Genomic DNA, 61,836 nt, shown 5'->3' on the forward strand with positions numbered 1-61,836 from the left:
TACTTGATTTTCTGTTTGTAACTGTACCTGATTGTTCTTTGGATTAGGGGATCTATTTTGTTGGCAACACGGCAAAAACTGTACTTTACTGTTGAAGACGCTGCTGCCCTATGCATGGCCTCTCGCTCAGAGGAGTTTAGCGACTTTGATTCTGAGTATGTGGCCCCTGAATCAGAAAGTGGCTCTTCTACTGATGAGTCACCGGGTAGTAGTAGCATGATTACTGCCCTTGAGGAGCCCATGGAGTTGGAGCAGGATGTAGAAGAAGAGGTTGAGGATCAGGAAGAGGGTGATAGGGGGGCTGATGCTGCAACTGGAGGAGAATCTACGTGGGGGCTTTCTGACTGAGACCATCCTACAGGATATGGTCCAGTACACAAATATGTATGCCAAGCAATATCTTGCCCAAAATCCCCTTCCTAGATATGCTCGAGCTCAGGTGTGGCATCTCACTGATATTGCTGAAATGAAGAGGTTTGTGGGACTCACTCTAACTATGGGTCTCATAAAAGCAAATTACCTGGAATCCTACTGGGATACCACGACTGTGCCATCCATTCCAATCTTTTCTGGTATCAGCTACTGCTCCGGTTTATGCATTTCAATGACAATGCTCGGGTTGTACCCCCTAATGATCCTTTCCGTGACAGGCTGCATAAATTAAGACCCCTAATAGACAGCCTGTCTGAGTGCTTCGCAGAAGTGTACACCTCCTCCCAAAACATTGGGAGGAGGTGTACTCGTATTGACGAGTCCCTTCTCCTCTTCAAAGGGCACCTACACTTCCGTCAGTACATCCCAAGCAAGTGTGCCTGCTATGGGATCAAAATTTATAAACTTTTTGAAAGCAGCTCGGGGTACACCAACCACTTCTTGATTTACGAAGGAAAGGACTCACAATTATACCCCCCTGGTTGTCCCTTTGACCTGATTGTCAGTGGCAAAATTGTGTGGGAGCTCATCACTCCACTTCTGGGCCAAGGTTACCACTTATGCCTGGATAACTTTTACACCAGCATCCTCTTATTCAAAACCCTACATTGTTTAGACACCCCCAGGCTGTGGCACCATAAATCATAAGCGAAAAGGATTGCCCAGGGACCTCCTCGACAAAAAACGGAACTGTGGAGAAATGTATTCCCTAAGAATCGATGAGCTCCTTGCCATCAAATTTTTTGATAGAAAAAATGTTTTTATGCTGACGACAATCCACGACACGTCAGTAATTGCAGAATAGAGAACTGGTAGGCCCCCAAAATCTTTTCATTATTATGATGCCACCCAAAAAACAAAGGCTTGGTAAAGGAAAGTTGCCATATACCTTATTCAAATAGCACTTCGAAATTCCTATGTTGTCTATAAGGCAGCAGTATCAGGCTCCAAATTGTCATATTATAAATACCAGTTGCAGATAATCCTTGCCCTGTTTTTTGGTGGTGTAGAGGAGGCAGTGCCTGAGATGCCTGCCAGTGACAATGTAGCCCGATTGGTGGGGAAGCATTTTATAGACACGCTTCCACCAACTCCTGGAAAACCAAAAGCCCAACAAGCCTGCAAGGTGTGCCACAAAAGGGGTATCAGACAAGATACACGGTACTATTGCCCAAAGTGGCTTAGCAACCCCGGGTTATGTATCAAACCATGTTTTGAAATATACCACACTCTGAAAATGTGGTAGATTGTTGTGTACTGATTGACTTTGAAGAGATGAAACAGAAGATGCTCCACTAAACAGATGATGATAAGTAGAATATTCAATAACTATTCAGTAGTTACTTGTCTTTTTTTTGGAGAGAAATCTAGTTTTGAGTGTTTTTTTATCTTCAATTTATGCCAAACTGTAGCATTTTACAAAGAACTGTGTCCACAGTTCTGCAAGAAGGAAAGCAAGGAATATAAAGTTTATGGGGGTATTTCACAGGTAAGGGGAGGAGTTCAGACTCAAAAACTGCAAGGTGGCCACTTAGAGCACAGCCTCAAATTTAGCTGTTGCCCCTGTTTTAGGGAGTTTAGTGGCTGTGTCTTTAGCTGCACCCATACATGTAGGGTATTGTTTTGTTCGGGAGAAGTTGCACATTGATACTTAGCAGGGTTTTTTTCAGTTTTCATGGCAATTTTGTGGAGAGATCTAACTTTTAAACTTTTTTTCCCTTTATTTCAGGCCAAACCACAAACTTCTACGGAGAACTGCGCACGCAGATCTGCATGTAGGAAAGGAAGGATGACGCCTCTGAATATCTGCAGGTGTGAACTTTCAAGGAATATATGTTTTGTGGGGGGTATTTAATAGGTAAGGGGGTGTTTAGACAGAAGAACTGCAAGGTGTGCGCCTAGAGTGCAGCCCCAAACTTTCCAGTAGAGATGGCGCGAACTGTTCGCCGGCGAACTTGTTCGCGCGAACATCGGGTGTTCGCGCTCGCCGGAAGTTCGCGAACGTCGCGCGACGTTCGCCATTTTGGGTTCGCCATTGTTGGCGCTTTTTTTTGCCCTCTCACCCCAGACCAGCAGGTACATGGCAGCCAATCAGGAAGCTCTCCCCTGGACCACTCCCCTTCCCTATAAAAACCGAAGCCCTGCAGCGTTTTTTCACTCTGCCTGTGTGTGCTGAAGAGATAGTGTAGGGAGAGAGCTGCTGCCTGTTAGTGATTTCAGGGACAGTTGAAAGTTTGCTGGCTAGTAATCGTTTTGATACTGCTCTGTTATTGGAGGGACAGAAGTCTGCAGGGGTTTGAGGGACATTTAAGCTTAGGTAGCTTTGCTGGCTAGTAATCTACCTTCTACTGCAGTGCTCTGTATGTAGCTGCAGTGGGCAGCTGTCCTGCTTCTGATCTCATCTGCTGACTGCTGCAATAACAGTAGTCCTTGTAAGGACTGCTTTTATTTATTTTTTTGTTGTTTTACTACTACTACTACTACTACTATAAGAGCCCAGTGCTATTAGTCTAGCAGTGTTGGGGAGTGGGACTGGTGTGCTAATCTGCTGCTCCTAGTAGTTCAGCAGCACCAACTTTAATTTTTTTTTTTAATATTCATTTTTTTTTTATTTTACTTTTTTTATTTTACTACCGCTGTAGTAGTGTATAAGTTGACCTTTTAGGCATTATTTGCCCTGTAGGCATTTTTTGCCCAGTGTGTTATTCAACCAACTGCCATCTAGCTGTGTGACCTTGTTCACATTCTGTCTAAATATCCATAATATTACCGTCTCCAGAAAAAACACCGGAGTGACTTTTTTCAAGCAGCCATAATATATTTTACGTAATCCGTATCCATCGCTGTAGTAGTGTATAAGTTGACCTTTTAGGCATTATTTGCCCTGTAGGCATTTTTTGCCCAGTTTTTTTGGCCGCAGCCACTGAAGCACAGAGGCCAGAAAAAATATGCCATATAAATGCTGAAAATAGTCATTTTTTGCCATACGTTGACTCAACGTATATGGCAAAAAATTACTATTTTCAGCATTTATATGGCATATTTTTTCTGGCAACTGTGCTTCAGTGGCTGCGACCAAAAAAACTGGGCAAACAATGCCTACAAGGTCAACGTATGGCAAAAAATGACTATTTTCAGCATTTATATGGCATATTTTTTCTGGCAACTGTGCTTCAGTGGCTGCAACCAAAAAAACTGGGCAAACAATGTCTACAAGGTCAACGTATGGCGAAAAATTACTATTATCAGCATTTATATGGCATATTTTTTCTGGCAACTGTGCTTCAGTGGCTGCGTCCAAAAAAACTGGGCAAACAATGCCTACAAGGTCAACGTATGGCAGTTGTTTAAAGAGAACAGTAGATTACTAGCCAGCAAAGCTACCTAAGCTAAAATGTCCCTCAAATCCCTGCAGACTTCTGTCCCTCCAATACAGAGCAGTATCAAGCAGATTACTAGCCAGCAAACTTACTATCATCTGTCCCTGAAATCACTAACAGCTCTCCCCCTACACTATCTCTTCCAAGCACACACAGGCAGATTTTTCAGATACATTTTTGCCCTTGATCCCCCTCTGGCATGCCACTGTCCAGGTCGTTGCACCCTTTAAACAACTTTAAAATCATTTTTCTGGCCAGAAATGTCTTTTTTAGATGTTAAAGTTCGCCTTCCCATTGAAGTCTATGGGGTTCGCGAACCGTTCGCGAACCGCTCGCATTTTTGCGCAAGTTCGCGAATATGTTCGCGAACTTTTTTTCCGACGTTCGCTACATCCCTACTTTCCAGCTGTATTGGGGTGTTTGGAAGCCTCGTATAGGTGCACCCATACATGTAGGGTATCATTTTGTTCAGGAGAAGTTGCAGATTGATACTAAGCAAGGTTTTTTTAGTCGTCATGGCAATTTTTGGAAGAAATCGAACTTTGGAACTTTTATATTTCTTTATTTCAGTCAAACCGCAAACTTCTATGGAGAATTGCTCCCACAAATCTGCATGTAGCAAAGCAAGGATGGTGCCTCTGAATAGCTGCAGGTGTGCACTTTCAAGGAATATATAGTTTGTGGGGGGTATTTCACAGGTAAGGGAGTGTTTAGAATAAGCAGTAGTGATGGGCGAATTTATTCCCCAGGCGCGAATTTGCGGCGAATTTGCGCGATTCGCTGCCAGCGAATAAATTCGCGAAGCGCCCGCGAAAATTCACCCGAAAAAAATTCGGCGAATTCGCCCATCACTAAAAAGCAGTATATGTGGATCTGGTGGATATATATTTATATACTAGAATATAACCTCAGGGGTTGAGGTTTATATAACAGTTTATTGTTTAGACTACATAGAACTACTAAGCATTCATAAATCAGTTCTCCTCCAACTCCCACAATACCTTGCCAGGTCCGGACTAGGAATCAAAATAGGCCCTGGAATTTCAGTACAAGTTCACTCAGGCCGAATAAATAGTGAATTTAAGTGGTATCTTAAGCTAATAGCAGTTGTGACTGCTTCTTGGCAATAAATGTAGGCTGAGAAACACCCTTACAGTAGCCCCTCTGGCATTCACCAGTATGTACAGGCCAGTCCCAGCCTGCATTCATGTTCTGTGATTAAAAGACCTGAAAAAAGTAGTTTCCACCCACACCCCTAGTTTCCACCCAGAGTGCTACCTCAAATGACCAGGGCTCATAAATCTACCAGCCTCATCTATACCATCCTACTGAGATCTCTAGATACCCACCTGACCAAACTGACCTGAAGACATCCCTGCAGTAAATGAGGAGGCCTGGAAAGGGACACTGGAATATGTCCCCCAACTCACCATTTCAAATAGAGATAAGTGGATTTACATAAAATTTCTCCACAGAGTATACTTAACTCCTGCCCCCACACACTTGCCAAAATATACCCAGGCACACCAGACACCTGCTATCAATGTGGGGTTCAGGTTGGAACCTTATATCATGTTTTCTGGGAATTTACACATATTAAAGGAGAACTCAACCCCCCATTAAGAAAAGCCCCTTCCTACTAAGTTAAATAGTATTCCCTCCATGTCCCCCCCCCCCCGCATACTTCAATAGCCCTAAAAATGTCCCTGAATTATTTCTCACCTATCAGTGCAGAGTAAGCGCAGAGAAGCTTGTTGGTGCCATCTTCTGGAACGCCAGTCTTCATCTGTAATAGAGTGCCGTACAGTCGCATGCCCAGTTTGAACAGTCTTCTGGTTTGTACCAACTGCAAATGCACCAAAAGTGCCGGAAATTGCTGAAGAAGACATGAAGAAATCCGAGGAGGACCCAAAAAAATCTGAAGATCCGGAAGATGGCGCCCACAAGCTCCAATGTGCTTACTCTGCACCGATATACATATTAGATTTGCCCTACACTCAAGTGTGCCTACTGGGCCATACTACTTATCCTTAAGTCATATCAAGGTTGTTTTACCTATAAATCTTATACTATGCAAAAATAATCATCCTATTAACTTGGAACATCATTAGGCCACCAACACTAGAAAAAAAAACATTAATGAGATCCTCCCAATGCAAAAGAAGTTTTTGAAGCTATTTGGGTCCAGCGGCTAGCTCTGCCTAAGACTGAGCTTTTATAATAGGGCAGAAGGCATACGGATTGACCCTTGTCCCAGTAATAGTTTGAAATACAAGCAATTAAATAAGGAACTGTATGCTGGAAAGTAACTTCAACCAATTTTGTCTATTATTTCAGTGGACATCCCCTTTCAGGGACAGTGGAAAGTTTTGGTTTCTTAAAAATATATGGAAATTGAATTTCTAAGGAACAGGCAACTCAGCAGAAGTTTAACATGCAGATGCTGTGCTATTAACAGTGACATATATGAAAGATATGCTGACTAGTGACAAGCGGGTCTACAAAAACCATAACCATTCCCCAAGCCACCTGCTCCCAACCCAACTTGGTAACGTCTTTGGAAGTGGCAGGACAGAAAGGAGTATATAAATACTTTCAAAAGTGATTTTAATGCAGAAAAAAAATGCAGTGTGTAAGGACTGAACAGCGCTCCAGGGAGCAATCTGTCCACATGCGATGACACGCTTGTGACGTGTTGGATGTACAGAAAATAAAGGAAGTGAATGAGAAATCGCTGGTAAAAACTACATGTATCTGACTGTCGGTTGAAAATGCTGCATGCTGCGTCTTCATCCGACTGTTGGATACATGTAGTTTTTACCTGCAATTTCTCATTCACTTCCTTTATCTTCTGGACATCCGACACGTCGCATGGGTGTCATCGCATGGCGACGGATCGCTCCTTGGCACGCCGTGGAGTTCAGCCCTAAGAGCCCTAAACTAGAATGATTTTAATTGAGGGCAGGTGAACTAGATATGCACATGTGTGTCTTTTTGAGAGTTGCACCTCCAGCAAGACTCCTAACTGTTTTGTATGTTTTTTTAAGTTTAGCAGGTGTGTAGTGCCATCTAGTGACCCGTTTTACATTTCTGTGACTCTGGAGGATTTGTGTATGGAGGAGAATATTCTATCCCACTGTTGCTCAGAGATTTCAATATTCTTTTTCCTATTCTTTGCAGAAGAATTGCTTTGTTGTTTCTATATTTTGTAATAACATTTTGTATCTTTGGTAATAATGTTGGATTGTTTATTAATAGGCTTTCCAATATAATAGTTTGAATTTAAGGGTGCAACTGATGATATTTCCATGTATCTCTGGGGATGTTGGCGCCACCTTTTTTCCTGTGTCATCAGGAGAGAAAACAATCAGCATTAAATGGTGGTGCTGTTTGGGACTCTGTCTTCTTGCAATGCCAGGGACTACTTTGACTCCCAGTCAGGGCTGTATTTTGGCCTGGTGCCACTCCAGATACCTTTGGCTCACGTGCATTACAAATAAAATGTAATGCGCATGCACATTAGTGACATCATGTACATAAGCATTACATCACTTCTGTTAGATCGATGTCTGCAAGGTACCCACTACGCTCATCTGGAGGTGGTGGGGGAGCAGATTTTTTTTTTGCAGAAAACTGTGTTTACCATAGAGGCACTCAAGGGCCGCTAGGCCCGGATTTGTGGAAAGGCCACCAAGGCCGGGCCTAGGGTGGCAGGATTTTAGGGGGCGGCATGCTGCCCAACCACACCCGCATTGGTTCAAAAACACTGGAGATGTGCAGGAGATACAATTGTTTTTTAAAGTTCCTGTGCGCCAATCCCCATTGCTCTGGTCCTGATGATGAAAATTTGCATGAATAGGGGAGGGGACGGGGGCGACAAACAGCAGTGGGCCTAGGAGCGCCTGCTGTGTAAATCTGGCTCTGAGGCCCGCCCCCCTAAAGCTGCGCCCGAGGCACAAGGCCCTCCAGTGCTTATATGGTAAATATACCCCTGCTCCCAGTCCAGTGTTCAGGCCAGATTTGCAGCAAGGCTGCAAAGGCCTGGACGGCATGAATTAAGGGGTGGCATACAAAACTATGTTCCCATGAAAGATTGAACTTCATCCGCACTGGGGTCAGCTCAAATGGAGAAACCTTTTTTCTGCGTTAAAGCTTTGCTGCTACATAAATTGCAATTGGCCCAGACAGCTTTCAATTCACTTAAAGTGCTGCAGGTTCAGTGTCCAGACCATAAAATAGTAAGGGTTATTAATCCAGTGCTTGGAAATCAAAATGCAGGGCACCATATAGTCATTTAATGGCCATCTGGGGTGGGTGATTGTTTATGGATTTACCTCCACAACTGTGTCACCTGCATGTAGCTTTCTCGCTCTCTACTTGACACTACCTGCTCATTGTTACTCAAAGTCCTCCTTTTTCCTCTGCTCCTCCATTGTACCCAGTAGCCTCCTCATTGGTTACTGGCAGTAACATGGTGGTGGAGGATTTTGGAAGGCAAAATAGTTTGGGGAAAGCAGGGCTCTACTCACATACAGCTGCTGCATTGTAAAAAGAAAGCTGGGGGAAGGCAACAAAGTCCATAGATGCACAAGCATCACCTAGTTAAGGATATATGTGTAAATCACAACTTCTAAATACAGGTATGGAATCAGTTATCCAAAAAGCTCCAAATTACACAATGGCCTTCTCCCATAGACTTCTTTTTATCCTTGATAAAAGTCCTAATGTGGACCGAAACGTTGACACAAGTGGTATGTGAAATAAAGCACCTCTCCTATAGACTCCATTTGATCCAAATTAGCGATCCTCTTCCAGCTTTTTAAAGTTCGGCTTTTCACTCGAATGCGCGGGAAGCCCCGTGGTGCTCGCTGGTATAACACAGGGCCGGTGCAGTTTTCTGCTGATAGGAGCACCAGCCCGGGGTTTCAGGTAAGTAAATACATTCACTTGGGGTGCCTAACATTTGGCATCCCCAAGTGGTAAACAACTTTCCTTCTCCTTTAAGGGAAGCAAAACCAGACTATTGGGTTTATTGCACTGGTAAGGTCCCATCTAAATATGCTGAACAGTTTTAATCTCCAGAGCTCAAATGGGACATTAATGAATTTAGAGGATCCAAAGAAGGGCAACTAAGCTGGTAAAATGTATGGAAAATCTTGGCTATGAAGAAAAACTGGCCAAGTTGGGGTTGTTCATGGTGGAGGGGGGAATAGGATAGAGATGTAGAAATATCTAAGGGGATCATAAATTAATCTCTAATGATTTATTTACCAGTAGGTCTTTCTAGCTGACACAAGGTCACCCATTCTGATTCTAAGAAAGGAGCCTTAATATTCAGAAGGGGTTTTTTTTTTTACAGTGAGAGCTGTGAAATTCTCTCCCTGAACCAATTGTACTGGCCGATACATTAGATAACTTTAAGAAGGGGTTGGATGGCATTTTAGCAAGGGAGGGAATACAGGGTTATGGGAGATAGCTCATAGTACAAGTTTATTACAGGGACTAGTCAGTCATTTTTGGAGTCAGGAAGGATTTTTTCGACCCTGAGGCAAATTGGGGAGGCTTCTGATTGGGTTTTTTTTTGCCTTCCTCTGGATCAACTGGTAGTTAGGCAGGTTAAAATAAAGTTAAAAGGTTGTACTTGGACGGTTTTTTTCCAACCTAATTTACTAGGTAATGTTTACACCTTTCTAGTAGTCTTAAAGTATTATGATCCAAATTAGAAAAAGCAAATATCCAGAAAACCCCAGGGCTGTGTTTTTATACGAGAAGATAACCACTAAACTCCATTACCAAAGCACCATTCCACTATGGAATCTTGTATAATACTGGGACTTTTCCCAACAGGTAATTAATCTTACAAAGCCAGGCAGGATTTAAGAACACAGGGTTTGTCAACTGAGCCAAATCAAATCCTAATTGGGGGGTTAGAAAGGAGGGAAAAATGTAACAGTTTCAATCATGAGATCTAAAGTAAAATTATACCCCCAAAATGAATACTTAAGCAACAGATAGTTTATCATATGAAGTGGCATATTAAAGAATCTTACCAAACTGTTCTATATATTTAAGTAAATTTTGCTCTTTTACATCTCTTGCCTTGAGCCACCATTTCATGACGGTCTGTGTGCTGCCTCAGAGATCACCTGACCAGAAATACAGGAAGAAGTGTGGAAGCAAAACACAACTGTGTTAATTGGCTCATGTGACCTAACATGTATGGTTTGTTTGCATAGTGAATCGTATGATCCCAGGGGGCGGCCCTTATTTTTTTAAAATGGCAATTTTCTATTTATGATTACCCAATGGCACATATTAGAAAAGTTTATTATGAAAATGGTTTATTTACATGAATCAGGGTTTTACACACGAGTTGTTTTATGCACTCTCTTTAGAGACCGATGTTGTTTGGGGGTATAGTTTTCCTTTAAGGTTTTGGATTCCATGCATTCCTAGTAGTGACGCGTCGGTTAGAATTAACCTCAACCTGCGAAATGTTGCCATTGTGGGATCTATGCTGACTTCCAAAAGATTTTTCTTTCGTTACATGTAACGGACAATGGTGTTATTTCAAACTATTTTTTCATAATGCCCAAACCTTTACCATAAACTGCTATAGTAAACAGTTTAACAAGCAAATACATCTCTGAAATTTTTGGACCACTAATTCTCTCTAAGGGCACAGCAGTAACAGTGCCGTGTCCAATCAGCCTAGAGCATAGACAGTGTGAAGTGCAGCTTTCTAGATTAGTTGCCATAATTAACGGGGTGCTATAAAAAAAAAAGGGTGCATTCATATACCCTTTTATCAGGTTGATACAGCGCCAGTCTAATCTTATTAGAGATGGTTAGAAATGGTTACCTATATGCCACTTATTTACTGCCGATTTTTCGAGCAGGATCCTGGACAGACCAAACCTTTGGTATTTCTAAGAGGTCACCTCCTACAGCTTAAATTTGTATTTAAAAATCAAAAGGTTTGTTGTTGGTGGGGTTAGATTAACCCCTTAACAGAGTCTGCACCTACATCAAAATGGTGTTTATTTAAAAACTGCTTCATTTACAATATAAAACAAACAAGAACCAGAACAGTCAAAGTGAGTCAACAGAAAGGTCAGGAGTTGGAACACAAATGTATTGAGTTTATGGCCGAGCGGGTCGCATGCCAGGTGGGGGAGGTCCTGTAAAGAAGAGACATTTCAATAAGTAATCAATGATATATAAATTGCCAGAATATAAACATGCAAGTTGTGGTTAATGAACATTTAAAAAAAAAATATATTATATAATTTTGCAGTAGGGTCATGTATCTGATGTTTAACCAAAGGATATCGTTAAATGATCAAATCTTAAGTCAGTCGGGTATATAGATTTGACAGGAGCTATTGAAAGTCAGAAGCAGAATAGCTGGCATTTATAATTACTCTGGGTTGTATTGAAGTGCTTGGCTGCAGTTTAAGGCTTTGTAAATGTAGTTTTAATCTACAGCCTCTACAGAATGTAGTTTTAATCTACAGCCTCAAGTCAAGAGCAGTTTCAGACAAATCGATTTTCAGCCCTCCCCAAGATGTATATGCCATCTTATTTTGGCATACAGTGTGCACCATGTTAGATGACAATGTAGTTAGTGGTATTTCTCCCCCACTATATTTCTATAACATACCAGGTGGAGGTGGTCTCATGCCTGGAGGTGGCATTCCCATAGGTCCTCCTCTGCCTGGAGGCATTCCCATTGGTGGACCCATTGGCGGCCTCATGCCAGGGGGTGGCCCCATCATGCCTGCAAAACAAGGGATACAAAACACTGAGTAATCTGCAGGAAAGACCGATAATGTGATTAAACACATGTTGATCTCAGTGTAATCCTGCTTAACATGAGCTCATCAGCATTATCAGCTATGTTGATTATCATCACAGATCACAAAAGGAAAACATCTACATTATCTGGAATTTCATACCTGGAGGGGGTGCTCCTCTGCCCATTGGTGGAAGTAGTCCTCCACGACCTGCTGCATACTGTGTTGGGGCTCCAGCAATGCTAGCTGTGGCAGCTGCTACCACATTACCACGACCCTGAGGCGTCATAACCTGAAGAATACAGAAATTAAAAATGACACGTTTGTTCTGGTTGTTTGAGCATTTAAAGATGAATCAGTGGGAAGCTACCCCTACAAGAAACACTAATGTTTACCTGCTGTGATGGTCCTCCCACACCACGTACTGGTCCTGCCAGTCCAGCAGGAGCCTGAGGCATAGGTGCTCCAGCAGGTACACCTCTGCCAGCTGCCCTGCCTACTCCAGGTCCTCCAGCAGCTCCTGCCAATGGAACCCTGGCAATGCCAGTCTAAAAGATAAAGAATTAAGAGTCAGAACAGACTGGGATAGAACAGTGTTTTAACAGATTCTCCCCCTCCCAAAACAAACTATCATGCTAGGTATAGATACAAATTAGATTGGTTAAAAAAAAAAACAAAAAAAAAAAAAAAACACCTCTAGTCTATTGTCTCCCCATAATTTTACTATGAACAACATTTCCCCCACACAGTGTTCAGGACATATTGGCATCACTTTAGGGAGGTAATCTAATTGCTCTAAAGCTATTCTCTCCCATTCTTCTGGGAAATGTTGGAAACACACAAGTGTGTCAAAATATGGAAGAGAAAACTTGGCCATAACCAGTTTTCCCTGCAGATGGCTTGTTGTTGTCGTCAGGTTTTTCCCCAACCTTAAGCTGCCCTCCCTCAGCATCAGACTTCCGGGTTCCTTTTATAGACCTGTGCCAATCCTCCCATGACGTCACAAATGGTGCGGGGCAAGCAGCTATAAAGCCAGCTTTTGAAGATGGCAAACGGGGAGAGCAGGAGAAGAGCTCAACCCGCGAAGAAGAGTGCACAGTCACCCCAAATCTTCCCAACCTGTGGGTATCGGGCCGGCCCACATTTCGCTAGCCCAATGTACTGTACTCACATCTTTGGGAGGTGGGCCTTCAACAGTCATGGACACCAAGTTCTCCCCTCGAAGCAACACTAGACCAAGTACCCTCTTTTCTTCACGTTCTGGCTGTTTGGAGTTCTTTGGCCTAGGGTGAAAAAAATAAAAAAAATACAAATTACAGTTAATCACAGGGTACAATTGGGAACACCTAAAAAGACAAACCACAAAAATGTGGCATCCCCCATATCCCTGCCGTGCTTTGAGCCTTACTTAATCTTTCTAAATTCATCACAGTCACATAAGATGAGATTCATGTGTTTGTCAAATGCCTTGAATGTTCCAATAAAGATCCTTCCATCTTGAAGGGTACAGCGCATTCTGAAGTCAATGTGCTGCAGCATCTTGCTGCTTTTTCCCACCGTCTGAAAAACAAGAACATGCCAAGTATGTCATTTAAGTGCCACTAGTCTCCCTCTATAAGACACAAGTACAACTGGAAAAAATCCAAAAGAAACAATAAGTTCTTCATGACTGTGGAATAAGCTAGTGGGGTGTCTGTAGAATAGGAGGCTCAACCCTGTTAAAACCCATGGATAAACACTAGCACAGGGCTGCTGTTTTCTGTGCAACTTTGCAAACAGACCATCACCAAGTACCCCACAGCTACTCATTCCTCCTTCTTAAAGTGCATCTCTGAAGCAAAGTGCTGCACATAGACTTCTTGGTAATGGAGGGCTGTCCTGTAGTATTAAGGAAGGCACATTCTGGGGGTGCTCCAACATCAGACTTAAGGGCTGCTGGAAGGGTGCTAATCAAATGACTATTACAGTTCTATTTAACTATGTATTTATCCTTTAAAGGGAACCCGACAAATAATTCCAAACCCTATTTTATCACGTTAGTTGAGCAGAATAAACTTTAAATATGCTACAGAAATATATGGTGTCCCCTTGCAACACACCTTAAAAACCAACACCTTATTGAGGCCAGGACCCCCTTTGCAAATTATGCAGCAAAACCATTACACTTATTACCCAGAATGCTATGGGAGCCAGGATGCGAAGTCCCAAGTACAGACACTTTGAAATGGAGCATCTTGCTCATAGGACTTTGAAAGGTATATTTATTAGACAGGGGTTGTGCAAAGATGTTGGACACCACATTTTGCTTCTAATCTCTTTCTCCAGAGGCTGGCAATCCTTTACCAAAAATGCATTGGTCCAGTTCCCAAGCACCTCTGCTCCAGGGTTGCCAGGTTGGCGGCTTTCCAGCTAAATTGGGCTTCTAATTTAAACCCCAGGTGGGTTTTGAATGTATAAACTAGCCAAGGTACAGATTTGGGCTACTTTTTGGGCCTTTGGCTGGTCTGTTCTTTGGAAACCAGCCAAAGATTTTCTTGTCCTAATGTGCCAAGCCTGCGTCTCAATGCATGTTGGGTAATGTTTAATGTAAGTCTGCAATACCCAGCATGCAATGGGACTGACTAGCTACCAGATTTTGGGCTCTGTACCCCAGTCTCCCGTCACTCTTAAGTATGGATGCACCGAATCCAGGATTCGGTTTGGGATCCGGCCAAATCCTTCTGTCCGACTGAACAGAATCTGAATCCTAATTTGCATATACAAATTAGGGATGGGAGGGACATGGTTACAGTCACAAAACAAGTAAAAAAATTTTCTCTTCCCACCCCCAATTTGCATATGAAAGTTAGGACTTGGTATTCGGCCGAATCCAAAATGTCTATAGATTGACCTGTTTTACCTATATTTATTGAAATTGTATATGTATTTGGGACCAGTATACCTCCTGACCCCGCTCTGTAGTTATGCCCCTGGTGACAGGTGAATCTGTTCCATTTTGCTTCATGGAAATTTTTTTTTTTTTAAAAAATGGCTATTTTAACATTCATTTCCCCCCCCACACACACTTTTTACAAATTGTGCTATTTTTGGGCTACTTTTGAAGTGCCTTTTGGCTAGTTTTGGGCTGGTTTTGTAGTGGACTTGGCTGGTTTTGAAAATCAGACCTGCTGTGCCCTGGGCGAGTGGTATACAAACAAATACAATTTCTGCAGGGTACTGAGAGGAGTATAGCTCTGAGAAATAAACTACCCCAGACTGCTGCAGTTTTTGCAAGAGGAGGAATAAACAACTACAATGATGGGGGAAGGGAAAGGTGGCAAACTTCTTAACACCCCTGGGGCCTCTTACCTTTCCTTATGCTTAAAAGCTACCGAAATATATTCTTTTAAATGCTTTTAAATGTAAACAACATTCAGATTAATTACAGGAGCCTATAGGAAGGGGCATTCTCGTGTTTTTGAGCTTCCTGGAAGAGGTTTACAAATAGAACTACTATATATATATATATATATATATATATATATATATATATATATATATATATATATATAATATATATATATATATATATATATATATATATATCTCGTGTTTTTGAGCTTCCTTGAAGAGGTTTACAAATAGAAATACTATATATATATATATATATATATATATATATATATATATATATATATATATATATATATATATATATATATATATATATATATATATATATACATACAGAGAAATGAATGGAGGCAGGCTAACACAATGCAATGGACCCTACGTTTATATAAGTGAATTATAACCCTAATAAAAAACTAAATATACTGGGTAGGTCTTTAGCGCCACTGCCCCTCCCGCACCCCAGCAGCCGCTCTTCTCTTGCACCCCCTCACTAAATAGCCCCAAGCACAGACAGACATCATGCATCCCATAATAGCACTTAGTTCTCACCATGATTGCACCGAGGATGCCGCCGATGCGCAGCCGACAAAGGGAAGAGAAAAAATTGCGCCAAGGAGCCTCACTCCAACGACGATCTCTTATAGAGGACGTGTAATGGATTAACCCGGAAGTTGACGCGTTCCATTGTGGCTCCACGCGCGGTGCGTTCCATTGTGCTGGCTGGTTTCCGGCGACCTCTCTGGTACGAGCGCCCTCTGCCAGGCGCCTGGAGAATGAAACAGAGCGCCCATTCTGTTTGTATGGACTGTTGTTGTGGAAGTTTATTTCCAAACAAATAACATTTTGACTGACAGATATATGAGGGTGCAACGTAGGTGCCAGTCCGGATGTCGGGTTTGATGTGACAGGAAGCCAGTTATGCAGGACAGCAAGGTGACTGGACAGTGTATTTTCACTTGATATATTATATGTTTTCTTTTGGTCTGTTGTTCCACTGCTCAGAGGTGGGAATTCCCCCTGACTGAAGGGAAAACCTTCCACCTCATTGTCCAAGTCTCAATAGGAATCCATTGCAATGCTCCCCCCTTTAAATGAACTGTTAGTATGATGTAGAGAGTGATATTGTGAGACAGTTTAGCATTACTTTTCATTTGTTTTTTTATTTGTGGTTTTTGACTTTTTATTCAGCAGTTTGCCATTTCAGCAGTCTGGTTGCTAGGGTCCAAATTACCCTAGCGACCATGCATTGATTTGAATAAGAGACTGGAATATGAACAGGAGAGGACTGAATAGAAAGATGAGTAATACAAACTAGCAATAATAATACATTTGTAGCCTTACAGAGCATTTGTTTTTAGATGGGGTCCCATTTGGAAGCCGGAAAGAGTCAGAAGAAAAAGGCAAATAACCCAAAAACTATAAAATATAAATAATTAAGGCCAATTGCAAAGTTGCTTGGAATTGGACCTACTATAACATACTTATAGTTGCCTCAAAGGTGAACCACCCCTTTAAGGGCAGAGACACACACACTGCTATTTTGGGAGATTAGTCGCCCAGCGACAAATCGCTTCTTCTTTGGGCGACTAATCTCCTCGAACTGCCTTCCCGCCGCCTAGAATGTCATTCGATGGCAGGATGGCACTCAGAACTCTTCGTTTTCCGAAGTTGGCTCACAAGGAAACTTCTGCGACTTTAGAAAGCCGTAGCGATACAAGTGCCATCCCCCTGGCTATTTACATCCTAGCCAGCGGGAAGGCAGTTCGGGGAGATTAGTTGTCCGAAGAAGAAGCAATTTGTCGCTGGGCAACTAATCTCCCGCAATAGTAGCGTGTCTCTGCCATTAAATGGAAAGTAAAGTCTAAAATAGAATAAGGCTAGAAATGCTGTATTTTATATACTAAACATAGATATGAACTTACTGCACCAGAAGCCTAATCAAACAAATGATTTATACTTTCAAAGTTGGCCACAGGGGGTCACCATCTTGTAACTTTGTTAAACATCTTTGCAAGACCAAGACTACGCATCTACTCAGTCTGGTCTGGGCTGCTTAGGGATCATCATAAATGATCAAAACAGGGAAACAAACCAAGCTGCTTGAGTTCTGCAGGGCTGGAAATTAAGGGCGGCCCCTGCTGTTCATAAGTATGATTGTTTCCCTGCAGAGCAGTTAGGGACCGTCTGACAATTCCTATCCACAGCAGTAAATGAAGGAAGAAATTCACTACATACAGTCAGGTTTTTTTTTTATAAAAATGGTGCACATTTTTTCATTAAATTATATTGAAAAAAATAGGTTTCTTCTTCATTAAAGAAAGTAAAAATGGGATTTTTTTTTTTTGTCTGTACATGCCTTTTAAGAACTGCTGGAATGGGGTATATTTGTCTTATAGTCAACACTTCACATTTAATACAATTTGCATTGAAAGGTAGCAGTGGGCAGGAACATTATCAATGATTTCGATTAGTGATATCAAAACTGTCTACACACGGGATGATATTTTCATTCTCTTTTCTGGTCTAATTGTATCTTTTAGGCTCTACAAAAAAAAAGCATATTAGTTAATTGAATCTGGTACAGTCTGAATCATTGTGGATCTATGCAAACTGATTGAGCAGTCGTCCATGTAGGAAGGTGTGGTCTTCTCAGAAAATGACTATAATCCCCCTGGTATTAAAGGGAAAATAAACCCTCATTTTCACAGTAGCTCCTTTCTTGGTCCTGTGTAGAAAAGTTGCATTAACACTATCCAAAGTTCCAAATATAAATGTATTGTTTACACATAGATACATAATTCTACAGATTAAAAGAAAGCCATAACCGTCTGCCTTGGTTTGCAAGGAACACCACATCCGGATAGTCTCACACTTTTATTCAAATCCTTCCTCCCCTTGTTCCATTGTGAAGTGATGGTTTCTGGGACTTGATGTTTCTCCGCTTTCCTGAGTGGTGCACAGATTCTCTGAAAAGCAGAGAGAGACTTCAAGTCCCACAATGCAACATGGGGAGCGAAGGGAAGCATAACAGACTATTGTGGTTTCCTTTCAATCTGTGGAATCATTTATATCTGTGTAAAGAAATATTTATTTCTCGAAGTTTAGTGAGTGTTCACACACCTTTTCTACATTCCTTTAAATGGGTGGTTCACCTTTAAGTTAACTTTCGGTATGTTAGAATGGCCAATTCTAAACAACTTTTCAATTGGTTTTCATTATTTTATTTTTTATAGTTTTTTAATTATTTACCGCCGCCTTATGACTCTTTCCAGCTTTCAAATGGGGGTCACTGACACTATCTAAAATAAATCCTCTGTAAGGCTACAAGTGTATTGTTATTGTTACTTTTTATTTCTTATCTTTCTGTCCACGTCCTCTCCTATTCATATTCCAGTCTCTTAAGGTGGCCATACATGTGCAGATTAAAGCTGCCAATATCGGTCCTTTAGAGTAGACTGATTCGGCAGCTTATCTGCTCAGGTATGGGGGCTTCCGACGGGTCTCCCCGACTGATATCTGCCCAAAAATTGGACAGATATTGATTGGGCACGTTTTAATTTTCCTGTTATTGAGGACCAAATCAGCTAATTGATAAAGTCAAAAGAGCGGATCTTATAATGAATGGCAACCTTTACGCAAATCAATGCATGGTTGCTAGGGTAATTAAGAACCCAGCAACCAGATTGTTGAAACTGCAAACTGGAGAGCTGCTGAATAAAAAGCTAAAAATCACAAATAATAAAAAGTGAAAAACCAATTGCAAATTGTCACATAAAATCACTCTCGACATGTACTAAAGGTTAATTTAGAGGTGAACAATACCTTTAAAAGAGAATTCAACCCTTAACTAAAAAAAAACCCTACCCCGCAGTTCACGGCAGCCATCTTCCCGGTCTTTGTGTCTTCTTCGGTGCTTCTGCATTTTCCGTCAATTTTGGCACATGCGCAGTTATTGCAAACTGGAAATTGCTTCAACTTCACATGCGCCACTTCGATGGTCTCAGTATCAGATTACCAAAGACCCGGAAGATGGCTGCCGGGAACTGCGATCCCTGAATCTGCACCGAGGGGTAAATAAAAAGTTAGGGACATGTCCCTGGATTAGCAGCTAGACTGGGGGGGGGGGTCTACGTAGGGTAGGGGGTTATTGTGTTTTTTAGTTAAGTTTTAACTTAATTTAATGGAGCTTGAAGGTGGCACCAGATTTCTGAAGCCCCTAAAATTGATAATTTCTTGTAATGGCTTGTGGATAATCTGTGTAGCCACTGACTAGAGCTAAAAGAAGTAATCCTGAAGCTGAGAGTTTGGCTGGAGAGATGTCATTTACACCTTGCAGACAGAAAGTAAGAAAACAAGCAGGTAGCGTTACTGGAAACTAGTCTAAGACTTTTGGTAATCCCAGTACAAAACGGTTCCCTAGTGTATTTGTTTTGACTTGTTTGATAAATCCAAGTTTGTTTTGTACAGACAAATCCTTGGTCCTGAGTTAAGTAAGTCTATACCCTAAGTATCGCATGAATTAAAATCACATAACAATGGAAAGTCACAATTATTTTTTGCATGCTGAGGTTTTTTAGATTGTGCTTTGTTAAATATGCAAATTTGGGGCAAAGCATCTGTAGTGTATCGGATATTCAGCTGAATCCCAAAATTCTGGATTGCATGCATCCCTAAAAGTGACAGACAAGAGCTGTGTGTTGCTAAGATGGTAAGAAGGGTTCATTCTGTTTATTAGCAGGCTTAATAATAGTAGAAAATTTGGCTCAGGATCCTCCTACTCTACCCTCAAAAGTGTTAATAAATCAATGTGCAGTCCAGGGGATATACTACATTTATAATATGCATTAGGAATAATGGAGGGCCAGCCTACAATTCTTCAGTTGTGGATGAACCTTTACTCCCAGAGTTTATGGTAGCCCGTCCATTATATAAATGTATAGCCCTGTTAGGTTTGCTTCCAAACCCCATAATGAATGAGCAATATTCACCTGTATAGGCAACGGATGACCCTATCCCTGCTGTGTGCCCATATCCCAATCAATACACAGACAGCACATATGTGGAGGTCACAGGCTTTATTTACAACGTAGAGGAAAAAAGATTAGGTACACCCTGACCCCTGCTGCAGCTCTTTTACAAACTGTGGGCTTCGCTGCCCATACCATAATACCAGGGATCATGGGGTGAAAAACTCCCTTTGCAACCAACTTGTATCCCTTCCCCTACTCCAAGTGCAGGTAAAGTTGCTGTACTGTGTTAGCCAGTAAAAATGTTACAGGGCAACCCTTTTGAAATAAAATAACAAACATAGTATAAAGGTGATACCTTTATTGGCTAATATTTATCTAATATAATCATAGCAAGCTTTTAGAACATTTTAGTTCCTTTTTCAAGCTGATTTCAATGAAACTGTGGTGTTCTCTGGTATATTTACAGCATTCAGCTCATAGGTCAAATGACCAACAAAAAGAAATATCAATCTGTGTGTAAGGTGTCGAGGGGATCTGCAAGAGACAAGCAGATAAGGTACAAGATAAAGGGGCTGAGTATAAATTAGGGCTGAATTATTGTAGAATCAAAGGAATTCCATATGATCTTAGTCCATATCCAGATATGTTGATATTTCTGACCTGGTGCAGTCCTTAGTCCACGTAATTAGCCATAAATCCAAGTCCCAGGTTTAGTCCCTTCAGGCAATTGAAAGTTTCCATTAATTTGTATTCCCACACTTTTCTTTCATTATCTGTTTTAAAAGTGCCCTTAAGAACCAAAATTCTTAAATTCTGTATGGAGTGATGAGGGCCATTAAAATGATTTCCTATTGGTGTGTCCAGTTTTTTATTGGTTATAGTCAATCGTGGTGTACTTAATACAATGCACTAAATGCATAACAGGGGGACTATATATATATATATATGAGAGACTGGGCAAAGTCTGAGAAAGAAAAATACACACCACGATACCGATAAAGGAACTAAAATGTTCTGAAAGCTTGCTATGATTATATTAGTTAGCCAATAAAGGTATCACCTATTATACCACTTTAGTTACTTTTTTATTTCAAAAGGGTTGCCCTGTAACATTCCCCTACTCCCAATCCTGTGCATTAATGGTGCTAACCCAGCCTCTTGCATGACTCCCACACACTGTGCAAATAAAGTCTGATCCACACTAGTTTCTCAAAAAGGGTAGGCTTGCTGCTCTCTAACCGATTATGGCCCCAAAGAGCCGCAGCTGGTTCATGAGTAACCTTGACCCACACATAATAAGCTATTCCAGAGGAAGGAGAAAATGCTTTGGCTGTTTGAACCTTGAGGAAAATTCCTTCTTGACCCAACATTGTCAATCGTTTGTCACAACCCTGGAGCAACTTCTTCATCCTAGACCTAGGGAGGACAGGAGGGAAAAGAACAGATAGTAGGTGTATGAAAATCTGTGCATTTATGGTGCTAATCCAGCCTCTCACATGACTCCCGACAAGACCATGCAGTTAAAGTCTGATCCATGCTAATGCACTTCCATCGATTTTAGCTGCCAAGAAGCTGCAGTAATACCACCCATTGGAAAAACAGGGAAGGAATGACACCTAACCTAACCTGCGACCTCCACCACTCAATCATAAACCTTTTTCTGATAAATGAATTCCAACACCTCTGTAGAGGTGGGGCTGTTTACATTTGATATTTAGTGCCTTATTACTCCCATACCAGGGAAGTCAACATGAACATGAAAAAAAACCCAGTAGGATTGTTTTGCCTTCAGTAAGGATTAATTATATCTTTGTTTCAATCAAGTACAGGTATTGCACCTATGGCACCTCCAAAATGCTCTGGATCTGAGGTTTTCAGGTAAGGGTGTCTTTCCATAATTTGGATCTCCATACCATCTACCAAGTCTACTGAAAATCACTGAAACATTAAAACCCAATAGGCTTTTTTTTGTTTTGCCAACAGTACGGATTAATTTTATATATTAGTCATGATCAAGTACATGATGACATTTTATTATTACAGGGAATTTTAAGGGGTGGTTCACCTTTAAACAACTCGTTGTCAGTTAGATCACCAGAAATAATAACTTTTTCAAATGACTTTCCATTTTCTATGTGTGACTGTTTTTCTAATAGTCAAGTGTCATTTTTCACCTTCTGAAGTAGCCCTGGGAAAGGGGGGTCAACGACCCTGTAAACTGTTCTAAATAGATACATTTAGTTGATACATTTCTTATCTTTGTCCCTGTGAAGCAGAAACTCTGGGTTTCATTACAGGCAGCTGTTACACTTGATACAATAGTTGCTAATACTCCAGAGATGCTGCTGAGAAATGTAACCACTAAATTGTAACAGTTCAGAGTCTGCACCTGAATTACTGAGCTGCGAGACTGAAAACCAGAGACATGAACATTCAACTTTAAACTTAGATTTTGGAAAAACAGTAAAAAAATAAATAATGGAAAGTAATTTAAAAAAAGTCTTTATTTCTGAGGAAATATCTAACAACAACTGAATTGGAAAAAGTTTTTGGAAGGTGAACAACCCCTTTAATTAAGCTGGCCATAGACGCACAGATCCTATCATATGAATCGAGGATTCGTACGATTCTCGGATTGTGTGTGGAAAGTGCACGGCGGAGATTGGTCGTTTGGTCGATCGGACAGGTTTGATTTTGACCCGACCGATCCCGCCAGAGCCCATTGCGCATCGTAATCGCATCGTTCGGCCATAAGGCTGAACGTTCAGATTACCCCTGAAATAGCCATGCTTGTTAATGGCATATCGGGAAAAGATCCGCTCGTTTGGCGATGTCGCCAAAGGAGCAGATCTTTGCGTCTATGGCCACCTTTATTTGATTAAATTGGAATCAATGGGAGATGGCCTTCCTGTAATTCGATTCTTTCTGGATAATGGGTTTCCAGGTAACGAATCCCATACAATGTACTGTTTTATTGTTACAGAGGGAATGTTTATTTCAAATTTTTATTTATTTGACTCTAGGGTTGCCGTAATTTGGAACTTTCTGGATAACAGGTTTCCATATAACAGATCCTATACCTGTACTGTAATTGAAACAAACAGTTTTCAGTTAAATGCTTATAACTCCCCCCCCCCCTATTGATATTGCTGGAAGCCTCATTATCCTTGGAGACCCATGTTGTCCAAAGATCTATATCCTTCTGACCAAGTGTTAATATCTTGCTACCCACAATTATTTTCCCAAATGCCAGTAATAATCCGACCAAGATGAACCTGTGTAAAATGTGTCCACCTTCGAGACAAGGTCCTTTATATTACAGTATTCCTCTGGTTTTGACTTTAAGTAAACACTTTCATTAACAAGGATATCTTTTAAAGTGGTTGTTCACCTTCCACAAACTTTTTTTTTTTTATCAGTTTAGTTGTTTTCAGATAGTTCAGAAATAAAGACTTTTTTTCAATTACTTTCTATTGCTGTTATATTTGACAGTTTTTACAAAATTGAAGTTTAATGTTCGTGTCTAGTGTTTGAGTCTGGCAGCTCAGCGACTCGGGTGCAGATTCTGAACTGTTACAATTTGCTACATTAGTTGATACATTTCTCAGCAGCATCTGTGGAGTATTAGCAACTATTGTATCAATTCTTTTTTTTTTTATTAACAATTTTTGCAATTTACAATTATTCAGTGAAAGGGAACTATTGTATCAATTCTAACAGCTGCCTATAACAAAACTCTGTTTCTGCTCAGCAGGGACAAAGCTAAGAAATGTATCAACTAATGCATCGATTTAGAACAGTTACAGAATCATTAATATCCCCTTCAATATTCGAAAAATGGTCACAAATAATAGAAAGGAAGTAATTGAAAAAAAGTCTTGATTTCTGGTGAACTATCTAAAACCAACGGAACTGAAAAAAATGTTGGTGGGTGAACAACTCATTTAACTCAAAGATAGGTTTATTTCTTTTGCTCCTGTTCAAGGGAGAAGGAAAGCTTAAATCCAAGGGGGGTCCAAATGATAGGGCACCCCCCCCCCCAAGGATTATAATGACTTAACTGATAGCCCCGAGTGAGTGATCCTTTTCTTTCTTTGCATGGGTGTACATGTGCAGTAGCGTGAAAAGACACCTTTAATGAAAAAGCCAGCTCGATTTTGAAGAAAGAAGAATGGAGGATCACTTGCTCGGAAGTGCCCTGGGCCAGTGGAGTTTTCTGCTAACAGGAGAACTGGCACAGCGTATTGGGTAAGTCATTACAATCACTGGGAAAGTGCCCTAACATTTTGCACCCCCTTGGATTGTAGTTTTCCTTCTCCTTTAAGACTAATGCCACACCAGGTTGAAATGCATACTGATGCATTTAGGTGCCAAAATCCGTTGTGCGTGCCTTCATACTGTGGTTCCGGGGACAGGCAAGGTAGAAGTCTTATACCAGTGTAAAAGCTGACTCCTGCCCTTATTTTTTCCCTCAGCCCTAAAATAAGCCTTTTGTGACATTAGCTTAAAGGTGGCCATAGACGTGCAGATTTAACTTCCTATCGGACGAACAATCGTTCGGTGCCATCTCCCGACCAGCCACTAACCATTCAGATCAAATAAAATAGTAAAAGAACAGATCAGCTCATCATGTTGTGCCCCTGACAGCAACAGTTCGAAAGTTATTTCCGAGAAAAGCTCTTGACTGTCTCCCACTGAAATCATCAGATCGGCAATACATGCAGAGATATTATCGGTAGCCAAATTTTCTAACCTGTCCGATCATCTGAACGACCGAACGACATGGCGCGAAAAATGTCGGGACACACCGCCCGAAAATCGCACGAAGCGAAGATTTGTGCGATCAAATCTTTGCTTCTTTGGCCAGCTTTACCCGGTCTTCTTTTGCTTGCATTGCTTGATAATAATCATAGATCAAAAATGAAAGCTTATGCTCAAGCATAAGAATCTGCTGTCCCGACTGGTTTTAGTTCTGGCATTTCTTTTTCTGTTCCCCTGTTGTGAGCTTTTTCCTGCTTACCCTTAAAGTATTTTTTGATTAAGGCTAATATTTTACCTGCCTCTGCTTCACTGACCCATCCGAATGGGAATCAGATACCAAATTACAATTATTGTTCCACTCACCCAATGGTCGTACACTGCCTGCTGCTGCCCTGAGTGCAACTTTGACTCTTGGCACAACGGGCTGCACTGATGTGGGTGCCATAGACGTAGCTTTCCTGCTGCTGTCTGCCCTGCTGCTTTCAGTCCTATTGCTGTCTGTCCTGCTGACTTGCATTTTGTTTGCTTCTGTGCCTTTTCCCTTCCCCATTCTAACCAACCCTCTTCCTCCACCCCCTCCAGCACTCCCTGATTTTTCTCTCAACTAGGCAACCCTCCCCCTACTTCTATTGTCCCTGACCTGGGGGCTGGGGGTTTGCAGGGACTGTGCAACTTGTGGAGGAAGGAGGGGCCCCAGCCTAAGCTTATATCAGCCCTCCGCTTCATTCCTGCAAAACATCATCCAGGCTTAGTTTCCTTATGAACAGTAAGACAGGCTGTACACACCAGACACTAGGGGATGCCCCTAGCATATGATCTCTGTATAGTGACCCACCTATTTGGTATTACTAGTCCTCGCTCATCACTTGAATGATGTTTTAGTATAATGAATAACTCGGCACTGTCACTTTAACAACACTGAGCATGCTTGATTGGACAAGCTACATCTATTCTGGCCAATAACTTGTTTAACCAAGACCCCACCCACTCTGAAGTTGACTCTCATTCCTTAGGCACTGAGTGACACCTCAACCTGTCTAATGAAAGCCTAGAGATTATAGAGCCCACCTCCAGGGCGTTACCAGGACAACAAGCAGAAGAGAGGGGCGAAGCCGGGTGGAGGTGAGGTAAGGCCGGGTAACCGGGATTTGGGACCTGGAGGCTGGAGGGGATTGTGGGAAGATGAAGGGAGCTGGGTGGGGTTCTGAGAGAAACAGCAGCTACAGGGCTTGAGGGGACCGGAAACTGGAGACAGGAGAGCCTGGGAAAAAGAAGCAAGTCTTGCTGCTGCCTTTATGGGATTTAGAGGCAAGGTGGGGTCCTTTCCTTTTTATGCCTGTTTGTCTGTGATATTCAGTCTGTTTGTATGTCTTTCTGTCTGTGATATTCAGTCTGTTTGTATGTCTTTCTGTCTGTGATATTCAGTCTGTTTGTATGTCTTTCTGTCTGTCATGGCAGTCTGTGTGTATGTCTTTCTGTCTGTGATGTCCAGTCTGTGTGTATGTCTTTCTGTCTGTGATGTTCAGTCTGTGTGTATGTCTTTCTGTCTGTGATGTTCAGTCTGTGTGTATGTCTTTCTGTCTGTGATATTCAGTCTGTGTGTATGTCTTTCTGTCTGTGATGTCAGTCTTGTGTGTAAAACTGTTTGAGATGGTGATAAGTCTGTATGTGTGACTTTCTGTGATATATACTGATATATACACACTGGGATATATACATACTGAGCATCATAGACAGACATAAAAAAATACTTATTATCGCAGACAAACAGAAATACATAAAAACTGATCTTTGTCTGCGATAATAAGTCTTTTTTTTATGTCTGTCTATGATGCTCAGTATGTATGTATGTTTGTCTGTGATGATGATGATTAGTCTATATGTAAGTCTGTCTGTGATGATGATCAGTCTATATGTTTGTCTATTTGTCTGTAATGATCAGTTCATATTATATCTGCCTGTGATGATCAGTCTGTATGTCTGTTTGTCTGTGATGATCAGTCTGAATGTATATCTGTGATGATAAGCAATCTATAGGCATGTCTGTTTGTCTGTGACGATGATCAATCTGTATGTATGTATATATGGCTGTGACGACGATCAATCTGTATGTATGTATGTATGTATATATGTCTGTGATGATGATCAGTGTATATGTGTCTGTTTGTCTGTGGTGATGATGAGCAGTCTATATTAGGGATGGACCATATCCCAGATTCGGCCAAGTCGGGGCCTTTTTTTGAGTGTAATCATTTGCATATACAAATTGATTCCTGAAAATAGATATACCTAAAGGCTAGCTTGAATTGTTGTCAGATGAGGAGCCCATTGCCCCGTATTGAAGGATGAGCCAGAAATCCATGTAAGAGGTTAATTTACTAGGTGCAGTTCCCTGTATGAGATTATAGGCTGTCATATTAGCTTTAACCTATTTGTCATTGCCTTTTCTGTTCTCTATTTTAGCCCACAAGTTATTTTCACCTATGCACATCGTTATAAATGCAGCATCGAAATAGCTGTCTGTGTACAACACAATTACGCATTCTGCTTTCCTTACAGGCTCGGCTCAGTGCGAGGGGGTTAAATAGAAGGACACTGAGGTTTCACAGTGAGTAATATCAGTTTCCTCTTCTGACAGCACTTTATATCACTTGTATCACATAGTAGCCCTGTGTTGTTAACTTTACCACTCCTAGTCCATACTTTGCGGTGCTCACTGACCCACTCCCTGTACAACCTCATACGGACTGGAATAAATTGGTAGCAGCAGAGGTTGTTGGTTTTTTATCTTGTCTTCCAAACAAAATCCAATTTTCATTTCCAGCTCAAGTTCCCTGCGTGGTGTGTGTAGGGTTCTGAACTGCTTAGAACGGCAATAGCTTGAATTTCATCAGCAACATCTACTGTATATTTGTTACAAGCACAGCTCTGCATATCGTATAGGAAAAGCTTGATATCGCATGTGGCACTTTCCCTTGTGTCAGCAGTTGCTCTGTGTACAATTGATACTTATTAATTTCCTGGCTGATTTGGCTTTTCAAGCTTAGAGCTAAAGTCCATAAAGGAGAACCTGTCTGCAGGTTCCATTGTGTCAGTGTGGATGCTTCTTTGTGTATCTCAGGGTGTATATGTTGCATCCTGTGTTGGTGTGTCTTTGCTTTCATTTATAAATGCATGTTTCTCGCACTCTCAGGGAGGGTGTTAGAGATGTTAGATTTTAGATTAGTAAGCCTTGTGTGTCTTTTGTACTGTCTCATATTGCACACCTTTTACTGTGGGACTAATACCTGCTTTTTCTACCCTAATGATCCTGTGTCACTCATCGTGGTTTTTTTTTTTACTTTGACTTACTTGGGTAGCACCTTATGAGGACATTCTTGCATTTCACTCTCCGTAATAAGTTTGGTTTGGTTTACCTCTCTTTCCCATCATTGTGCTATTTCTGGCGTTGACATTGTGTGCATTTGATCATGACTTGCTTTCATTTTAGTGTGAGCGCTCCGGCAGACTAGCTGGGAAACCATAGCGGGAAATGCCTCCTCCCCTGGACATCATCAAGGTCGCCATTGAGTGGCCAGGAGCTAATGCCCAGCTGATAGAGATTGACCAGGTAAGCCGTAGGCCGGAGAGTAGGTACCCATGTATATATGCTGCTGTAATTAGAACTAAGATATGTGCAATTTATTGGATTAGGACGTAGGGAGAGGAATGAAGACAAGTAAAGGGACAATTCCACAATATAGTGTCATATTAAAGGAGAACTAAAGCTTAACTAAAGAAGTAGCTAGGAGTGTTGTACATTATATTTGTGATTCTGTACCAGAACAAGGCAACCACAGGCCTTTAGCAGTAAAGATCTGTGTCTCCAAAGATGCCCCAGTAGCTCCCCATCTTCTTTTCTGCTGATTCACTGCACATGCTCTGTGCTGCTGTCACTTACTGAGCTTAGGGACCCACTCACTATATACAGTACACATTGAATAGAATTGTCACAATTTAAGGCTGATTAGTAATTAATACAGATAATCACTACATGGCAGCACAGAAATCAGTGCAATAAGCATCAGAATTTAATAATCAGCTCTGTAGCATCAGCTTATATTACAAGCCAACCTCATTTTCTGCTGGATGATTAGTGACGACCCCTAAGCTTAGCTTCTCAACAGCTGCTCAGAGCCCACTGAGCATGTGACTGTCACAGACACTTTCCAAGATGGTGACCCCCTGTGACAAGTTTGAAGTCCTGACTCATTGCTGCTATTGAGAAGCTGAAACTTTAGGCTGGTGCAATAAGGTCATTATATAAAATATGCCACTTTAGCCATATTTATTTTTAGGGTTTAGTTCTCCTTTAAAGAAGGAAAGTAATTTTTTACTTGTTGTGCCCCCAAGTTAGGCACCCCCAAGGATTGAAAACAAAGGTAAAAGACCGCTACTGCTCACCGCATACACTCGTCCAGGTGCTCTGTCAAGCAGTATCCACACTGCTAACATTCAATAGACTCAAGACAGGCTGACGGCACTTCTGGAAAAGGTTTATTGGGGTTGCTGCTGTGAATCCTAACGCGTTTCGGGAGTAAATCCCTTAATCCCAAGGATTGTATTTACCTAACTGACACCCCGGGCCGGTGCTCCTATCAGGAGAAAACTGCACCAGCCGTGGGTTCTTCCAGCGAGCACCACGGAGCGAGCACCACGGAGCGATCCTCTTCCTGCTTCCTCTTTCAGCTTGCGGCTGCATGCGCAGTAGAGCAAAAAGCTAAACTTTAACAGAAAAGACGGTTATTTTGTTCTTCGTCTGCAGAAGAGCAAAGAAGCAGGAAGAGGATCGCTCCATAGCACTCGCTGGAAGAACAGGATTAAGCTGCACCTTCTAATGTTCTAGTGGTGGGAGGCACACATGCCTCCCTACACCCCTCTTACATCAGCCACTGACTAACACAGTCAGTGGGCAATCTAATGGCCTTGCCAGAAAAGGAGTGCAGAGGCCTGCAGTCATTCTACACATACCTCACCCAGTATTCATTTTGCACACTGCATGGCGCATTGAAATTAGCCTTTTCTTGTGCCTGCAATGGTTCTCCTGGTGACATAAAGCTTTATATGAAATGTTGAAATTATGCAGAATTGAGAGAAAGATTATATCCTGAAAATAAGCATCGTTTGTAGCCATTTATTGTGCAAGGGGACCACTCCCATGGCTGATTTCCATTCATTATGATCGAATGCAAATATTGACAGATCTCACTTGCTTTGCCAACCACAGTCTCCTATACAAAATCACGATTACTGTTCCTGCTGTATTATTACAAATAAACGTGCATCAGTCCATTTCAGTTTATGTTTTAGCCCCTATGGTCTACCCCATGTAACCTTCTGGGTTTCTACATTGAAGCCTACCTATGGTGAACTGTATGTGCAGTTCACACGTGGATCAGATTTCTTGCACTACTCGTTTACTTTGCTCCAGGCAATAAAGAGAAGACATCAGGCTGCATAAGAGGAAGCCAGGAAGTCTATTCTGGTAAATGTGAAGCTGAAAGTACATAGGCCTGTTTGAAGTCTGTTTGAAGTGGTAGAGTAGTTCTCTGAATTGCTACAACCTATCCCCTATGTTTCATTTAAGCACAAAGCTTGACCACGTGCACTGACTAACAGCAACTAATAACATGTTTGATATGATCGGTTACTATGTGCCGCACTGCACCTAGGCATCTTTTATTATTAAGTGGAAGAATTGCACACAGACTTTTATAATGATTTACAGTGATGTATCTATATCTATTGACAGAAACGACCCCTGGCATCGATCATCAAGGAAGTATGCGATGGGTAAGTACATTGATGCAGAAGTCACCGGCAAAAGGAGCAGTTGCCTACACTTAGATTACTGTATGGTCTACAGGAGGGTGCTAATAGGGAGGCTGCACTATCACTTCCATGACGAATGCATATAGCGAGTGTTTGAAAATGAGGAAGCAGAGTAGCCGTGTTTGTATGTGGAAGTTGTGAATGAAACTGCAACGATCAGAACTCCTTGGAAAATTACCTGACGGGAACAGTCAGTTTCTATTTGCAACACTGTTAAGAACAAAAAGCAAACCAAAAAGGTTATGCTTAATAACATCTGTTAATCCCTTGACCCATAGTCTTGTTCATAATGGAATTAAATTTCGCTGTATTCTTGTATAATAACACGGCATGATGACTTCCTGGTAATCTCTTGACTCATAGCCCCTTTCTTAATGAAAATAAATTGCGCTCTGTTCATTTTCCCAGTAATGGTAGTAGGATGGGAATTACAGAGGCCTCTGGTTTTAATCTGCTTAATGCAAAAGGCCAGTAATATTGCAGCATGAACAATCGCAAGAGAGAATATTATATGTGTGTACATTTATTATAAAGTAAATTTATGTGCATATGTGATAGAAGCAGAACTCAACCTCTCCAGTCTGCATGGGGCTGAATTTAACATGGGGCAAGTAATTATCCTTGTTAAAAAATTTTTAGCCTGAGGTGCTGTCAATCATGTATTCGGAATTCTGCACCTCAGATTGCTTACAATGGGGGTCCTGCCTTTGGGGAAGCAACTGCTTATTGTTACATGGCCTCCATTAATGAAATAATGGAAATGGCATGCTAAAGCGCTGCCTTTAAACATATTGTATTTCTCAGATGCAAGTTTCGCCCTTGATATCGTTATCATTTTTACTTCTACATACGTGCAAATGGTTATATTATAATGAAAGGGGAAGTACTGATTCTCATTAAATGCTTTCTATTGGTTTTATAAAACTACCATGTGATTTGGGAAAAAAAGGGGGTTCTGATTTCATTCAAACCTTATTTGCATTTTGAAGATAGTTATTTGCCATGCCACAGTTTCCTTAAAGGAGAGTAAAAGTTGAAATCAGTCAGGGGGTTCCACATTTGACACACCCCTCCAGTGATTATAATCACTTACCTGATACCCCGGGCCGGTGCTCCAAAAACTTCACCATTCAGACTCACTACTGTGCATGCATCTGTCTGTACATTAAAGAAAGAAGAAGAAGAAGATTGCTCCGTGGTGTTCTCTCACCACCCATCCGGGCTATCAAGTAAGTGATTATAATCACTGGGGGAGGGTGCTATCATTTAGCACCCTGTAGTGATTTCACCTTTACTTCTCCTTTAACCTGCTTTATAAATTTACTGCTGATTATTATTTTCCAGCCATATGCTGCCACAAAACAGCCAGTATTGAGTCATCTAACAGTAGTGTATAATTCCATTTTAATCTGCTGTAAGAGCTCTGCAGCATATCATTTTTCATAAGAAAAAGTGTATTATTATTTTAATAATTCATACAAAGCCACTCAGTTTTTACTGGGAAGCAAAGATTTCTCAGCGTGCAGTGGTTTGTGTTACTGTGTAAGAAGCCGACACATTATTAGCAGTCATTGTGCAAAGAAATAAGTCAGCTCTCTACTAGTCTTGCCCTGTGTATAAATCAATGATTTCTCCCCCTCAGTCTGGCACTTTTTTAATGAGAAGATGTGTTCTCATTAACTAGGCCATCTATTGTGTTAAGTTTGCAACTCCCTGCTGGCTGAGGGAATAGGAACCATTTGTTCACATGCCTTTGCAGAATATATACACTAAGCTGCTTTACTGTAAGCTCTAGTCTAAAGTGATAGACATGGAAGGTACAGACTGTGGATACTATGCTCAAAGATTTTCAAATGCTGTGTTCAGTCTGGAATCAGATTTACTAATTAAAATGCTGTGCAGGACCCTTGGGTTGTGCTGACAGCCTAGAGGAACACAAGCTGAGACACATGGTGAATGCTGCAGGGAACACATCCCCAGAAACTCGGCTGTAGCTAGTGGAATGCTGAGCTATGTGGGTTGCTGGCCTCCAGCCATTGCTACTCAGTGATGTATGGCATGGTGGGTAGAACCACTGTATTTGTCACTCTTTCTGCCTGAAAGGTGGAATGAGATCTGCAAATGTAGCAGCTAAGGGGCTAGTGGGACTGCGACTCTATTAAACATGATTTTTTTTATTACCCACTAAAAGGAGTCATTATTCAACAGAGCAGGAGTGGAAAGGTGCTACTGGGAGCAAGAGTGTGCCTCATGGTTGTCACTTATGCAGCTTTTGCACCCGGGATTTCTACTCTTTGTACCAAAAGCCGGATCAGAAATCTGGCATTCAGTGCAGAGTGCACCATCAGGAGGCACAGCTGAATGGCACACAAGTTAGGGGGCAGGAGGGTGGGCGTCTTATGTGCCTCCTACTACCCATCCATCACCAATACAGCACTTACCAACACAATCGGCACTTTGTGGGGAGATTTGTGGCAAAACTAGAATGGCAGAGTGAAAAGTGCAAAACAAATTGTGGTCAATTGCCAATTAATCGGAGCTGCACAGGCCTGAGCATCAACCTTATAATTCCATTGGTTGGATCCGAGCAATTTGTATGTATGTATGTATGTATGTATGTACAAATGTACTTATTACAGTTTTAATATATTCATCATCAAACCACTATTACCGCTGCGGAACGCTGATCAAAGCATTCTTGGAGTCTGGTATGATTAATATCAATGTATCGGCTTTATTTACGCGCTTTTAAAAATTACAAAGGAGGGAATTTACATCTAACGCGTTTCGAGTCAAAAGACTTGACACTTCATCAGAATATATTCAGCACTATACAGTTTTACAGTCCAAAATAGGGAGGACAAACACTGCAATAAACATAGTGTCTATAGGAAATGTTGAACCATTCAAAGGTTTTTAAGTTTTCTATCCATCGAACATTGAATTCCATTGGATATGATTTTTTTTAATACCGACTGAAATAGGCTTTTTCAGGTCAGATCTTTTCACCTCAATTACACAAGATAAATAGCATAAGTATAAGTTTAAGGCAGTATTTAGTAGACATACCTTTGGCAGCTTTAAATTCTGTGTGGATATGTCTGCATCAGTTTGCTCATCTGGACATTCCCATTTTTCTCTATTCCTTTTTGCAAAACTGCTCAAGCTTTGTCAGGCTACACAGGGATCAGGAGGGAACAGCTTTTTCCAAACCCAGCCACAAAGTTTCTATTGGATTGAGATCTGGGCTCTGACTCAACTATTCCAGGACATTACCATTGTTGTGCTTAAGCCACTACTTGACTTATGCTTGGGCTCATTGTCATGATGCTGCCACTGCCATTCTTTAACATAGGGATGGTGTATTTATGGCAGTGTTTGGCCAAAAAGCTCAATTGTGCTCTTATCAGACTTTAGAACCTTCCTTCCAGCTGACTTTAGTCTCCAATGTGCATTCTAGAAAACTGTAGGTGAATGCTGATGATCTCAAGGTGGAAGGTGAATGTGAAGTGAATGTATAGTTAAAGTATTTAAGCAATTAAGCTGAATGAATGACATTTTAAAGAACATAGAAAAAAAAGCAGTAAGGAATTATGGATAGGCTTGCTGGAGTAGATTCGTTTTAGCTTACATAACCATTTCTTTGTGTGTTCCCAGGTTCTCCCTGCCCAACCCAGAGTACTATGCTTTTCGATACGCAGATGGCACCCAGCTGTACATTACAGAACAGGTGAGGGTGTGTGTATTATGCTTTCTGTGCTTTGTGCTGGGCCTGTTTGTGGTTTGTGTCTCCCAACTGACTCTGTAGTATTTCAGACTCGCGGTGACATGAAGAATGGAACAATCCTCCGTCTGGCAGTGTCCCCAGTGAGTGTTATGAATGGTACAATCCCTGTCCCTTTTTTTTTTTTTAATCCACTGGTCCTCATGTTATTGGGCAAATATAACCCTGATTTCTTTATAATATCCCCTGTCAACTCCTGATTTCGGTGAGTTCTTCTCAGGCTCAAGACTTAACTCCCCCCCCCCTTACTCAGGCTTTTATTACCACCCCTGTGTATCATAATCACCTCAAACCTGATTTTACTCTTCAATTCAGTCCAGAGCAGCTCGGCAGATTCTGGAGAGAATTCAGGGTCACAGTACAGATGGAAGGCTGGAAGCCATGAAAGAACTAGCCAAGCTTTCTGCAGACACTACCTTCGCCACTGAATTCATCAATATGGAGGGCGTGACAGTCCTTACCCGTTTGGTGGAAGGTGGCACCAAGCTGCTGTCACAGTGAGTATCATTTCTCTATAAGGAAAGAGTGACATGGAGATTAGAAATCACTTTTAAAGGGATTCTGTCATGATTTTTATGATGTCGTTTTTATTTCTAAATTACACTGTTTACACTGCAAATAATTCACTCTACAATATACAATTTAATTCCTGAACCAGCAAGTGTATTTTTTTAGTTGTAATATTGGTGTGTAGGCAGCCATCTCAGGTCATTTTGCCTGGCCATGTGCTTTCAGAAAGAGCCAGCAGAACTGCTTTCTGGCAGGCTGTTGTTTCTCCTACTCAATGTAACTGAATGTGTTGCAGTGGGACCTGGCTTTTACTATTGAGTGCTGTTCTTAGATCTACCAGGCAGCTGTTATCTTGTGTTAGAGAACTGCTATCTTGTTCTGTTGTTAGGCTGCTGCTGGGGGGGGGGGTGATATCACTCCCAACTTGTAGTACAGCAGTAAACAGTGACTGATGTTCATCAGAGCACAAGTCACATGACTGGGGGCAGCTGGGAAACTGACAATATGTCTAGCCCCATGTCAGATTTCAAAATTAAATATTGAAAAGTCTGTTTGCTCTTTTGAGAAACAGATTTCAATGCAGAATTCTGCTGGAGCAGCAATATTAACTGATGTGTTTTGAAAAAAAACATGTTCCCATGCCAGTATCCATTTAACAATAAATGGGAATTGCCCACGATTAAGCTACATGTTGAAAATGCTCCTGCCTGCATGCTTGGGTCAGTTCCAGTTGATTGTAACGTGCAGTCATTTATTTCTCCATGCTTCAGTGCTAAAACATTTCATAAATAGCTGTGGAGGCAAAGTTCGTGAAGGTTCTTGTGACCTTTGTAATTTGGTCCATATCATTAAAGGGGTTGTTCACCAACTTTTAGGATGATATAGAGAGTGATATTCTGAGACAATTTCAAATTGGTTTGCATGTTTTATTATATGTGGATTTTGAGTTATTTTGAGTTATTTCGCAGCTCTCCAGTTTGCAATGTCAGCCATCTGGTTGCTAGGGTCCAAATTAACCAAACTGCCAAAATTAACCAAATCAACCATGCTTTGATTTGAACTAAAGATTGGAATATGAATATGAGAGGGTCTAAATAGAAAGATGAGTAATCAAAAGTAGCAATAACAATAAATGTGTAGCCTTAGAGTTTTTTTTATTTTTAGATGGAGTCAGTGACCCCCATTGGCAAGTCAGAAGAAAAATGTAAATAATAAAAAAAAACTAGACAAAATAAATAATGAAGACGATTGAAAAGTTGCTTAGAATTAGACATTCTATTACATACTAATAGTTCACGTAAAGGTGAACCACCCTTTAAATATGGCCACAACTGTGTTTCCAGCTTCATTGGTTGTTCCTCCCAACCTTCTTCTTTATGCCACATTTTCAACACTTCTTCCCTTTGATGACTTTGGGGGGTTGAAGAGTTATAGAGGTTGTGTGCCATTATATCCACTTTGCCCAGGGGATGAATGGGTAAGCAGTTGGCACATTGAGAGGTAACTTAGTAATATAGTTAGGTAGAAAAAACACACGACCATCAAGTTCAACCAGAGGAAGGCAAAATAACCCATCTGAAGCCTCTCCAATTTGCCTCAGAGGGGGAAAAATGTCCTTCCTGAATCCAAAATGGACTAGTCCCTGCATCAACTTGTACTATGAGCATAGGCAGGGGCGTAAGTACAGAGGAAGCAGACCCTGCGGCTGCAGGGGGGCCCGGGAGATACAGGGGGCCCCATGAGGCTCTCATTGATGAGCAATTTCAACATATATTGTTAAAACAGGACAAACACTGAATATGTTGGGGGCCCTAAAATTAATTTGCTGTGGGGCCCAGCATCATCTAGTTACGCCACTGAGCATAGGTAGGTTTTCATGTGCAGCATATCATAAATAGACTGTTTACCTAATTAACACTGTTTTACCTCATTATTGTTCATCTGAGTTGTTTCTTCCCATGATTCTAAATGACTGCTTTATTATTTTGATTTACGTTTGCGTCTCATTTTGCTGTAGTGATTTATGGTTTAAACCTTCATGTTTACCTTTTTCAACCTGTGCCAGAGAGTGTTTTACAAGCTTTTCCTGCAGACATTTGAGTCCATAAACCAGTGGGAATCATTGCAGGTTACTTCCTTCTCCCTACAGTGAGTCTGGGAGCATTTAGAGACAACTTTCTAAAGGTTATAAAGAAGGATACTGTATTACATTATATCTCAGTTATAGGGTTCCTCTTATATCTGATTTTAGTCAGGCCTCAGAAAAATGTATTCTAAGCAGGTCCGGACTGAGATTCTGGCATTTCAAGTAAACAGAGGCTCAAACAGCCCCCCTCACACACAGGATCAATAAATAGTCTATGGCATCAATGTACAGTACTCTGCATACAAGAATCAGAGTTTAAATGACAATTCTAATACATCCATGGTACATTCTCTCTTTGCCTAAACAACACTGGGCAAATTTAAATCTGGGCAGTAACCCATAGCAACAAATCAATAAAGTGGAACGTTCATAAAGGGGAACTTTGTTCACATCCAACCTACCAGAGATGATGCCTAAGAATTTGCATTTGCAATTTGCAACTTCCTCCTTTGCATGGATTTAAGCGTATGCATATTTGGTGTGCTTTTCCTATTTAAAGGTGACTGTTGCATGGGTGCTATAAAATCCATCTGAATGATGAAATCAGTTCCGATGCATGGGATCGAGGCACACCTGCTGCATGAATCATCTCTATTACTGATTAGCTTGTTAATGTATATTTCAGGGGTGCCAAGTCATCTCTTTAACACTTACACTAAATGAAGTTTTCCAATTTGTTTGATTGTGTAGAAACATAGAGAGCACTTTATTTTATTTATTTAAATATTTTATTTATATATATATATATTCGAAATCTTGCTTAAAGCCAGCACAGCACGTATAAAGGTTAAGTGTGCCTGGGTGCAAAATGCAAACAATACGGTAACTGTCCCAAATAAGGCATGCACTCCCAGGTCTTATCCAATGTGAAAAAATGGTATTTATTGCAGTTTTTTGCTGAATAAACACAATTTTTTCATCTTGGATCTTGCACCTTTGAGTGCATGCCTTAAAGGCTGCCTTTGAACATATATATATATATATATATATATATATATATATATATATATATATATATATATATATATATATATATATATCAAAATGTATTTTTAAAGGGAAGATCTGGCAGCCCTACACTAATGGGTTAATTTATTTAATAGTGTGTCAGGATAGGGTTTTTTTTTGTTTTTACTTCAAAAGACCCTATCCCAACAGACTATGAATAATAAATCCTGACCCAAAATAGGCAATGGTAAGTCACTTCCTGCTATTTCTTGAAATGATAAAAACCTATGCAGGCAATAGTCCTGTTTATTTTTCCATCATTCCCATCCTGCTGCCATGTGTATATTCACCAGACTTCGATGTCTGTCTCCCACAGTTACAGTGAGATGTTGGCCTTCACACTTACAGCTTTCCTGGAGTTGATGGATCATGGGATCGTCTCCTGGGATATAGTCTCTCTGACGTTTATAAAACAGGTCAGGCTCTCTTGTGAACACTTGTCTTTCTTACAGTTTATCCAATTCAGTGCAGGTAGGGGTCAATGTCTTTTTTTCCCCCCTCAGATTGCAGGGTTTGTCTCTCAGCCATCAGTGGATGTATCAATCTTGCAGCGCTCTCTTGCAATACTGGAGAGTATGGTGTTAAACAGCCAGGCGCTATACCACAAAATCGCAGATGAGATCACCGTGGGTCAGTTAATATGTCACCTGCAGGTGTAAGTTTGCCTTTTCCTATGTGGTCACTTTTCCTCGCAGCTTAACGTGTCCTTGATGGTGCTCATTGTTTCTCCTCTTAGCTCTAATCAGGAGATCCAGACCTACGCCATTGCTCTGATCAATGCTCTGTTTCTCAAGGCCCCAGAAGACAAGAGACAGGTGTGTAAAGTGCCCTTGGTTTGTGTGCAAATGCTTTGTTCATCCACTCCTTTTGTGTTGTCTGTTTTGTGGATTTAACCCCTTGCAGGACATTGGTCTCTGTCTGCTCTTAACCCTCCTCTTTGCTTCTGTTTGTGTGCGTTGTGCATCAGGAGAAGCCGCTGAATCTGATGGACGTTCCTGTTAGTGTGAGTATAACTGGGGAAGGGGGCACATAGTATAGTTTCCGTGTTCTGTGTTCACTTTAATTTCTCATTAGCTCAGTTTTTAACCTGGATCTCCCTGGTCCTTTCTTTTCTTTTCCCTGCTGTTCTCCTTCCCTCTCCCTCTTATGCGTTTTTTTTTTTCTGGAGCAGGAAATGGCAAATACATTTGTGCAGAAGCATCTGAGATCCATCATCCTTAATGTAAGTACAGTATTTAACTGAGAAAAACGTACTGAACTTGAGTAATAGAAGGGGATGGGGAAGCAGTAGACCATGGGGAGGGGGGGTTAGACATTGATATTACTTTGGAAGGTAGAGAGATTTAAAACTCATTCATTGAAGAGGAAAGGACTCCAGCTGTCTCTTCTGCTTCCGCCATGGTGAGTTTTGATCTCCCTCTTTTATTTAACAAGAACAAAGATGGGATCAGCTCAATATCGCCTAAAACATGGCAACGTATTGGGAAAAGATCTGCTTGTTCAAATCTTTCCATGTATGACCAGCTTTAATCTACCTGGCTGGGGTTTCCCTGACTCCTCTCATTTCTGTTTTTTTGTTTTTTTTTACAATTCACTTTGCAAGGGTTTTTGAAGAAGATTTTATTTGGGGGTTTTTGGGGAAGAAGATTTTTCCTGCTCTATATCTCACACTTTCTGGACTCATTTACCCAGCATGTTATAAGGGGTAACCGACCAATCAAAACAGAGATGGCCCATCAGCTGTACGTGCTGCAGGTACTGACATTTAACCTTCTGGAGGAGAGGATGATGACCAAAATGGATTCTAATGACCAGGTAACTTTAGTTTTTTTTCCTGTTATTATACAGTAATGGCACCCTCTATAGCAGCACCATTAGTGTCACAGCCGTTCGACTTTTTTTTTTTTCGCTCAAACCCTTGATTCTTGCTGCACCTATACGTTTCTTTCCTTTGGCATCATCACAAACCTTCTAATGTGATATCACATTAAAACCATTTCTTCAGGGACAAAGGGACTGTATCTTTGAGCTGAGGAGAATTGCATTTGATGCTGAATCCGACTCCGGTGGCATATCGGGAGGAGGAACTGAGAAACGTAAAGCTATGTACAGCAAAGACTACAAGATGCTGGGCTTCACTGTGAGTAACTGCTATTTTTACTTACTGCCTTCATTACTTTACTTGAAATACATGTTAACTACAACACTGCAGGGACAATAACTACTGTAGGAAGATGCACTATATAATGCAATATGCAAAAAAATGGAACCATAAGGCTTTTTAAGGGGGTAACTCATCATACACCAGCATGTATATACTATTATTTGGAATTAATAGCATTAATCACTCCTTTGCAAAAGTTCTGGGTCTGAGTGAAGTCGTTGCCACTGGCTTGGTTGTGTTTAGCTGTGCTTTTGTTCTATACATGATCTGCTCCCAAAATCCTTAAAGGGGAACTATCGCGAAAATGAAAATGTAATATAAGCTTCAGCATACTGAAATAAGAAACTTTGTAAATACAATGAATTAAATATACTGCATCGTTTCTGAAATAATCAAGTTTATGTTCACTATCCTTCTCTCGGCATCTGTTTCTCTTCATTCTTTCTTCATTTTGGGTGTCGAATATTCATTGACACATCCAATATATCTTATTGGGGGGGCTTCCTTTCCCAGCAGATGTATTAGAGCTCAATCAAATAACTGATTCCAGTATAAACAAAATAACTGCCTTTTGCACAAATTCTGCATGTATAGAGACATAATGTCTAGCGGGTTTAAAAGAGTGAGCTCTAATACATCTTCTAGGCAAAAGGAGGCCCCCCTATAAGATATATTGGATCTAACTGTCAATGATTATCTGACACCCAACTTACCTTTTACAATAAATATGGCTGTATGCCCTGGGCTGCTCTTTTCTGCATTGTTCCATTCCAAAAAATCACCACTTCCATAGTAATGCATTGAATATGAGCATTTTTGGGCATCTTTAATTGTTTCTACCATAAATTTAAGAGTTTCCCCTACTGTGTATAGAAAGCTGTGCTGGGCATTTTCAGGTGTATTGGCCAACACTGTTTTCCGTATGAGCATAACAGCAGTCAAATGCCCCATGTGCCATAATCCGAAGGTATTTTTAAATTAAATTTAAGGATGCATTGAATTCACCAAACCCCCGAATCCTTCATGAAAGATTAGGCAGAATAAATTATCATGCTTTCTAGTAATGATGAAGAATTATTGAAAGCTCTGAGTTTCCTGCACATTATCTATTGTTTTTTGGAAAAAGTAAAACCTATTATTTGGGAGACCAGTATCCAGTTAATTTAAATAGGCAACACCTACTTTTTTCTGAAACTAAATGGGACTTGTAGAAAAATAATAATTTTTTGTTTTTATTGAAAAAAAAGTGCACAGAGAAAACGGCTACATTTTTAAGTTTGCATTTTCCTTTTGAACGCTATAAACTTGTTGTGGGAGTGAAGGGATTTGTTTTATCTCATCCCTTCATCATTATTTATTATGCCTGAGATTGGCAGCACTGTGGACAAGTCACAGTTGACTAAAAATAATTCATTAACCTCCTCCCATTGCAATGGGATCAAAATTAGGGATAATTTATTACCAATTCCTACAGCATCCAGGGAAGGCAATGTATAAATCTACAGTATAGTGGAGCATTCAAGTTACATATACTGTTTCTCTATTAGAATCATGTGAACCCTGCGATGGATTTCCTTCAGACTCCCCCAGGGATGCTGGCTTTGGACAACATGTTGTATTTGGCGAAACACCACCAAGATACCTACGTTCGGGTGAGATATTCCAGATGTTGTATCGCTGTACCGTTCCCTAACTTTGAATACCTCCACCTGTTCACTGTGGATTTCAAGCTCCATATTTCATATTTTATTGGATATTTTATGGGATTTGGTCCATGCTGGGGACACTATGAGAAGGCCCAGTTGGTCAGGGGCCCCCGTATAGTTGGAGTTTTTCCGGGACTACTCGGGTGAACCAGCCTCCTGCCAGCATGACATTTAAGTGACAACTGGTATATACTAGGGGTAAAGTGCTCTAGTCTCTGATGTGAATGAATCTGTATATGTAATTTAATGTCCATGCCTGTGTGTTATACACCTCTTCAGATTGTGTTGGAGAACAGCAGCAGGGAAGATAAACATGAATGTCCATTTGGCCGCAGTGCCATTGAACTGACCAAGATGTTGTGCGAGATCCTGCAAGTCGGCGAATTACGTAAGTGCTGTAACTGTATCTTATATTCATTTTTAAACACTTCTTTTCTATGTATGTCCTTGGACACCCCTTTGTTTGTAGTTTTTTTTTTATAGCCCTTTATGTTAACGACCTTAGTTCACCATGTAAATGCTTGGTTCACCCAAACCCACAGTGACTCTTTACACTCTACTCCCTCCCACTCACTGTAAGTATCCCTTGCACTTTCTCACCACACAGCTAATGAAGGCCGGAATGATTATCACCCTATGTTCTTCACACATGAGCGCTCCTTTGAGGAATTCTTCTGTATTTGCATCCAGCTGCTTAACAAGACCTGGAAAGAGATGAGAGCCACTGCAGAAGACTTTAACAAGGTCAGAGTTTTTCCATATCTTTATTTGCACTCACCCCAAAATATTAAGGAGCCTTGCCTACTGTGTAATAATTCAAACACTAATGCAGACTGCAAAAATATGAGCACAGACTGGGATTAATTTTTGCAAGTGAGATAAACCCCTTTGTTTCTCTGTAAATGTTCTCTAGTGATAGTGCTCCCCTCTTAAAGGGGTTGTGCACCTTTGAGTTAACGTTTAATATGATGTAGAGAGTTGCAATTGGTTTTCATTTTTTATTATTTATGGTTTTTGAGTTATTTAGCTTTTTATTCAGCAGCTCTCCAGTTTGCCATTTCAGCAAATGGTTCAAATTACCCTAGCAACCATGGATTGATGCGAATAAGAGACTGGAATATGAATAAAAGAGGGTCTGAATACAAAGATGAGTAATAAAAAGTGGCAATAACCATATATTTGTAGCCTTACAGAGGATTTGTTTTTTTACACAGGGTCAATGACCCTGTGTAAAAGTTGTAAAGAGTCAGAAGAAATAGCCAAATACTCAAAAGATTATAAAAAATAATGAAAACCAACTGAAAAGTCACTTAGAAATTTGCTTAGAATTTGCTATTGTAGATACATTAAAAGATTTTGGGGCCATTTCAGGCTTCCGAGCCAATTTAGATAAATCGGAATTACTCTGGCTGGGAGCCCCTCCTGATAATAATACAAAACTGGCAGCTAATATGTTCCAACAGACCGCTTCCTATTTAAAATATCTGGGAGTAAAGATACCAGCGGATATAATGCAGCTGTACGACCTAAACATAACGGAAACCATGGAAAAAGTAATACAAGACCTGAAGAGCTGGGAAAATCTACCCATAAATTACATTGGCAGAATTAATCTATACAAAATGATTGCCTTTCCTAGGCTATATTACAAGGTACAAGTGTTACCACTTATAATAAAACCCTCTGACATAACTAAACTCGACAAAAAGCTACAAGCTTTCATATGGAAACGTAAAAGACCTAGGATATCGTTAATGAAACTAGCACAACCTAAAAGCAATGGTGGCCTTAACCTACCATTATTAAAATATTACAACTTGGCTAGTCTTATGCGAATAGCCAAAGACTGGATCAACCGAGAGAGTATGTACACTGATACTCAAAGAGATCAAAATTTCACACCAAATATCTCTTTAGCATATCTGCTACATGCCTTACCCTCGGAAATTCCAGACCACTGCCAAACCAATCCGCTGATACACACCACAATTGAAGCATGGCAAAAAATCAGAACCAAATTATTCGGGACATACAAACTCTCACTTTTCCTGCCATTATTAAGCAACAAACACTTCCAAGATGCTAAAGCAGACCCCCGTTTTAAACTATGGCATTCCAAAGGCTTAACCATGATTGGCTCACTACTTAACCCAAGCACAGGTTCAATTTATAAATTCCCAGACCTACAATCCAAATATGACCTCCCTAACAATCATATCTTTGCCTACCTGCAAGTAAAAAGCTATGCGGAACTAGTGACTCGGGGTATAAAAGCACAATTAACAAATAATCCATTGGATGTCTTAATAAAGGCGCATAAGGGACGGCTTCTTACAACATCAGGAGTATATGCTATCATTCGACCACTTATAGACTACAACTTACGTACAGAAGGAATATCAAGATGGCCAAATATAATACCAAACACGACAATAACCCAAATTACTACGGCATATATGAAACGCACCAAAGCCTTATCAGCAGTCTATTTCCAAGACGTGGCCCTTAGACTTCTCCATAGAGCATATGTGTCCCCCAAAATAGCACACACAATGGGCCTAACACAGACGCCCAAATGCGCAAAGTGCAATCATACGGACGCCACTTTGGAGCATGCATTGTGGTCATGTACTAAATTAAATGCTTTATGGAATACAGTTCTATCACATATTGCAAGTTGGTGTGGAATCATAGTAACCCGAGCAGACCCACGAATTCTGTTGGGTTTATATCCCACACCCACTGACAACACCTTCAAAGGTAACCTCAGACTCGCAGATATAATGGTACTAACAACAGTTAAGACCATCTTGGAATATTGGACTAACACGCAACCACCTCCAACACAACTTTGGAACCGCAAATTACTATATACAATGCAACTCCAATGGGTCTTGGCATTACAAGATAAGGAACTCAAAGGCTCACTTTTCTTTGATATTTGGAGCAAATACCTAGACACATTGGAAGGACAAAAACAGCAAAAATTTCTGGCCCCCTTCAGATGTACCAAATGGTGGGCAGAAAGCTCCCTCAGAGGTGAACTTAACTAGCACCTCCAAAGCAAGAAGGCGAAATGAAAAAAGAAAAAGATACTCGCCCCCTCCTCCTCCTCTCTCTTCCCAACTCATGTATCTGTATTGAAGACAACTACCTCCTAGCTGTCGCAAATGACATGATAAAGAAGCTCCCTCTACCCCCTCCTTTCCCTCTCTCCAAAGTTTCTTACTCTTTCCTTTCCCCATCTTTCTTTCTATTCTGTTTCCTACTCCAACTGTCTATTCTCAAATTTTATTGTGTTATACAGATATCAAGAAACCTTGTTGACAGTGATTGAATTTGACTGGTACACTCATGGAACACTGATATTTGTATACCCAATCTGTCATAACGAACATACCATATTATGCACAGTTTCTTTGCTAAATAATGCTATTTGTTTGTTTGGTTTTTTGAAAATACAATAAAAAAAGTTTTAAAAAAAAAGAATTTGCTATTGTATAACATACTAGAAGTTAACTTAAAGGTGATCCACCCCTAAAAGTCAGTAGTACTTTTTCAGTTTTGGCTCCCTTGGAGTTAACAGCCTTTGTTCAGGGCTTCTCATTAACAAAGTTACATGCATCCAAAGTTCAAATAATACCTAGCACTCCCTAACCTAACAGATTGCCTCTTCTTCAGGCGACTAATCTCCACAAACTGCCTTCCCGCCAGCTAAAATCGAAATCGCCGTCGGGATTGCACTCGGAGCGCTTCGTTTTCCAAAGTTGCCTCACAAGGAAATTTTGGGGCGACTTGGGAAAATGCTCCGAGTGCCATCCCGCCAGCGAGAATTGTTTTTCGTGGAGATTAGTCGCCCGAAAAAGAGGCAATTTGTCGCCGGGCGACTAAATCTCCCGAATCTTCGAGTGTGTCTCTACCCTTAAACTGAGTTTTCCAGTGTATCTGGGAATGCGAATAGGCGTTCTCCCCAAATCTCTCCCTTACTGGTCTGAGGGACCCAGTGCCTTAGGTAATGCAGTGTTCTAGTTTTATGTGTTCAACTTTTTGTAACAAGTACAAATACTTGCAGGAGAAAACCTGCTGAATACTTGCAGTGTCACATGACTAGAAGGTGAATTAGTAGGGCACACCCCAAAATTTTGTATCCATAGGGCAAGTCACTAGGAATTCTTAAAACCCAAAACTTTGGGGGGTTATGTAATAAATGGCACTAAGTTTGCCCAGGAGCAGTAACCCATAGCAACCAATCAGCAGGTAGAATTTACTAGTCACAGGTTTAAAAGCAAAAATCTTATTGGTTGTTATGGCTTACTGCTCCTGGGCAAACTGGGTTTGTCTGTTATGGTTAAAGAAATAGAAGTTTTACCCCACTAATTCACTCGCATGTAATGAAATATACTGTCCATACAGTCAGGGCAGTTGCTTTTCATTACAACTGTTCTGTCTTTCCTAGGTTATGCAGGTGGTGCGAGAACAGATCACTCGTGCTTTAACCTCGAAACCCAACTCCCTGGAGCAGCTGAAGAATAAACTCCGCAGCCTGAGTTACACAGAGATTTTAAGGCTACGGCAATCCGAACGGCTGAGTCAGGACGACTTTCAGTCCAAGCCTATTGTGTATGTAGGATGCATTCCTTGCTAACGTCTTATCCAGCATGTAGTTCTGTGCAACTTCTACTTCCCCCTTGTTTTATGAACACTGCATAATACAAATTTCCTTGTTCCTAAAAATCATTTTGCTTTCGCTTAGTTGGTTAGTATGCACATGTTTTCGGTTCCTTTTTATGCCTGAAAATTGGATATTCGCAAGCTCAACCCACACTGCTTGTGCTTATAGACACATACATACTTAAATGCTGTTTTCAATGCCTGAGCTTCCTATTACAGAAGTCATGGGGCCTCTAGAGCAGGGGTCCCCAACCTTTTTACCCATGAGGGGTCCCCAACCTTTTTACCCATGAGCCACATTTAGACTTAAAAAGAGTAGGGGAGCAGCACAAGCATGCAAAAAGTTCCGGGGGTATCAAATAATGGTTGTGATTGGTAGCCCCTATGAGGACTGGCAGCCTTTTGTCTCCAAGCCAGAAATTCAAAAATAATCACCTACCGTGAGGCCACATCCAAGGGGTTGGGAAGCAAGCTGTTGCTCAGAAAACACTGGTTGGGGATCACTGCTCTAGGACATCCCAAATCTGACTGGCAATAACATTAGAGGAATTATGGCACATTCCATATAGCAGGAGAAGAAACCCACCAGTAATAAGCAGCCATTCATATTATTTAAGAGAACAAGATGTGCTCCAATGGAAAGCGTTATCATTATTCACAAAACTCTCTCTCGGTTCTTTTCCTCCAGCGGTAGTTTTTGTCTTTGTGGAGGGCTTCTAAAATCCTAGCATATGTTTCTAAGTACTGTAGGTTACTGACCATGTGCCTGCAGAATGGAGGGCCCAGGTGAAGGAAATTCAAGCCACTTATTTCTTGCAAATATCCTGCTTTCCATAGGCAAGATCTCTCCCCAATACCCCCAAGAATCCCTCCCTACCTTTGTGTTATTCTTCCTTTTTAATCCCCCTTTTCCCCCATTTTAGTGAGCTGCGGGAAAAGATTCAGCCCGAGATTCTGGAGTTGATTAAACAGCAGCGGTTGAACCGGTTATGTGAGGGAAGCAGTTTCCGTAAGACTGGAAACCGCAGGAGGCAAGGTGATTTACGATTTACAGTCCTCTTTGTGCCCTAATCAAACTAATCGACGCAAACCTTATGGTTAAAATGCATGCAACATCTCTATTATGTGACATAACCAGGATCAAAATCAAACCGATTATTTAAAATTCTTGCTGTAGCCAAGGCTGGTTTTCAGTTTGTCAACAAAGCTGTCATGGGAAACACTTTGCCTCTTTCTCTGATCTCTTCTATGGTAGTTAAGTGATCTATTGAGAGAAAAGCATTTTCTTGTGGCTGAACTGCTTTTGATTTCTAATACTATTGGAGAATAAGTGGTGTATCTGAGTAACCTTATTACCCCACATTGTCACCAATCCTCATTGATCAGGAGGAGTTAAGGCCTGTGACACACAGGAGGGCAGGTGGGCTGAGCCTGGAGGGGGGACGCCTACATTTCCCCCCCCCCATTCCTCTTGAATTAAACGCTGCCTAAGGACCAGGGCACATGGAGCATTGGCTCTGCTGCTCTCCGCCTGCCTTTTCTTTGCAGGCTGAGAGAAGCAGATCCGCTCCCTTCTCCAGCTCCATTTATCTGCATGTAAAGGGCTTGTAAAGACAAAAAAATGAAATCCCATTTGTACTTTCTTGAATAAGAAAGAAACCTATCTCCAATATACTTTGATTAAAAAATTGTACCGTTTTTATAAGAAACCTGACTGTATGCAGTGAAATTCTCCCTTCATGTGTTTACAAAACAGGGATTTTTAGTTACAAAGTTATGATCATAAAGTTGAAAAGCCACCATACCACGTCAAGGTAAACCCCATATGGCGGTCCCTAACTTATTTATCTCAGGTCATAGTATAAAAAGACTTGGTTCTCTGCATAATAGCATTACCTGTATTCAGTGTGTGTTGAACATTGGTTTCAGTCTGAAGGCTAAATCCTCCCCCGCCCATAAGGGCTTTTAAGAGAGAGAGATTGCCCAAACCAACGCCATTATGCTTTAAAAGCATAGGACCGCCATTAGTTTAAAGGGGTGGGTATGGGGTGCTATTAAAAACCAGAGGAAGCTAAGCCACGGCTTCAGGACTAATACAATATATACGAAATTTAGGGGTTGTGGAGGCACTCTTAAGGCTAAATCAAAGTATATTTAAAGGAGAAGGAAACCCCCCCGGGCGCAAAACCCCTCCCCTGTGTGCCCCCCCTCCCTCCTCCCCCCTGGCCTACCTGTCCCCCTGGGCAAATGCCCCTAACTTGTTACTCACCCCTCTGCGCAGGTCCTGTCCACGGAGTTCACAGTCGCCATCTTCTCCCACGCGCGTCTTCTTCCTGCTCTGACCGGCGTCTTCTGGCGCATGCGCAGTAGGAACAGTTACCGGTACGGCTCTACTGCGCATGCGCCGAATGTCACAAAGTGAAATCGGAAAACTTTGCGACATTCGGCGAATGCGCAGTAGATCCGTCATGCGCCAGAAGACGCCGTCAGAGCAGGAAGAAGACGCGCGTGGGAGAAGATGGCAACTGTGAACTCCGTGGACAGGACCTGCGCAGAGGGGTGAGTAACAAGTCAGGGGCATTTGCCCAGGGGGACAGGTAGGCCAGGGAGGAGGAGGGAGGGGGGCAACACAGGGGAGAGGGGAGGGGTTTTGCGCCCAGGGGGTTTCCTTCTCCTTTAAGTATAATGGAAGAGCTACTTACAATGCACTTCCCTGGTCCCCGTCTCATAAGCAATTCAGTATAAATGCAAGTGCATGTGTTTACAAAACAGGGGTTTTTAGTTACAAAGTTATGATCAGCCTTCAGACTGAAACCAAACCCCTGTTTTGTAAACACATGCACTTGCATTTATACTGAATTGCTTATGAGACAGGGGACCAGGGAAGTGCATTGTAAGTAGCACTTCCATTATACTTAAATAATATACTTTGATTTAGCCTTAAGAGTGCTTTCACAACCCCCACATTTAGCATAATCGTTTGTTTGATTAGGCTTGTGGTGCATTAAGTTCATTTTTATGTTTAGTATACAAAATACAGCATTTCTAGCCTTATTCTATTTTAGACTTTACTTCCCCTTTAAAGGTATTGTTCACTTTTGAGTTAACTTTTAGTATGATGTATTCTGAGACAACTTGCAATTGGTTTTCATTTTTTATTAGTTGTGTTTGAGTTATTTAGCTTTTTATTCAACAGCTCTCCAAATTGCTTTTCAAGCAGTCTGGTTGCTAGGGTCCAAATTAACCTAGCAACCATGCCCTCGTTTGAACAAGAGACCAGAATATGAATAGGAGAGGACCTGAATAAAAGGACGAGTAATAAAAAGTAGCAATAAGAATATATTTGTAGCCTTACACAGCATTTGTTTTTAGATGGGGTCAGTGACCCTCGTTTGAAAGCTGGAAAATTAGAAGAAAAAGGCAAATTATTAAAAAAACTATATAAAAAAAAAAGGCCAGTTGAAAAGTTGCTTAGAATTAACCATTCTATAACATACTAAAAGTTAACTGAAAGGTGAACCACCCCTTTAAAAAAGTACAGTTTCCGTTTGAGTACAGAAGCAAAGGAAAAAAGCAAAAGCAGGCATTTTTGGGCCGACCTTTGCTCCTTGTACCTGCAATAAAGCAGAAGTTGTACTTTTCAGTGCAGATGAATTGAATCAATGCTTCATACAGAACTCGATTCAAGGCACATTCTGTCGGTCCAAAACTAAGAACAGAGGCATGCGGCTACTTGCCTAAGGTGTTTTGACCTCCACTATGTTCCACAACTGCTTTAGGCTGCAGATTTCCTGTGTATCTTTATGTGAAGCTGTGACACACAGACAAGCATTGTGTTGGTCAACACTGTTTCCTGTCTGAGCTGCGCAGCGATCAAAACGTTCTGTGTGCCATATGCCTAAAGCGGATGAAAATCCTTAAAGGAACTGTTCAGTATAAAAATAAAAACTGGGTAAATAGGCTGTGCAAGATAGAAAATGTTTTCAATATAGTAAGTTAACCAAAAATGTAATATATAAAGGCTGGAGTGACTGGATGTCTAACATAATTGCGTGAACACTACTTCCTGCTTTGCAGCTCAGAGTTAGAGAGCTGAAAAGCAGGAAGTAATGTACTGGCAATTATGTTAGACATCCAGCCTTTATACATTACATTTTTGGCAAAAGTAAAAGTAACAATATTAGATTTTTTATTTTATTTTGCACAAACTATCTATGTATTAACCCAGTTTTTATTCTGAGGGTAACACACAATAGCAACGCGTTGTTGAGTAGCAACCCCATATCGTAAGTTCAAATGCATAATATGAGAATCACAGGCGGAGAGCAGAATAACTGCTAATTAAATGTTTATTGTGCTTCCACATGACATGTTTCGGCAACAAGGGCCCTTTTTCAAGTGTGTGAATTATTTAAGGTTTTTATTTTTACACTGAACTTTAAACTTGAAAGGTAAAAGTTGATCCAGGGAGATGTCCGAAAGGATTTTTTTTCCCTCAGGGGCTTCCGTTGGGGCTTATGCCTTCCTCTGGATCAACAAGCATTTAGGCAGGTTTTATATAGACCAGGGATGCACCGAATCCAGGATTTGGTTCGGAATTCGGCCAGGATTCGGCCTTTTTCAGCAGGATTTGGATTCAGCCGAATCCTTCTACCCGGCTGAATTGAATCTGAACCCTAATTTGCATATGTAAATTACGGGCGGGGAGGGAAATCCTTGGGAATCTACCGAATCCACTATTTGGGATTCAGCTGAACCCCCGAATCCTTTGCGAAATATTCAGCTGAATACTGAATCCTAATTTGCATTTGCAAATTAGGGATGGGAAGGGGAAAATATTGTTTACGTTATTTATTTTGTTTTGTGATAAAAAGTCACACGATCTCCCTCCCCACCCCTAATTCGCATAAGCAAATTAGGATTCAGTTCGGCCGGGCAGAAGGATTAGGCCAATCCTGCTGAAAAAGGCCGAATCCTGGATTCGGTGCATCCCTGTGACTTTTTGTCACAAAACAAGGAAGTAAAAAATGTTTTCGCCTTCCCACCCCTAATTTGCATATGCTTCGGTATTTGGCCGAATCTTTCGCAAAGGATTTGGTGGTTCGGCCGAATCCAAACTAGTGTTTTCATTGCATCCCTAATATAGACAGAAAAGGTTGAACTCAATGGACGTGCATCTTTTTTTCAACCTAACGTACTGTGTGAGTAACTTTCATAGGAAAAAAACCTCCAATTGAAATGTATGCTCCAAAATGATCAGGCTTAAAATGCTTACTGGGCAATTTACCATTGTTGCAAGCCAAAGGAAGCTGCCAAGTTAGTAACAAAGTGCCTCTACACTGCCTGCCAGATAACATTGGAACTCACAAGGTACATGTGTCTGATGAATCGATAGGCTTGTCAAGCATGTAGGTGCACTGGCAGGAAAGATGTCCAGAGAGCAACCAATCAAATGTAGGTTGCCAAGATGCCAGTAATGACAAGGTCTAACCTTCCAGCAGTAATCACATAATAGCAGCTTGCACCCCTGCATTGCTAGGTTGTCGCAAATACACTGCCATACACTTCTTGTTCTGGGTTTCATTTAAAGGAAAACTATACCCCCCAAACAATGTAGGTCTCTATAAAAAGATATGGCATAAAACAACTCATATGTAAAATCCTGCTTCATGTAAATAAACCATTTTCATAATAATATACTTTTTTAGTAGTCTGTGCCGTTGGGTAATCATTAGGGATGCAGCGAATCCAGGATTCGGTTCGGGATTCGGCCAGGATTCAGCCTTTTTCAGCAGGATTCGGATTCGGCCGAATCCTTCTGTCCAGCTGAACCGAATCCGAATCCCAATTTGTATATGCAAATTAGGGGCGGAGAGGGAAATTGCGTGACTTTTTGTCGCAAAACAAGTAAGTAAAAAATGTTTTTCCCCTTCCCACCCCTAATTTGCATATGCAAATTAGCGTTCAGATTCGGTTCATATTTCAGTCGAATCCTTCATGAAGGATTTGGGGGTTCGGCCGAATCCAAAATAGTGGATTCGGTGCATCCCTAGTAATCATAAATAGAAAATTGCCATTTTAAAAAAATAAGGGCCACCCCCTGGGATCGTACGATTCACTGTGCACACAAACATAACAACAAACCATACGTTAGGTCACATGAGCCAATTAACAGACAGAGTTGTGTCTTTTGCTTCCACACTTCTTCCTTTTACAATTAGAGCTGCAGTATTTCTGGTCAGGTGATCTCTGAGGCAGCACACAGACCATCACAAAATGTTGGTTCAAAGCAAGAGATGTAAAAGGGCAATATTTACTTAAATATATATTCCAGTTTGGTAAGATTCTTTAACATGGCACTTAGTTTATATCATATTATCTGTTCATTTTGGGGGTATAGTTTTCCTTTAACAGTAGAACCTACTTTAATGATATGTTGCTGTAACGTTGTATATGTACCTACAGGTTGTAGCAAGGGCATTTTTGGCTCATTGATTTTATCTTTTTAACCTCAGAGCGTTTTTGGTTTTGTCGCCTGGCGCTGAATCACAAAGTTCTGCATTATGGAGACCTTGAGGATAACGTACAGGGGGAGGTGCCATATGAATCCTTACAGGAGAAGAGTAAGACATACATCCTCATCACCCTTGTCTTTCACTTCCACATTGTGTGTTCCTTACAATAGGTGCATGCTAGTCTCTAACATCATATTTCTTTCAGTTCCAGTTTCTGATATTAAAGCTGTGGTTACTGGAAAAGATTGCCCTCATATGAAAGAGAAGAGTGCCCTGAAACAGAACAAGGTACAATATTATTGTATGATATGTATTATATATAATATATGTGCTTCCTCATCTGTAGCTCCCGCCTTATCAATTCATTGGTTTCTGTTTTTATTCCATTGAAGGAGGTGTTGGAATTGGCATTTTCTATTCTGTATGATCCCGACGAGACTCTGAACTTTATTGCACCAAATAAGTATGAGGTAATAAAGGTTTATAGTCAGTAAAAAAAACAAAAAAAAGACCGCTCAAGCTCACCGCTGTTTCCCCTGGCCCGGTGCTCAGTCTTCAGTGTCCCCACTGTTCCCAAACGACAGAATTCAGCAAATAGACGGCACTTCTGGACAGCATTTATTTTTAGGCCTTTTCTAATTATTTTAGAAAAGGCCTAACGCGTTTCGGGATTAAATCCCTTAATCATAGGCCTATGATTAGGGGATTTGATCCCGAAACACGTTAGACCTTTTCCAGCAGTTTTGCTAAAATAAATACTGTCCAGAAGTGCCGTCTATTTGCTGTAATAAAGGTTTATATATATTTTACAGGTATGGGATCTGTTATCCAGAAACCCATTATCCAGAAAGCTCCAAATTAGGGGAAAGGTCGTCGCCATTTTATCCAAATAATCCAGATTTTTTTTAAATGATTTTGTTTTTCTTTGTAATAATAAAACAGTACCTTCTGCCGATCTTTATTGGAAGCAAAACCAACCTATGGGGTTTCTTTAATGTTTACACGGCTTTCTAGTAGACTCAAGGTATGAAGATACAAATTACAGAAAGATCCGTTATCTGGAAAACCCCAGGTCCTGAGCATTCTGGATAACAGGTCCCAAGCATTCTGGATAACAGGTCCCATACCTGTGTATTATATACTTGTCTAGAAGCAGCCATTATGGTATCTTGTGGCTGCATTATGTCCCCCAAAAAAGGTGACAAGCTGACCTCTTGGGTCTAGGGGTTGCCATCTTTTCTGGAAAAAATATACCGGCCTTCCTATATATTTATCTTTTTTCCCCTATTAATAACATTGGGATCAGCCATCATTTTTACCGGCCAGGCCTGTAAAATACCGGCCAGGTGGCAACCCTACTTGGGTCCTGTCTAGTCCCATATAGCAGGGAGGAGGCTGTGCTGATGGTGCTGTTTTATTCCACTGATGCACCAGCACCAAAATCAATTTTTCACTGCCATGGTCCCTTTTGAAAGATAGAAAAAGGCAGAAGAAGAAAAATTATTTTAAAAAAAAATGAACACCAATAAAAAAAGGTTCCCAATTATAGTACATACTATGACATACTGGGGCTCATTTATAAACACTGGGCAAATTTGCACCTGGGCAGTAACCTATGGCAACCAATCAAATGTTTGCTTTCATTGTTCAACCGACAGCTGCCTGTAAAAAGCCAGTCACTGATTGGTTGCTATGGGTAACTGCCCAGGTGCAAATTTGCCGTGTTTATAAATAAGCCCCACTATGTTAACCCAAATATGAGCTATCCTTTTAATAAACTCGAGAGCTGTCTACTCCATAAGAGTCAATGGGAGTTATGTAATAAAAGGCACTAAATTTGCCCAGGAGCAGTAACCCATAACAACCAATATTATGTTTGCTTTTAAATAGGTGACCGTTAATGCTACCTTCTGATTGGTTGCTATGGGTTACTGCTCCTGGGCAAATGTAGTGCCTTTTTTTTACATAACCACCAATATATCTAATTCTAGATCACCTCTGTTGCTAAACGTCTGTGCTTATACATTTAGTAGGCCAAATTGTTAATCTGCAAAATCCCTACCATTCTCCAGAGCTCCATTTGTGATTCCACCAGCCCCAGTGTTGTGCCTTGGGCACTTGCAAATTTGCACCTGGGCAGTAAACCATAGCAGCCAATCAGTAGGGATGCACCAGGATTTGGTTCAGGATTCGGCCTTTTCAAACAGGATTCGTATTCAGGCGAATCCTTGTGCCTGGCCGAACTGAATCCTAATTTGCATATGCAAATTGTGGGCAGAGTGGGAGGACTTTTCGTCACAAAACAAGGAAGTAAACCATTTTTTACAAATACAAAAAAGGGGGGTTGTGGGTGCACACCTAAGGCTAAATTTTAATACGTTCAAATACAATGGAAGTGCTACTGATCCGACCAGTCAATCAGTGCACATTCCCTGATGCCCTGTCTGAGTAATTCAATAAATATGTTTTTTTTTTGTTACAAAGTTATGGTGGTCCCTAACTTGTTTACCTTTGGTCATAGTATAAAAGGTCTTTTACCTCTTAGCATTACTTGGAGTAAATGTCTCCTGTGCCTTGGTTTCAACATGTTGGCTAAATCCTCCCCCACCACCTGCTTATGCAGCTTTTAAGAGAGAGAGACTGCCCAAACCAATGGCCATTTTAGAAAAAATGTGATAGTGGAAAGAAATGAAAGGCAAAGTAAAATGATGTGTACAGTTATACACGTGTGTATGTATGTGTGTTTGTAGAGTGTAGGTGTGTGTATAGATGTGAGCAATTTTTTATTCCACTTTTTCCTTTCCAATATGCAAATTAGGATTTGGATTCGTTTCGTTATTCCGCCGAATCTTCCACAAGGGATTCGGCCGACTCCAAAATAGTGGATTCGGTGCATCCCTACCAATCACTGATTAGCTTTTTTTTTAAGCCAGCTGCAGGGTGAGCTCTCAAAGCAATCATCTGGTTGCCATGGGTTCCTGCCCAGGTGCAAATTTGCCCAGTGTTTATAAATGACCCTCATTATATTATAACTCTAGTAGAGATTTCAACTCCTATAAAAGCAAAGTTGGAAAAGAGCAGCCAGATTATGTAACGTTACCTGCCGTGAAAGAGATTGCCCTCCCCTGTGCTAATGTTTTTGCTCTTTCATTCAGTACTGTATCTGGATAGACGGTGTAAATGCGCTGCTTGGGAGAGAAATGAACAGCGAGTTGGCTCGCACTGATATGGACACATTACTCAGCATGGAAATGAAGCTACGCTTACTGGACTTGGAGAACATCCAGATCCCTGAAGTTCCTCCTCCTATCCCCAAAGAACCCAGCAGCTATGACTTTGTCTACCACTACGGCTGATCTAGAACAGCAGCGCGAGGAAATCCACGCCCACTAATTGGGGATAGATTCTCTCATTAACCATCTTTTTAAGGGACCGTGGGGCTGACCCTGAGGCGGATTGTGTTACCCAAATCTGTGCCCCGAAAACCCTCTGTCTATACCCTCTGAAGGCCTCTGGCTGGATCGGCCTATACAGTAACTCAATGTATGTGTGATGCTATGCACGTTACACGTCTGTAACCAGGTACAGTTTGACATTCCGCCAGGTACTGAAGGGGCCGCGGCATGCTGAACTTGCTGGCTTTGGTGTTGTAAAATCCAGTCTATGCCTTAAAAATGTAGATTGCAATGAGAACTTCTGGGCACAGCTCTGCCGGTCAAAGCTTAGTGCACTGATCTCCAAATGACACAGCACAATTGCTTCCCCTGTTTCTCCAACAGTGAAATCCTATTTTTTTTTTTTTTTTTTTGAAAGCTGCAAAATGGTTTCTTTTCTGGGAGGAGTAAAACCCCTCTTACTTTCCCTTGCAATAGGAATAAAATCGGGGGTAGGGCTGCCACCTTTTCTGGAAGAAAATACCGGACTTCCAATATATTTATCTTTTTTCCCTATTAATAACATTGGGATCAACCATAGTCAGCTAGACCGGTAAAATACCAGGCAGGTGGCAACCCTTACCGGGGGGGTGATATAATATTTTGACGAATGTTTTCTTTACTCGGTACGAATAAAATGTCCTACAGTCTCAATCATAGCCTTGGGCAGGGGCAGTTAGATGTGGGGCCGAGGTGCAGGTACAAGGAAACTGCCATTAAAAATAAGCTGTAATGTTACTAATAAATAATACACTCCAAGGATACAGAGAAAGTCTGTGTGTGCATTTGGCTTTGCTTTGATGAGACTATGGGGTAAATTTACTAAAGGGTGAAGTGGCTTAACTATGGCGTAATTTCACTAGTGAAGGAGATAGACTCTGGCGCAACTTCACACTCTAACACCAGGCAAATTTTCGCTCTGGCAAAAGAGCATTACTACGCAAATTCACTAAGTTTTTGATTTTACTGAACGTTACCTCTATCGCCTGATTTGCCTTCTCCACCTCAGACCAGGCAAAGTGCAATGGAGTAGATAGGCCGTAATTGAAATTTTGTTGGACATTTTTCTAAGTCCCAAAAAACGCTGGCGATTTTTCCTTTTTACAGGGTGAAAAAGATCAAAAGATTTTTTTGGTGTATCCTCCTTCCCCCCTACATTTGATAACATATGGCACATAAACTATACTGTGGGCTCATGTGTAGGGCATTATAACACCTCTATATAATTTTAAAGGTTCCCTGGACTTGTGTAATGTATTTGCTGCAACATATACGGCCATTGTACTTTAGCCAACGCTAGTGTAACTTCGAACTGCTGATTGTATTTTCGCTAGCGCAACTTCGCAAGCGTTCAGTACCCTGTGTGCAAATTCGTATCTTCGTGAATTAGCGTTGTCCAGGCGAATTTACGCCTGGCGAAGTGTCGCGATGTGCGCGAAGCCAGCGCTGGCGAATTTTCGCAGGTAAGTAAATTTTCCCCTTTATCTCAATGTGTGGCATATCATATAGCTGATTAAACAGGTGGTTCACCTTTATGTTTTCTTTAGTATGAAATAGAATTGCTAATTCTACGCAATTTTTCAATTGGTCTTCATTTTTTATCTTTTTTGAATGATTCGCCGCCTTCTGATTCTTTCCAACTTTCAAATGGGGGGTCACTGACCCCACCAAAAAAACTGTTTTTAAAAATGACCCTTTTAATGGAGCTCCCCATGGTTCCTGTCGTGGGTGTGTCCTTACAGTCCTTGCTAGAAGCTCAGTAAGAGCAGATCCATCAGGTAGCCTACAGTTCTGAGGCCAGGCCTGGACTGGCAATCTGTGGGTTCTGGCAAATGCCAAAGGGGCTGCTATAAGGTGCCATAGAAAGTCAGTATTTATTGGGCTGGTGGAGGGCTGTTTGGGCCTCCTGTGTGGGCTGATTGGGCCTCTGTGTACCTGAAATACCAGGGCCTATTTTAATTCTCAGTCCGGACCTGCTGTCAGCTCCCCTGCACAGCCTGGGAAAACAGCCGACAGAAAGAGAAACAGATGGGGCAGTACTAGTAGGGTTTTGAGGGAATATTGGGTTTCCTGTATGAGGGATCCCATACCTTTATTTAATAGAAAGGGTGAAGTCTAACAAATCTGAGGTAAAGCTAAAGGGGTGGTTCACCTTTAAATTAACTTTTAATATGTTATAGAATGGCTAATTCTAAGCAACTTTTCAATTGATCTTGATTATTTATTTTTTATAGTTCCTTTAATTATTTTCCTTCTTCTGCTGACTCTTTCCAGCTTTCAAATAGGGGGTCACTGACCCCATCTAAAAAACAAATGCTCAGTAAGGCTACAATGTATAGTTATTGCTAATTTGTATTACTCTTCTTTCTATTCAGGCCTCTCTCTCCTTTTCATAGCCCAGGCTCTTATTTAAATCAGTGCATAGTTGCTAGAAACCAAGCTCTTTTTTCTATTACAACTGCTTTACACAAAAAGATGTAAGTTGCAAAATGGGTCATTTTGCACTTTATGTGCCCTTTAAAAAAATTCAAGGCCAATTCCGATCCCCTGCACTTGGCCGTTTAATATCTGAGCTTCAGTATTTTGTTGCTGTAACTTGAGCACCAGACAAAACACCTGGGTATAATTAGGGATGCACTGAATCAAGGATTCTGACAAATACAAACGACATTTGCAGGATTCTGATTTGATTGAATCTCAAATATGCAGCTGAACTAAATCTGTTTCAAACTGTGACTTTTAAACCCAGGGCAAGAAGAGCAACCAAGAGCAGTGACTGAATCTTTCATGAAGGATTCGGCCGAATCCCAAAGAGTGGATTCGGTGCAACCCTACCTATTATCCCCTATTAATAGGGAAGAACCTATAGGAAGGCTGGATCCAGAACAGTGGCTTAACTGTATATTACTGGGCCCCACAGCAAATTATTTTTCAGGCCCCCAAAATGTCTAAAAGTTGACCTGCATTGACCAATATGTATTGAAATTGTGTATGAATAGGGTCTCATGGGACCCCTATACCTACTGGCCCCCCTGCAGCCACAAAGTCTGCTTCCTCTGTAGTTATGCCCCTAATCCAGAAGAGGTGGGAAATTGGGCACCAATGTTGTTTTATTTTATTGAACCCCTGGCCACCACATCATTTTTCTAAATATTCTATGGGGTCCCTGACCACCAATGTTTTTTGTAAAAACCTTTATGGGGGGGGCCCTGGTGCAAATTTTTATTTGTAGAGTGGGGCCCTTACCACCAATGATTTTTTAAAAACTTGTAGGGGGGCCCTGACCACCAATGTTTTTTTTAAAAAACTTTTATTGAGGCCCTGGCGCCAATAGTTTTTTTTTTAAACTTATAGGGAGGCCCTGACCACCAATCATTTTTTAAAAACTTGTTAGACCCTGGCCGACCAATGGCTTTTTTCTTTTTTAAGTTATAAGGGGGCCCTGACCACCAATGGCTTTTTATAATTTGTGAGTGAGGGGGTTACCGATTTTAGCATTGGTGTCTGGGTGGTCTTTTTACTGTGGTGTGGGGTGGGGGCCAGAAAATTTCGCTGTATGGGGCCCTGCGATTTCTGATGGGGGTCCTGGGGGACTGCTGTAAGTTGCCATAGACAGTCACTATTTATTGGGCTGGTGGGGGACTGTTTGGGCCTCTGTGCAGGGCCGGGCGCCCCAGGCAACCCAGCCAGCTGTGACGCCCCCTCCGCCGCACATGCGCACTGACCGTACACGTAGGACGTCTGCCCGCGCATACGCACTGACCGCACGCATAGGAGGCGCGCACATGCGCACTAACCGGCTGCATCGACCTCTCCTCTACAGGTACGCTCTCCCCTCATGTACGCGCATCACACAAACAGGCGCATGGACTGGAGCGGCACTTACTCAGCCGGACTAGAGGTAGGTAGCAGTGAAAGGTACATGCCTGGCGCCCCTCAAGCTTTGCGCCCTAGGCACGTGCCTTCTCTGCCTCTGAAAAGGAGGAGTAGAAAGGCTAAGGAGGATACTGGGGTGGGCTCATGAAAGATTCAAGTATTTAGGTGGCCCAGATCCAGAGAGGAGGGACTACAGAGAACTGACAGGGGAAAACATTCCCACTAGTGATGTGCGGGTCAAGAATTTCTCGACCCACACCCGAGCCTAACCCGCCCCCTCCCAAACCACACCGGGCCCGCTGCTGCCCTCTATTTATAGTCCTGGGCGGAAGTCCATTAATTTCCGGTGCCAAAACTGCTGCTAGGTCGAGGAGAGCAGGAGCAGAGCTCAACCAGGACCCACCTGCAACCCGAAGATTTTGTGCAGGAGTCGGCCCGAACCCGCCCTGACCCACAGGTATGTATGTATGTATGTATAACTTTGTTTGTAAAGTGCTGTTAAGGAGCCACAGTGCTGTACAGTGCATAAAAGTACAATATATATATATATAGTGAATAAAGTACCCCCTTTTGTAAAATATAAGGATATTATAAGTTACCGAGGAGTTTCATGACCATATAAAAACAGGTCAGGAAACTCCGAGGTAACTTCTAATATCCTCATATTTTGCAACTGGGGGTACTTTATTTATTATAATACACAAGTTTCGGTGAGTCATGTGACAGAAATGACATCAGAACTCACCGTTTATAACTGATGACATCAGAACTCACCGTTTATAAGGATATAATTTACAGGATATTCATGGCTTTTGTGTATTATATATATATATATATATATATATATATATATATATATATATATATATATATATATATATATATATATATATATATATATATATATATAGTCTACACAGGGAAGACAAATCACATAAACAATATATACAGAATCATAGGACAAAGAGCCCCCCTCCAACCCCTGCCCATACTGCAAAGCCCCCCCTGCACGCGTGCTTGCTTGTACCTTACCTGACCAGGCTCAGGGCAGCAGTGACAGGGAATGAGGTTTGGGCAGGACCCATGAGAGCTGGGGCCCACTGGGTTTTTTCCCAGCATCCTGGGTAAGAGACAATGTGGAAGGAGGTCCCTGCCCCTTAGAGCTTACAGTGTAAGTGGATGGGAGGCTAACATACAGGCACAAATTGGAGATGAAAAAGTGCACAATGTAAAGCATAGTCAGTAGGGACATGACTAAGTTGATGTTCTAGTGCTCCAAAAGGTAGGCTCTTAGTTTTTTCTTGAAGAGATTGAGAGAGGATTCCTTATGGAGGAATTCAGGGATGGAATTCCAGAGGTAAGGAGCAGCAAGATTGATGGGTTTGAGACGAGAGGTGTCAGTGGATGTAGTTGGTTAAA

The 61,836-nt window shown here is 41.2% G+C and overlaps 2 protein-coding genes across 10 annotated transcripts; one reads left to right on the plus strand and one right to left on the minus strand.

Annotated features, from left to right (window-relative positions):
• Positions 1-10,121: 10,121 nt before the first annotated feature.
• snrpb.L (small nuclear ribonucleoprotein polypeptides B and B1 L homeolog) lies at positions 10,122-15,597 on the minus strand. The gene is made up of 7 exons (NM_001096353.1): positions 15,551-15,597; positions 13,017-13,168; positions 12,780-12,891; positions 12,004-12,156; positions 11,771-11,900; positions 11,476-11,592; positions 10,122-10,993 (listed from the first exon to the last, which is right to left on the minus strand). The coding sequence occupies exons 1-7, from the start codon at positions 15,551-15,553 to the stop codon at positions 10,956-10,958; spliced, it is 705 nt and encodes a 234-aa protein (NP_001089822.1). The 5' UTR covers positions 15,554-15,597; the 3' UTR covers positions 10,122-10,955.
• Positions 15,598-15,798: 201 nt separating this feature from the next.
• Positions 15,799-57,303, plus strand: elmo2.L (engulfment and cell motility 2 L homeolog). 9 transcript variants are annotated; one of them, XM_041576900.1, is made up of 26 exons: positions 15,799-15,934; positions 21,801-21,849; positions 24,088-24,219; positions 25,746-25,859; positions 27,292-27,340; positions 28,223-28,342; positions 30,524-30,564; positions 34,261-34,333; positions 34,420-34,470; positions 34,703-34,884; positions 38,368-38,467; positions 38,555-38,706; positions 38,788-38,866; positions 39,019-39,054; positions 39,223-39,273; positions 39,744-39,866; positions 40,057-40,191; positions 41,763-41,867; positions 42,201-42,309; positions 42,529-42,665; positions 46,378-46,541; positions 47,516-47,628; positions 53,108-53,215; positions 53,313-53,395; positions 53,500-53,577; positions 56,263-57,303. In XM_041576900.1, the coding sequence occupies exons 6-26, from the start codon at positions 28,265-28,267 to the stop codon at positions 56,461-56,463; spliced, it is 2,199 nt and encodes a 732-aa protein (XP_041432834.1). In that variant the 5' UTR covers positions 15,799-15,934; positions 21,801-21,849; positions 24,088-24,219; positions 25,746-25,859; positions 27,292-27,340; positions 28,223-28,264; the 3' UTR covers positions 56,464-57,303. The 9 variants fall into 9 exon arrangements, with proteins under 9 accessions (XP_041432834.1, XP_018090683.1, XP_018090681.1 ...); XM_018235194.2 differs by having other exon boundaries at positions 25,746-25,854; XM_018235192.2 differs by lacking the exon at positions 24,088-24,219.
• Positions 57,304-61,836: the final 4,533 nt, after the last annotated feature.

The sequence above is a fragment of the Xenopus laevis genome, chromosome 9_10L (assembly GCF_017654675.1).
Source record: "Xenopus laevis strain J_2021 chromosome 9_10L, Xenopus_laevis_v10.1, whole genome shotgun sequence".
NCBI lineage: Eukaryota > Metazoa > Chordata > Amphibia > Anura > Pipidae > Xenopus > Xenopus laevis.

Coding starts and splice junctions, on each gene's coding strand:
- snrpb.L (NM_001096353.1), bottom strand. Junction 12,892..13,016: donor GATGAATTTAGAAAGATTAA/GTAAGGCTCAAA, acceptor TTTTCACCCTAG/GCCAAAGAACTCCAAACAGC. Junction 11,901..12,003: donor TGGGAGGACCATCACAGCAG/GTAAACATTAGT, acceptor TGTATTCTTCAG/GTTATGACGCCTCAGGGTCG.
- elmo2.L (XM_041576900.1), top strand. CDS start 28,265: ATGCCTCCTCCCCTGGACATCATCAAGGTCGCCATTGAGTGGCCAGGA. Junction 38,707..38,787: donor TTAATATGTCACCTGCAGGT/GTAAGTTTGCCT, acceptor TTCTCCTCTTAG/CTCTAATCAGGAGATCCAGA. Junction 42,666..46,377: donor CTGCAGAAGACTTTAACAAG/GTCAGAGTTTTT, acceptor TGTCTTTCCTAG/GTTATGCAGGTGGTGCGAGA.